We start from the raw sequence: 72,089 nt of genomic DNA, 5'->3' as shown, positions 1-72,089 counted from the left end.
GATCCGTGATTCATAGTTCCCGCTTATGGGTTATGCTTAGGATCATCTGCCATCTTTTGTACCCTCTTTTGTATATGTCTGATGGTCATGCTCCTTATGCATTTTTGTATGATTACGGCATTGCAACCGATTGAATTGTAAGGATTTCCAATCCTTTAATACATTTAGACTTCTCTCTACTTAATTTTCATGTCGTGCTGTGCTTAGTATGTAACCCTCGTGATTCCGCCTTGACGGGGTGTTACAAGATATGTTTACACTTGCGACTTAATTTGATGGCTGTATTAAAGTTTGATAAAGTGAATGACCAAAAGCAATGCTCACAAAGAACAATTTGTAGCAGCAGCCGAAGTAACAGTAATATAATTTTATAAGCAAGTTCTACATTTTGAACTTTCACCAGATTCAAGAGTATTGTACAACATTCATGCATCATTACAAGTTACTGTAAGAAATTTATTTCTATGGTTTTGAACATTCTAGGTGTGTAATTAATTACTCGTATAAAACGTATAAAAACTAGAAGGATATTCGCGCGTTGCAGCGGCAACGGTTGATAACACGCAAGATGTCGAAGCGTTAATGCAAGTTGTTTAGGTTACTTTCATGACGATGCGACATCTAACCGTGTCTAAACATGTTCATTTAACTATGAGTATTACCTAAATTGAAACAATAAAAGATGGACAAAAGATTAATCAAGATAAGATAAACGCACAGTTGATACCGTTCATGCATGTCAACATTCAACACAAACATGATTACTTCCGATGTACAAAACAACTATCAAAATGTGAACCTAAGACTATGAGAGAAGGCAAGATCCAACTAATGAGTAATGACACAATAATTACTTCTGAAGAAATGCCAATCAACTGCCTTTGTGTATAGTTGCCACTGCAGAAGAAGTTGAAATATTGGAAGATGGATTCTATATATTGTGTGGGTGGTGTACGTGGCACAATGATCCTAACCTTGGAAAGGTCATGGTTTCAGCCGCGATGGAAGATCTTTTAACAAAGACCACCTCTTGATGTGAAGGTTCACAAAGATGAATCGTTGGTCACCAGGACTCTGTTAAACAAGAAAAACTTGTCAATCGAAGGCACCCAACAGGGGTATTTAATAAAACTTGTTGCTATTGCTGTAAGTTTGTGCATCCCTCATGAAATCCCTCCAACCATCATAGCATATGTTGAACTACTCCAAACTCTTAAATAGCTGGATCTGAAACAATAAAAAAAAATACTCAATATATAATAATCTCAAGGTATACCCGACAAATGAAACTATGAAGGGACTTGTTACAATTAGATGATGATAATACTGTATTAATGTCAATAAAGAAAAATGCAACTAAAAGCTTTCCTGGTGATGGAACACCCTGGCAGCAGAGCACACTATTCTTCTTTGTTTGATTCTTCACTAATTCAACGAATAGTTTACTCGTTAAAAAAAGGATGTTTTTTGTGGTCAACAAAGAACACGACCAAATTAGCTATTATAACCATTATCCACGAAAACTGGTAAAATACAACTAACAAAGAATAGATTTTCGAGAACCATAAATCAAGTAAGAGTCGTAAATTACCATCGCCATTAACCCAGGAAGATACCCTTACTCAAACACTCATTGACATGACTCCTACGCAAATAATTTCTACATGGAAATATAATGAATGATTTAAGTATATACAATCATACAAATGTCATGTTGTACTTACCAGCTTTTAGCCAAGAAATATTGCATCCCCTTCATTTGAGATACAGTTAAAACCTACAATTAATCTATAATACAATACATAACAACAATTAACATCATCATCACAAAAAATAAAGAACATTATATTATCAAGAACATATTATCTATATCTATACTATATTATAAAGCAAATCTACTTTTCAACTTTCAACATTCAATTTCAATAATGTACACATGATAATACATGATGTACCATATATCAATGCCTACAACTTTCTCTCTCCTCCATAAATCATAACAACCATACATCGATAAATTATAAAAAATATATGATTGTTCTTAAATATTCATGCTCTTTCATTAGAGATGTCATTCGATATACTTTCGACGAATTTTTAAATACGGCTAAGTCATTTGACTATGACAGTCTATGACATATGACACTCTATGACCTATCACCCTCATCATTTTACCGCCGCAACGTACGGGTGCTTGCTCTCGTATTATCAAAAAGATAAAGACAAACCTAACAAAGTCTTTTTTTTTGAATTTTTCCCTAAAAAAACTAACAGAAAACAAACGAAATATCAGTACAACTTTTGGGAGATTCGAACAAACAACAGGATATATAGATATCTACGCACCTTTTTTCCCTGGTTTGATAGGCCCAGCAACAACAGAATACCCCTGCATTTAAACAAAAAACATATATTAACATCGAAACATACATACAGATCTGTTTCCTTGAAACAAAGATGATACAAACAAACAGATTTAAAATGCTATAAACGAATCTGATGTGTATAAAGAGGAAACAATAAAAACAAATACCATCATCAATTTGGTGATGATAAATTGGATGGATTGGTGACGATTTGGTGGTGGTGATGATTATTGCGGCGGTTCACGGCGGTTAAGGGGGAAAAAGAGAGATAGACATAACTCAGAGTGTGTGTGTGTGTTTTTTTTTTTTCAGGGGAAGCCTTTGGGGTATTTTAATGGGCGGTAGAACGATTATATAGATGTCAAAATGTCCAAAGCTAAATTTGATATTTCAAATACATAATTCTTATTTTAGAAAAAGACAATTTGTGTTATTAGGTAATATAGATATAGATGTTCAGATATGCTAAAGAAAATTGAACCCTAATGCCATTATTTGACTTTTTAGGTCAAAAAGATTAATAGTAACTTTTATACCTTAGTTCGGATACACACGTCGACAGGGCTTCTTTTACATGGAGATTGTTTGAGTCCATGAGAAGTGCATGGCCATAAAGCCTTTTTGCCTGACTCAAGAACTTAACTTTCTCTCTAAAGTTTCTTGTCCGTAAGCGAGATCTTTGTTGTAATGCCACACCCCATCTGAAAAGAGCTGTAAGACTGTAAGCCGATACTTTCAATACAAGACAAAGATACTGGACATGTTTTGCCGTTTTGTTTTGTTGAATCAAACAGATAGATGCTGAATTTAGACAGATAAATAACTTCAAATGCCTTTTTATATGAGTACGTGTGAGAGTACATTGATAACTGTTACGTCCAATCAAGCTAAAGATCAAATAATGATTCAAAAAATCCATCCAACAAAGATACATATAAAAAGCTAATGCCTGGCGGGTTTTTCCTAACAGTGTCAAAATAAGCTGGTCTGGCGTGTAGCATAACATTTCAAAACTCGTATGAAGTGGACCAACACCAAAACACTTCCGTATTTGTGTATTTATTTTATTTTTAATCAAAACGAGTAAGATGTACTCCGTATTCGTACATGCGAATACGCCACTATTCCACTAACTCTGAATACTACACCTTTCAAAATACAAGGGTCAAGTGAAACATTAAGTGTACTCATCCATTGCCTACAGTACCAAAGAAAAATGTTTCGAAGAGGTATTTCTATGATTTGTTATGATGATTGTTCCAGACCTTATACCATAGAGCTAGCAGCAACAAAAAATATTGATATTTTGATGATCCTAAGGTACCTTCTTGAAACATGATTGCCATAACATGGTATCTGAAAGACCAAGGAAAATTATACCATTTAGACGTCATGACTAGGGATGACAAAAATACCCGTACCCGATGGGGAACCCGATACCCGCACCCGATTTGACCGGGGAATCCCTGAGTTGACCGGGGATGGGGACGAGTATTGGGATGTAAATCTAATCTCCGATGAAAATGGGGACGAGGATGGGAAACCGTAAATCCCCGATCTTCATACCCGAACCCGAAAATACTATATATATTTATTAGAATCACTTTAAGTTCTTATCTATATTCTATAATCAATTTTAAGTTTAAATCTTTTGTTTAATACTTTTTATGTGTTATACTTTACGAGAGATAGTACCCGCGCGTTGCGGCGATGAAATGGTGGGGGTGATAGGTCATAAGAGGTGATAGGAATGAGATTCCCTCAAGTTTCCCCAACTTGACTAGTCAAGTTGGGAGGATCTTGACCCTTGATTGAAAATCAAGGGCTAAGATTAAATAAGTATCATTAAATCTTGGCCCTTGATTTTCATCTAAGGGTCAAGATCCTCCCAACTTGACATCAAGTTGGAGAAACTTGAAGGAATCCTCCTCCGAGGTGATAAGTCATAGAGTGTGATAGCCAAATGCCTTAGCCGTACGGGCATAGCAATCGGATTTAAAAATTCGTCAAAAGTATATCGAATGACATTTCTAATGAAAGAGTATGAAATTTTAAGAACACCTATACAATTCTTATAATTTATCGATATACAGTTTTTGAGATAAAAGATTTTGAATGAATTAGAGGAATAAAATGATTTATGGATGAGAGAGAAAAAAATAAATGGTTGTGATTCAAGGTTATTATAGGTATATTTGCTAAAGATGTTTAAATTAGTGAATAAGGAATATGAGTATTTTGGGTAGTTCAAATCATCTTTTTCTTAAAAAAAATGGCAAAATGCTTTATAAGATAATATTAGATTAGTCATTTATTTAACATATATATTAGTTTATACATAGAAAGAAAATGTCAAAATACACATTCTCCTACATATCTTCTATTAAGATAAATTCATAGTCATTCAAAAAAGATATCCCCGATACCTGATGGGGACGGGTATGAGGATGTAATTTAATTCTCCGACGGAGATGAGGACGGGGATGGAGATTACAAGTGAAAATCGGGTACGGGGATGGGGATTGATATCCCCGACAATCCCCGCCCCATTTCATGACATCGAACTTGTCTATGGCAGCCAAGTAAACCATGTCAGCATCAAAAGAGGCTTCCTGATTTCACAATGCAAGTGACTTAGAACCATTATATCGTTTGAAATTACAAGGTGAAAATGAGATAACTTCTAACTACAAGAAGTAGCTTAGAATTACTTCTGGTGAACTAGGCAACAAGAACCAGTCACGCCGACTGAGATTTCATAATGCCGCCACCATCGCATTAGTAGAAAACGCATAATCAAAATATCAAGATTTAAATGTAGTGTTTTCTATTCTAATTTTTCGGGTATTTCTCTTTTATATCTAATAAGCATAAGCATTTCTAATGCGACTCTTGTGCAAAGAGAGAAGAACACGGATTTATTAGGGCAACTTTTTGCTGAATTGTACATAACTTTGAACGTATGAAACCGTAAGTAACAGGATTCAGAGCTATTCTAATTTGGAAAAAAGAAATATAAACATTCTCAAGGTAGCTCAATTGAAACTATTAAGATGTGACGTACAAATAGAAACAGCCAAACGTAGAAACTTAGAAACATTTGCCACTATTAAGATGTGATCATGTACATTAACGCATGCTCTTACATTGGCTGAATCTTGAGGCCGCTTACAATAAGACCGGACATGGTTCCTTCATAAGTTATGAATTTCAAATTCATAGGAATGTGATTGCTTCTGAGCTCAGAATTTGAATTGAATTTCCAGACAAGAACCTCCATCCATCCGTCATCCCTTTCTTTTGGAATCGCATTGGTACGAGGTAAATTCAATGGGCTTGGAGGCCTAAAACAAATAAGTCCAATCTCTTTGTTTTTCCACTGTAAAACACTCCTTACTTTAACAGGAGAATGCAGCCCGTGACATTTTTCCGAAAGCTTAAATACAAGGTAACACATGTAATCTGTATTTGGTGACAACATTTGACTGTCAATTTTGCCCTTAATGCCAAATACTTGACGTTTTGAAATCTCAATCTCCCCTTGAAATCTGCAGGACAAATATATCCTATTGTTAGTAAGATCTTGAAAATCATGTCAGAGGGGAGGTAAAACTTCTGTGATTCTTAAATTAAGACCAAGTATTTGGAATGTATCATTAATAAAAGGTTTGGTGTGTCAGAATACAATAAACTATGCTCAAAATGTTATAGTGTGCACGAAGTAACGTTTTTTTTTATTGTATGGATGAACTTAATAAAAAAGTTTATATCATGCAACTTTTTGTGACCGACCAATAAAAACCTTACACGTGGTCTGCTAAAAAAAAATAAAAAATACACTTGGCAGCTCGTATGAGCTGACACGTATACACATTGCATGATTTGAAAATTTTTACTAAGTTTATGTATACAATAGAAAAAAACGTTAGTTCGTGCACACTATAACCTTTTACGCATAGTTTGTTGTAGTCCGGCGCACTAATCTCTTAATAAAATGTACATACTTTGTTGATCATGTTCCTTCAATTTGTGTATATTAATGGCGAAATTCATTAGTCTAATAGCAAAGACGTAATAATTAAAATGTGTTCAACAAACAAAAACCTCGAGTCGGTTGAATATTTCAAAAGAAAAGGCATTGCTGCTGAAGACTTGTATGGAGCTTCCATTTCCAAAAGCATAAAACATATTTTTTCATTCTGTACTTCTTTTAGCAAAGGCCCCTGTTCACCAAAATTTGAGATACTTAATCAGCAAATCACAAAGAGTAACTTCAATATTATCTCCATGATAAACATCGTAAGATATAGAAACGGATATATTATTTTAACCTCGTTAGCGTTTCCTGTGTTCTTCAATGTTCCCTTAGAATCAACAGGAGAGTGTTGTACTCCTACTTCTTTCGGTTTCTTGATTTCTTCATTTTCCCCAATTCCTTTAGACCCATCTGGTTCGTATTCCTGTATAAATTACCTAATCATAAAACTTGTATATAATGTATAACATAAAACAAAAAAAAAAAAAAAAATCAAGAATGGAAACAGAAACTCTTGCATTATCTATGGTCCGAAACTCTATGCCTTGAATATAGACGCTACTTCTTCCACAGTAGCTTCGTGAAAAGCTCTCTAATAAAACTTCAAATTCATCATTATCTTCACGGTAATTCAAGATTTGGCACAACTCAATCGCCATCCACCCGTCTTCTCTCCATGTGGCGAAATCTGAATGTAAATTTTCGTTCCCCATCTTGTACTTTAGCTTCACATACATCTGTTTAGCTAGACATTTTCTTGGTTCACGAAACTTAAAGACTAGATAAACCCCATAGTTATCGCCCGGAAGTAAAAGTTGAGGTTTTATCTTGATTTGGACCTTGAGATTCGATATATCCAACATTTTCGCTACTACCTGAAACCTGCGGATGGTACACCAATATTTATTCTAAATTGTAAAACTTCTCAACAATGCAAATACATCTAAAGAAAAGGAGAAACAGAAAGGAACCTTGATGTTCGCCACTTGCGTAGACGGCGGTTGGTGTATGAAAGAGTTTTCGGTGATATCATCACATTTCTTTTTCCATTGCTCCCCAAAGAAAACCACTGTTATATATATATAACAAAAGAAATCGATCAAACCCAATCTTAATTAATATTACATGAGTGCATGATTGATTTATGCGATATCCCTTCTAGCAAACAGTTTAGATAATTAATATGCATCTAGTTCGCTTAGTAAAGAAAAAAGTTAATGGGTGGGAACCCCGTCCCATGTACCAATTTGTACCCAGAATGCATATAGCATAGATGTCATGCCTGGTGGAACACTATCCTCACACATGGATCACAAGATATATTTGTCCACTTTCTTTTGGCAATATTTGAACCGGTGCAGTCTTCATCTTATGAGCCCATATAGTCACACGGTAAATGATCAATTGTTTTAGTTTGCTTAATTTAGTCTTACAAAACTGAAAAGTGGGTTAGGAGATTTAAATGGCAAATCCGCTATAGATGATCATGGATTCATCCCTATACTCTCTACGTTTAAATGTTATATTTTGAAGTTGTGAGTTTCTTTTTTTTCTAACATGGATTTTAAATACTTTTGTATGTGATTTAGAATACATAATGAAAGTTATATCAAAGAGATAAATTTAAGACCCAATGTACTCATATAATTTACATAAGAATTGTATAACACAATAAAAACATTTACAATCAAAGTTAAAAAATAAATACTGAAAAAATCAAGCTAAGACAATTTAATTAGGACGAAGATAGTAATCATTTGGATAATTAGATCAAGTATTGATTGAATAAGTAAAAAAAAAATAAAAAACAATGGGAGAACCCTAGCCCGGCATCACATTAATTATCTATTGACCTACCCCGTATGAGCTTAGTGATCACCTAATTCTCATATGATTTAGGCACGTTTAGAGATCAAACTCGCATATCTCAAATTTATATGTAGATTGAAGCTTCATTGGTAATGGATATCATTTAATTATGATGGATTGGTTCATTAATTAAGTTAATGGTTTGATGGATATAGTATTTTAATCCAAGTCATAAATATGGTTTGGATCTGGATTAAAATCTAATCCATTGACAAGGAGCCCAACAATGCAAGGGGCACGGCAACCCCATGTATTTAAACATGCATATTGCAAAAATTTTGATAAGTAAATGGATAGGTGAGATTGTGTGAAGATGAAATTAGTCTAACGAAATAGATATGTGCATATATATTTTTAACTAGATTAAGCCCATGCGATGCATGATAATATACACATTACATTAAATTGATTATAAATACAAGATTTTATGTAATATTACTTGAAGACAATGATTAACATATATATATATATATACGTTAATAGTATTAATAAATGTTATATAATAATAAAAATTAAATGAATTTTTAATAATATGATACTTTTATTATGCATGTAAAATCTAAAAAGAAACATATATAAAGTAGAATAAAGAAAAAAATAAGAGAAAAAAAATTAGATATAAAGGTAAAGATATGAAATTAAATCAAATATAATAACAAATATAAAAAATATATGTGTGAAATAGATAAAGGAATTGATAAAATTATCAATATAATTTAGTTTTATCTTATATTATATTAAATTATATTCCACGTACAAAGATAACTAAATATAAAAGCAAAATAGAAAGTGATAAGTTACAAAGATTGATAATTATATTATCAATGTCTTTTAATCACTTTTAATATTAACTAAATATCTATCCTAGTTTGCAAAAAATAAACAAATATTAAGTTTCAAGTGATATGTGCATAATATTAAAAGTTAGAGGTCATGAGTTCTAATCTTGTATATTGCTTTTTTATATGTTATTTTAAATTGATTAAAAAAACAAATGTCCATGTAGACAAATGATGATGTGGCAAATTAAGTGACACATAAGCACTAAAAAATATAGATTTAAATGTTAATATATCTACAAAAAATATGAAAATTACCAGAAAATGACACATAAACAAAAAGCTTAGTTGACACGAAAAAGAGGAGTGACACTTAAAAAAAAAACTATTCTCTCTTAGTTATATAGAGAGATTTGCCTCCACTAATTATCTCTATACTATATGATAATAAAATAATGAAATGTGTTGTCCGCTTAACTTTTTCTTATTTAATAATCTATGTTTAAATATAATAATGTTATTATTAAAATGATAATTCGTAGAATATGGAGTATTATATATAGTACCGCTTTGCCTTCTTGAAAAAAGAATCCATCACATAGCTTGTCATAAAAATCCTTAAACCTTCCAGGTATAATTTCTTCACCTGACATATCAGAAAGTTTCTCATAGTCTTTAGGGAATTTGGGCTCCCATACCTCATAATCCTCCTGTATTTTAAACAATTAAAACATTAGTTGAATTCATTTTTATATCTATTTACTCTTTTGGAAAAGAACAACACAACAAATATCTCATTTTTACACATCTTTTCTTACTTGTTTATAAAGAGTGTCTTTTTTTTCTGTTTACTTATTTGCATTAATAAATGAAGGCAAAATAATTACATTTATAAGTTTTAACTCTAAAAAACAATATTGTAATTGTCAAACTAGAAAGTGTTGTAAAAAATGTTCACACATTGTTGTATAAATTATATATGTACGTGGGTAAAGATTAATTATGCACTTGGAGACAAATATTCTAATTCCAAACATGATTTAATTTCTTCACCCAAAGGAATTGAAGGGGAAAGATATATATTGATAATTGATCTACATAATTAGAAAACATACAAACATAACATTTACTAACTACATACACTTTGAGTCAAAAATGTCACTTTTTATAATTTTTGTTTTTACTTGTAAATGATGTCTTTCTCATATTTTTAAGTAGGGAAAATTACAGTTTATTTGTTAGTCGATAAAACCTTGAATTTACTGTATATTTAATTTGTTGATCCAATTTGGGTAGGAAGGCAATTAATAATAATTTTGTAAAAGCATGAAAACAATGCACTTACTTGGTATGACAATGCCAACGTAAGTTGTTCAACCAGCTCACTAACCCTTGGCCGACAACGACGTTCATAATGAAGGCATTCAAAGGTGATGGCAGAATATGCATCCAAAGATCGTGGCACAATTTGGCTTTTTATACCCCCAAATATGTTCTCATCGATTTTTGCCAAAGAAAATGAAAAAACTTCCTTAAATACCCTGTCACTGACTCTAACTTCACGGACTAAAGGAATGCTTGGCAATCTCCCCAACAACATCTCCAATAAAACCGCACCTAATGAATAAATGTCGGACTCTATAGTCAAATAACCCCAATATTCGTAAGAAGGGTCTATGTAGCTTAGTGAGCCATATGCATCATCATCATTGATATGGTCAACGTCCTTACATTCTCTAGCTTCTACGAACTCCTCTAAATTAGAAAGTTTAGCTCTCCAATCACCATCAAGTAAAATACTATTGCTTTTGATATCTGTATGTATCATGGAAGTCTCTTTTGTAATGCCACCTGTGTGAAGATATTCTAATCCTTTTGCAACATCAAGGCCTATCTTGAGGCGTTTCATCCATGTAAGATCAGCATTTTCCAAATGCTTGCTAAGACTTCCCTTAGACGCATGTTCGTAAACAATTATTCTTTCACCCATTTCGTTACAATATCCTACAAGACCAACGATATTCTTGTGCTTACGCTCCAAAAGGATTTTCGACTCTCGCATAAATTGATAGTTTCCTTCATCCGAACGGCCATCAAATCTCTTTACAAGAACGGGGGTACGTCCATTCGCATTCGGAAGTGAAACTTCTCCTTCATATAGCCTCCACAATCTTCCTTTTCCAATGCATTTGGAGTCACTGAAGTTTTCTGTTCCCATTTTTATGGCTTCAAGTGAAATTTGGAGGTTGTCATTCCTGGTATTCTGTAAATGAAAACACTCTGAGCTTTAATGTACAACTCAAATGATTTTGTTAATGATATCATGAAAATTAGGAAACATGTAAGATTATGAAATTAACTAGTACTAATAAACTCTAAGTAATACGGGCTTATTACCTGTAAACAACTTTACATGAATGTATGTAATTAGCTAGCTTTAATCATGTGCATTATTGTATATATGTAATTAACTTTCAAAATATGGTCATTGTATGTACCAATATATAGCTGCCACATCCAACGTCAGTTTCAAATTTGCAAGTTTTTATTGCCGTGTGCATACAGTAACCGGATTTTTGAAATTTCATTATATATAATGTACATGTTTCAAATTCAATTTATGTAAAGCTAATAACATTCTATTTTTGCCTTAGGTTTTACTAACTTAAAAAGTTTATGAGTTATCAATTGACGAATTTTATATACAATTAATATATAAATTTTTAATTTGTGCTTTCACTAATTTGTGTTATATTTCACTAATTTTCAATTTTCTTATAAAAATAGTATGTTCATGAGGTGAACAAACTATTCCCCTCAAAGGATCAAATCATCATGAAAAGAAAAAAAATAGTTTGAGACAAAAATATTTACTTACTTGAAGGTTTAAAGATTTCTCAAGCTCTTTGAGGATGACTTCTATTGTTGGACGGTCAGCTTGAGCTTCTGCCACACATTGACTTGCTATTTTTGAAAATGTATACAATGAATCGTAATTGAGCCCGCCACCATTTAGCACAAAAGTATTTTGACCGGATTCCTTCATCCGTGGATCTATCATTTCCTCTATAGTTTTGTCATTAAAGCAATGGCGTACTAGTAATGGAAGGCTCGTTGTATTGTACATTTCATTATATGCCAAGTTCCCGGACATTATTTCACACAAAACTACCCCAAAAGAATAAATATCTGAGCTAGTTTTTAAATAACCAGTTTTCTCATATTCAGGATCCAAGTACACTTGGGTACCACCAATATTTTGACTAATGAGGGTACTACGTTCATTATAAGTGGGGTGTAGCTTGGAAAGGCCAAAGTCTGCAATCTTTGCCTCCCATTTATTATCCAATAGAATGTTTGCACTCTTTATATCCCGGTGTATTATGCATTGTTTATCTTCTGTAACTTTGTGAAGGTATTCTAATCCATATGCAATATCAATGCATATTTTTATACGTCTAGCCCAAGTAAGATTAGTAATCTTATCACTGTTTCCCAAGTAATCTTCGAGGCTTCCATTAAAAGCATATTCGTAAATCAAAATCATCTCACCTTCTTCATCGCAAAAGCCAACAAGAGAAACTATTTTTGGATGATTACAACTGCTAAGCAGTTCAATTTCACCTAGAAACCCTTTTTCGGCTTGCTCGTCTGCCCTATTGAAAATACGTTTAATAGCTACAGTGCTACGTCTCTTAGGCAATTCCTCATTTTTCTCTTCTTTATTCACAATCAATGAACTTTTGACATCAAAATGGTCGAGTTCTGCTTTGTAAACCGAACCAAATCCACCTTTTCCAATCAAATATTTGTCGGAAAAATTATCAGTTGCCAACTTTATGTCACTTAATTGAACTTTTAAGTGATCCAAAGTATTCACCTATAAAAAGAAAAAGTCATGCAACATGTCCCTTATAAATCATCGAAGTTACCTTTTTATTTAATTTGTTCCTTAATTAGCAATTTTTTGTTTAATGTGTCTAACTATACTTGCTGGTTTGTTTATTTATTTATTAAGTAACTGAATGGATATATAATATCTGTATAGATTAAGTCAATATTATTATTTTTTAAATTTATTAATTTAAGAAATATTGACTTAATAAATTAAGTGTATTAAAATTAAGTCATGACTTCTTAGTTAATTAAGAATATACCAAATAGGCAAACACTACCTTAGTTATCTTATAACAATTATCCAATAACTTGCAAAGCAAATGAACCAGTAACTTATTTTAATTGTTAATTTCTACACGTGGTAACATTTAAGCTGTTCATTTGTGTATTTTAGTTTTCATTTTTTTTTCTTTCTAGAATACCCTTCTATTTTTTTTTGAAAGACAGTAACGGATAAATGACCAACACCACACGTGGATGCATTTACGTCGGTTTGACTCCTGACAATGCACTAAAGGATTTGTTCCCATGTGTTAAATGGGTATAACATTGCTAAGGGCCCCTCACCACATTTGCATATGACAGAATTCGAACCTGAGACCCCAGGAACAAACCACATTATGGAAAATCGCTTCTATTAATTTGGATAAAACCATCAACGGAGAAGATGATCGAAAATGCTATTCTAATAAATCATATGAGCAACAAGGCTAGATTTCCAGAGGCCGTCACGTTTTTAGCATCATCCGTTGCTTGCCATCGCTCCCATTTAACACTCAGAAAACAAAATTTGAACTAAACCATGAGCTCCACTAGTACCTTAGTAAAAAAAATGTTGGCTTAAAACCAGTGGCGGTATCACCGCTATCATCACCTGACGACAACCATAGGTGGTTGATGAAATCGGTTGAACCCAAAGTGGAACAAGGACATTAATAACAAAACATACTTCTTCAAATATATTCATGATTGAAATGAAATGTTACTTTGAAGGTTGTGAGTTTGAGGGGTTGGAAAGAACGATTAAATGGAAAAAGTTAAGTATATCAGCTGAATTTGATAAGGGAAGGAGTACATATACGACACTGACCATGACAAATTCATTATGTGTGAACATTATCTATATTTATTATAGAAAAATAGCCCTTTTTATTTTTAGAAAATCTTACGAGTAAAAGTTAATCTATATAATGTGACATAAATACCCATTTATTTTTCTAAATGATTAGAAAAGTAAGTAAGTAACTGCTCAGTGTCGCCTTTCGTGGGTTTTGAGTCCCAATACCTCGACGGTGTATGGGGGAGGTTAAGATGTAGGCAGACCTTACCTCTACCTAAGTAGAGAGGCTGCTTCCAGTTTCTACCTAAATGATAGAAAATGCCCTCCAACCTTTGCATGGGATGAGGATCGAACCCATGACCTCTGTCTCCAGAGACAAGGGTGTTTACCACTGATCCAACCATACTGCTTATAAATGATTATCTTTATCTATTCACTATTTCAGTTATCACCACTATTATATATACCTAAAACATCCTTAAAGAAATAAATTACACCACCCATCCCAAAACTCTTAAAATAACTTCACTAACTATTATATTAATTATATTTACATCAATAGCGTGTACTACTCATCATCACCACCATCAGCCGCCGCCACCCGCTTGTCTGTCACCACCATATTGTCGCTACTATCATCGCATTGCGCGGACACCCTGCTAGTGAAGTGATAAAAAGTTTTGTGGCTGTATACGTTATCAATTTCGGTGAAATTTCGGTGAAATTTCGGTTTTCGGTGGTGGGACATAATTTCGGTATTGAATTTCGGTTTACATATCGTTTCCGAAATTTTCGGTGGTTTTGACCGAAATTTGACAGAAATACCACCGAAATTACCGAAATTTCTAAAATTTCGGTGAATTCTGTTCAACACTTTCAGGTTTTATCTTTTACTCTTATTTATGTATATATATATAAATACATATATAATATTAGAATTACCGAAATACCACCGAAAAAACGATATTTCATATACGAGTCCGTGACCGAAACACCGAAATTTATGTCCTTGACTACTTAGAATAGCAACCACAATTGTGCCGCATTCAAAACTCAATACACGGTCCACACCATTGAATGTGTGTCGTATTCACGTCGCATTCAAAATTCAATACGGTCCACACTATTAGCAAACGATGTCGGGCGAGCATTCGAAGTTTTTCAATTTTGGTTAGAGATACTTCAATCAACGTTAAAAGCCATGAATGTCAGCAAGATTCCTCGAACCATGTATGTATGTGTAATATTGCATAGCATGAATGCATGATTTTCGAGGACTCAAAGAAATATCATAGCCCTCGAAGATTATTATCTTTCGGAACCACATAACTTAGCTCAACAAACTTTTGCGGAGAGGTTAACGATTCATAAATGGACGACCAAAGAACTTCAAGACCGACTCGTCCATCATGCTCTACGTCATGATCTTGTCGAGCATATTTGGCGTTTTTCATGAGCATGACGTCTTTTTTCAATTTATCAAGTATTTTGAGGATTGTTATTTTTAAAAATTAATTGTAATGTTTTTTTATTAATAAAATGTATTTTTAATATATGATATTATTACTTTTTTATTTTGTAAAACATCATTGTACTTTAACTTTAATTAAAAGTATGAAAATAATGTTTTCTAATGTAGTGAATATATTTGACATTCGGCTATTAGGTGTGAATGACGAAAAAAAATATTGAAAATTAGTTTTGTTGATTTGGTGTTGATGTGCCGCTATAATGGAATTTATTCAAAATCCCACTGGGAGTGCACTAATATACAAATGGTGGATCATGGATCGATCTTTCGTCTTATTTTTTAATACTAGTTTTAATATGCTAGAAGGATACTCGCGCAATGCAATGACAGTAACAGAGACAGGTAGCGGTGGTGATGGTAGTGACGGTGACAATTAGCAGCAGTGGCGGAGGCGGAGGCGGAGACGGTGGCGGTATGATTATTAATGTAAAATAAATATATAGAGGGATACCTGCACAATGCAGTAGCGGTGACGACAACGGGTAGTAGTGGTGATAGTGACAGATACAATCAGGCAACGGTGGCGGTAGCGGTAGCCATTGGGGTGTTAGCTTAGTAGCCAGGGGTTTTTCCACAATATGATTTTTTCCCAGGGTACTTAGGTTTGAATCCTGCCACATACAAATGTGGTAAGGGGACCTTAGCAGCGTTACACTCATCCAAGACAAAGAGATCAAACCCTTACGCTGTTGCCAGGAGACGAACCAGTGTGAGCACACCCGCGTGGGGTGTTAGTCATCTATCCGTGGTTGTCTTTCAAAAAAAGTAATTGATCTAAAAATCGATAGTGCATTTATTTTAAAAGGCTAGGGATGTAAGTTGTAAATAACATCATTAAAGGTATTATAAGTATATTAGGTTAGTTTGAGTAGATACGGGCTGAAAATATTTTGGAGGTACTTTGAGTAGATATAATGTCTGGATTGAGAGTGTATTGAAAGTTAAGGATATTTTGAATTTTTTTAAAGGAAGAGATGTAGAATGTTTTATAAATAAATAAAGATTAATTAATTATGTTACATTTATATTTACTTAAATTAGTAGCAGAAGGTATTGATATTATAAGTTGTTTTTTTAATATTTTTTCTGGGTAAGCAACTGTGCATATTTATTCTATTATATATATATATATATATATATGAAAGAGAGATCAAATAAGAAGGCGTCTTAAGGAGAGAAGGTAGAGAAGGTCTAATGAACCAATCAGAACGGTGACATGTGGATTTAAAAATAAAACGCAGTGGCATTTTTGTAAATAAATCAAACTTTTGTCAGCCTGGTTCTGGATCAGCCTGGGTCAGCTTGGGTTATGATCAGCTTGGTTTGTCAGCTTGGTTGGTCAGTTTGGGTTCTGGGTCACCTTGGGTTCTGATCAGCTTGGGTTCTGATCAGCTTAGTTAGTCAGCTTGGTCAGCTTGGTTGGGTCAGATTGGTCAGCCAGGGTTATGGGTCAGCTTGGTCAGCCTGGAATCTGGGTCAGCTTGGGATCTACATTTGTGTAGATTATGTGTAGTTTTGTGTCAAGCTGACCCAACCCAAGCTAACCAAACTGACCCAACCTGACCTAACCCAACCCTAAGCTGATCCAAAACCTATTATCTACATTTGTGTAGATTAATCTACATTTGTGTAGATTGTGTCAAGCTGACCCAACCCAAGCTAACCCAATCTAACCCAACCTGAACCAGACCCCAAGCTGACCCAACCCAACCCCAAGCTGACCCAACCTGACCCCAAGCTGACCCAAAACCCATAATCTACATCTGTGTAGATTAATCTTGTTAGAAAGAAGATTTCAGGATCAGAACGTTGTCATCATTTCCATCAATAGCAACCAGCTTGGACTACACTCCAAGATACAAATCAGCAGAAGATTGAAATTGATTTGTTTTCCATAATTAGTTTGTTTTTTCCCTTATAAATTGTAATCGTTTTTTATCACGAGAATCAATACAATAAAAATATTTTCAATTCATTCTGTTATCATGGTATCAGAGCCGGCATACTGCCTGGACTCATCATCTACATAGTAACATCAAAATTCGAATCCATCACATAACCTAAGCCACCATGGCAACAGAAGCCGGCGGGTCAGGCGTGGGTTCCGAATTAGCAATTCAACTAGCTGAACTCTTGCAAAATAACCAACCAAAAAAACCCAAATTATCCGACAACCTACAGATTAACCTCAAATTAAACAACCAAAATTATGCCCTATGGGCTCGAATGATCCGAGTCGCCATAGGCGGAAAATCCAAATCATTACTAAATCATTTAACCGAAGAACCACCAACAAAAGCAACTGAAAAATATGAAAGATGAGAACAAGAAGACCTGATCGTGTTTTCTTGGCTCATTCAGAACATTGAACTGACTTTGGCCGGAAACCTTACCGAATTTTCCACATCAAAGGAGCTGTGGGATGCCCTGACAACCACATATAGCAGCGAAAAGGACAAATTGCAAACTTTCAATTTGCACGTCAAGGCGAATGAACTCAAACAGAATGATAAATCGCTTGAAGATTTTTGGATCTCACTCCAAGGCGTATGGGGTGAGATCGACCGTTTGGATCCAAATCCAATGAAATGCCCTGAGGATATCAAAATATATTCCAAACTAAGATCTGAACAGAAAGTGTTCTAGTTTTTAAATGGATTAGATCGGAAATATGAACCAGTGAAACGTGAAATCCTTCGGGTCGACCCGCTCCCTACCGTTGAATCTGCTTATGCCACAGTTCGTAAGGAAGCCGCTCACCAACTTATTATGGGAGCAACAACAAACGACACACAAGGAATAGCATCTGGCTTAATCGCCGGAGAACTTTCCGGCAATAGCAGCGGTGGCGGCGGTTTTGTATCCAAGGGATTCCGCCGGAATGACGGCAAGAAAAAGGTGACCCAGAATGATAAATCACATCTACAGTGCGATGAGTGTGGCATGTCAAGACACACAAAAGATCAGTGTTTTGAGATCGTAGGGTATCCCGATTGGTGGATCGATTCGAAGAAAAGCAGCAGATCGAAAAAACCCGAGAAAGATATCACCCCTACCACCGCTACAAAACCCTATAAAGATGGTGGTGGTGATCGACGATCAACCGGTTTCGGTGGTGTAGTAGCGACGGCCGGAGAAGGAAACAAGGAGGAGGACTTTTCAATGGTAACAGGTAAAAGGAAAGGAAAGGATATGTCTAATTTCCAAAACTTATGCATCTTTCCTTATAAAAAGATATTTTCCAAGTTATCATATGATTTTCCATATAAAAAGGATCCATATCATACCCGATACAGATATAAGACTAGGTTAAATCATGGGCTTATGGCCCCAACAATGGATAGATCGGCTGGTATAGCCCAACATCGAAATGGAGCAGCCCTCATGGCCCAAAATGAGTCTAGCAAGTCTAATGGAGAATGGATTTTTGATTGTGGAGCAACGGATACAATGACGTATGAGTTATCCGATATTTCAGAATTTTCCAAACCCAGGAAAACTCATATTGAAGCAGCTAATAAAGGGAAAATGGATGTAAAAACTGGAGGAATAATTAAAATCTCACCAGATATCAAACTGTCTAATTGTCTTTATGTTTCCTCTTTGTCACATAAACTATTATCCATAAGTCATGTGACAAAAGAACTCAATTGCTCCGTTCTCATGCATCCAACCTTTTGTCTTTTACAGGATATCAGGACGGAACGGATTATTGGGCGTGGCACTGAAAGAGGGGGATTGTACTATGTTGATGAAGTAAATTCAAGCGGGAGTGTTATGCTAGCTCATGGAACCAATGAAAGAGAAGCTTGGTTATGGCATAGAAGATTGGGGCACCCATCAGTTAGTTATTTGCATACTTTGTTTCCTAAACTTTTTCCGTTGAATAAACCAATTTCTTGTGAAACCTGCATTTTAGCTAAGAGTCATATATAAACCTAGAAATACCAGGGTTTAAGTCCCTTTCTCCTTAATTCATTCAGATGTATGGGGCCCTGCCCCAGTTTTTGGAGGTCAAAATTTTTGATATTATGTGATATTTGTTGATGATTGTACCCGGATGACTTGGATCTATTTCTTAAAAAATAAAGGTGAGGTTTATGATAGGTTTACTGTTTTTTATGCCATGATCCAAACCCAGTTTCAACAGTCTATCAAAATTGTAAGGTCAGACAATGGGGGAGAATATGTGAACTCACAAATGAATCTGTTTTTTCAGTCCAAAGGGATCGTCCATCAAACCACATGCCCTCATACGCCAGATTAAAATGGTGTAGCCGAAAGAAAAAATAGACTTCTGTTAGAAATGGCTAGAACCCTAATAATTGAGTCATGTGTTCCAAAATCCTTTTGGCCAGAAGCTATATCCACCGCCACCTACCTAATTAACCGACTACCAACAAAAATTCTTAAAATGAAAACTCCCCTTAAAACTCTCACTGAGTATCATACCTTACCACCAGTGCTCACACTCCCACCTAAAGTGTTTGGATGTACTGTTTTCGTTCATGTTCCAAAATCATATCGTGATAAACTTGATCCATGTGCTGAAAAATGTGTTTTCGTTGGATATGGGGTAACTCAAAAAGGGTATAGGTGTTATAATCCTAAAACTCGTCATATGTTCACCACTATGAACTGTGATTTTCTTGAAACCAAGTACTTTTACTCCTCGCCACACAGTCGTCAGGGGGAGGAAGAGAATGACACACTGAGTTGGCTGGAATATTCTTTGGGAGAAGGCTCTTATACACCTGTTGCTTCAGCACAAAGAACAGAAGAACATTCTCCAGTACAGTCTCCTCAGCCTGAAAGTGTCACCGAAAATACAAGTCCGAACCTGATATCTGAGGTAAGTAATTTTCCAGATCCTTCACTTACCATACCAGATTCCTAGAATGAAAGTGTGCAGGAAAGTGAAGAACAAGTGAGTACTGAAGTTAGTGAAGAACAAGTAAGTACTGAGGCTCCAGAACAATATGTACTTCCTGCAAGATCCACTAGAGGAATTCCTGCAAAGCGTTTTTCTCCAGAGAAGTTTTCAAGAGGTTCTAAATATCCAATGGCTAACTTTGTAAGAGGAAATCTGTCTAAAGAAACAAAGGCATTCACAGCAAAGTTATATTCAGAAGAGACTCCATCAAATGTAGAGCAAGCCTTGAAGATGACAAAATGGAAGGATGCTATGGAAGTTGAAATGGAGGCACTAAAAAAAATGAAACATGGGACAAGTGTACTTTACCACAAGGGAAGGAACCAGTAGGATGCAGGTGGATCTATACAATCAAATTCAAGCCAGATGGTGCAGTTGAACGATATAAAGCTCGGTTAGTTGCAAAAGGATACACCCAGACGTATTGTATTGACTATTCTAAGACATTCTCTCCAGTTCAAAGCTAGATACAATAAGGGTTTTGTTCTCTGTAGCAACAAATCAAGGTTGGCCTCTTTATCAGTTCGATGTTAAGAATGCCTTCTTACATGGAGAATTAGAAGAGGAGGTATATATGGATCCTCCGCCCGGTTTCTCGGATGATTTCAAGCCTGGAGAAGTTTGTAAGCTAAAAAAAATCATTGTATGGACTAAAGCAGTCACCAAGAGCATGGTTTGGAAGGTTCACACTAGCAATGAAGAAATATGGATACAAACAAAGTAATTCTGATCACACTTTGTTCCTAAGTCAAAAAGGAGATAGAATAACATGTCTCATAATTTATATTGATGACATGATTATCACCGGGAATGATGAAATTGAGATAAAGAAATTAAGACAGAATTTGCGTGCAGAATTTGAAATGAAAGAGTTAGGAAATCTAAAGTATTTCCTTGGAATTGAAGTATTAAGATCACAACAAGGTATCTTTATTCATCAAAATAAATATATCTTGGATTTTTTAGCAGAAAAAGGAATGATTGATTGTAAGCCAGCAGACACACCAATGGTTATGAATCAGAAGTTGTTCATGAAATCAGATGCCAAATCTGCAGATAAAAATAGATACCAACGAATGGTAGGAAAGTTGATTTATCTAGCTCACACTCGTCCAGATATAACATATGCAGTTGGAGTAGTAAGTCAGTTTATGCACCAGCCTCAAGAAGAACACATGGATGCATTTTTATGAATTATCAGATATCTCAAGGGAACTACTGGTCACAGAGTTTTGTTTAAAGCAAATGGTCATCTTAATATTCAGATATACACAGACGCTGACTGGGCTGGAGATAAAGGGAACAGAAGATCAACCTCAGGATATTTCTCTCTAGTAGGAGGTAATCTTGTCACATGGAGAAGTAAAAAGCAAAAAGTTGTTTCTCTGTCAAGTGTAGAAGCTGAATTCCGAGGTATAGCCAAAGGCTTAGCAGAAGCTTTGTGGCTGAAAAAACTTGTGACTGAATTAGGATTTGCTCCAACAGGAAGCATCCAGATTTTAAGCGACAATGAAGCAGCAATTCAGATCTCAGAAAATCCTGTGCAACATGACAGAACTAAACATGTGGAGGTTGACCGACATTTCATTAAAGAAAAACTTGAAGGTGGAATCATTAAGTTACCGTTCGTGAAGTCTGAAGATCAAATTGCAGATATCTTAACTAAAGCGGTAGGAACAAATATGTTCAACAAATGTCTTAGCAAGTTGAATTTTGGTAATCCCACTATTCAACTTGAGGGGGAATGTTAGAAAGAAGATTTCAGGATCCAAACGTTGTCATCATTTCCATCAATAGCAACCAGCTTGGACTACACTCCAAGATACAAATCAGTAGAAGATTGAAATTGATTTGTTTTCCATAATTAGTTTGTTTTTTCCCTTATAAATTGTAATCATTTTTTATCACGAGAATCAATACATTAAAAATATTTTCAATTCATTGTGTTATCAAATCTATATTTGTGTAGATTGTGTCAACCTGACCTAACCTAAGCTAACTAAGCTGACCCAACCTGACCCAGACCCGAAGCTGACCCAACCCAACCCCAAGCTAACCAAACCTGACCCAAGCTGACCCCAACCTGAACCAATCAGACCCTGACCCCAATCTGACCAAACTGATCATGCTGACCAACGAAGCTAATCAGAACCTAAGCTGACCCAACCCAAAACCCAAGCTGACCCAAAACCCATAATCTACATTTGTGTAGATTATGTGTAATTTTTGTCAAGCTGACCCAACCTGAACATACCTCAACCTAACCCAAACCCAAGCTGACCAAACTGATTATGCTGACTAACCAAGTTGACCCAGACCTAAGCTGATCAGAACCCAGGCTAACCAAGTTGACCAACCAAGCTGATCAGAACCCAAGCTGACTCAGACCCAAGCTAATCGGAACCCAGGCTGATCACTTCAGAAAAGTTTGATTTATTTACCAAAATGCCACCGCACATTTTTTTCATTTTGACACATGTCGCGTTCTGATTGATTCATAGGACCTTCTCTCCTTAAGACACCTTCTTCCAGGATCTCTACCATATATATATATATATATATCTATATCTATATTTGTGTTGTTTTTTATATTTTTTTTAGTGGGCTACCTACCATCTGATGAGATGTCGTTACATGGTGGAAGTTGTCCTCAGTTTTTGATAGTTCCACTCCTCGCCTAACTTATTTCTAGAAAGAATTGGAATTGAAAAAATGAGAAAAATAAATAGGAGCCACTTCTATTTGTTTTATCAAAATAAAATCATCGGCACAAAAACTAGTCGGATTGTTTACTTTCCCTTTCCAACTTCATTGTCTATTTCTTATTCTCAAAAGGACACTCTCTATTCCCCTTAAATCCGACCCTTTTCAACATACTCAATACATCACTTATTAACCAATAGTTTAAAATTCACACACTATATGATTTTTATACCATTTGTGTGTGAGACAGGATTAAAAGAATAAATCAAAGAAAGAACTCGTGGTCATTACCTCAAATACCTCGTGAGGGGATAAATTCCACCACTGGTCTAATACGAATGCACTAAGATGAGGGTTGTAAACATCGGTTCGGTTGGTCAGAAAATTCGGATAGGGTTTGTAGGGTTCAAATACACAGGATTAGACTAAAAATCGGTCAATAGTTCAGACTTGGGTCAATTTTAGTAAAACTCGACTGACACGATCAAGATTCAATCGACTCTGTCAAACTCGGGGACTCAGGCCAAGACCGAGTCAACTCTGGTAAAAATTTTATATATATATATATATATATATATATATTTAATAAACTTTAAGTTAAGTTCTAAATTGGTTTATGTATATAGTTCCAAACATTTAAGTTTGAACTTTGAAGTACTATAATAATATTTCTAACTAGTTATGTTTAAGTTTGAAACTTTTTACATATAATTTTATAAATTAATATTAATATTCATATATATATATATATGAAAAACCTATTCTATGTTTTTATCTTTATCAACAAAATTGTAAAGACACCTCTCCTCCACTCTTTTCTTGAAAATAGAGTTCTTCAACCTTTACTAGAAATGTTCAATGTTCTAATAGTCAAAATAAATTTTCTATCTTTATTTGTTATTTTGAACAACTAACATACTCAAAACGAATCTAACTGTTTGACAAATTAATTGACATATATGAAATTAAGTTCAGTATGCCGTTTACCTTTAAGTGGTGAGATGATGTATCTTCTCCAGCCGTTGAATGTTCCTATAGTATTAATACAATCACAAAATTAAGAATTAGCCTTTCTAATTGAAAAAAAAATCAACCTTATCATTAATAAACTTATACTTTCTATGACATATATATATATAGTCTTAATAACTATATTATATAGTTTGATTATACATGCATTGTAAACATTGAATTTGTGGTCAAATGACATTATAAACTAAGTAAAAAAAGTTTTAAAAATTAAATACAATAAACGGATGTTAAGAAAATAAATAAAGTTATAAACATGTGAACAACAAAAGTTACATTTAAAAATCGTTCGGCAAACTTTAATCTTAACACAATTTGTAAGAAGATTTAAATTTGTAGGAAGATTTAAAATTGAAGTTAATAGAAGATGTAAATTAGGAAAAGAAGAGTTTTCGACTTTTATTAGTATTATCTTTTATTATATATTATCTAAATGTGAAAAAGTTTTAATTATATATATATGAAATGATTTGTTTATTATTATATATCTATAAATTATATATCTATAATATATGATTTGCTAATTAATAAATAAATTACTAGATTAAACTCATACGTTGTGCGAGGCTGATTGAGAACATAAATAAAAAAAACAATAATTAATAGTTAGAATATTATTCATAATTTATAGTAATATAAAAATTTTTAGATTACGATTAATACAAACAATAAAATTATAGTTTATGTCTATATAATATACGTCAAATATGTTAAAGCATGAATAATGAAACATAAATATTTTTAAATCATAAAAATCTTTTTATGATATGTATTTATTGAAAATAATATAATAAATACTTTTCAAATAATAAACATAATATAATAAACATCTCATTTTTAAAAAAAATAGTTATCATTAACTTAATAAAAAAAAATATAGTATAATGTATATAAACATATTTGTACTCATAGAAAATAGAAAAATAAATATTAATTTTAGGATTATGATTGATAATTCAAACTAGAATCGATGATTAAGATCATTAGAGCAATAAAATTGAAAAAATTAACAACTAATTAAAAATCTAAGCTGTTGCAAAAAATTAAAAATGTCACCGAAGGAAAAAACATATACAGACAAATCATGTGTCATATGTCGATTATAGAATACCATGTAGTAATTAATATATAGGTCCATTATAATAGATTGATAGATATGTAGACAATAAAACGAAAAAGGTGAAAACAAGAGTTTGACAGATTGATGGTCTTACAGGACTTTGATCATCTGCTGGCTGAAGCTTTAAGGCTTTCTCTAGTCTTTGAAAAACTTTTTTCATATCTGGACGTTCTAAGCGTCGCTCCTTCAGGCAAAAATATGCTGTTTCGGAGAAGATTTTTAATGACTCCATGTTCATTTGTTTTAGTAGATCGGGATCAATCTTCTCATCCAATGTTTTCTCTTCATAATTGGCTCGGGCCATCCGAACAAAATACCAATTATCTTTGTGATCTAGAGTTACAACAGATGCTTCAATTCCAAACAGGACTTCAAACAGAACAACACCGAAAGAAAAGACATCTGATTTAGTAGTCAAATCTCTAGCGGTTTCATATGCTGGATCCATATATAATATTGAGCCGTTGTATTTATCTGTAAGGTGAAGCTCATTCCTTTTAACTTTAACAGCAAATCCAAAACCATGTAACTTGGGTTCCCAAACCTGATCAAGTAAAATTTTGGAGCTCTTGATATTACCATGTATCACTTTATGATTCTCATACGCATCGTAATGAAGGTAGCTCAACGCACGTGCTATCCCAATACATATATGCAGCCTTTGTATCCAACCGAGCGTTGAGCTACTTAGATGTTTGTCCAGGCTTCCATTCGCCTCGTGCTTGTTTATGATCACCGGGTGTAATATTCCACCATCATTCGCCCCATAGATTTTAAAAATAGGAACAATATTTTTATGCCTAAGAGCTTCTAACATGTCAAGCTCGTTGTGTGTAATGCTTTTTTGCGTTTGATACTCGTAGTATGAAGTGATTGTATGCTTCCATGTCCGTACAACAATATCGACCAATTCTCCTGATGATTGCACGAGTCGTCCTTTGTACAATTTCAAGTATGAAGTTTGTGTTAGGAGATTTTCGTCAGCGAAGTTGTTGGTGGCTAATTCTATGTCTTCAAATGGAATTGTGTCAATGATGTCAATGTTTGAAGATGAAGAAGACATGACGTCTGTATTGATAAGTAAGACAATGCAAAATTTAGAAGAGCACAAATAAAGGGATCGGGAGACAAGAATAGATAGAATATCAATGATTGAAGGTGGGAAATAAGAGGATAGATACAATCATACAATTGAACCACACGACCAAAAAAAATGCTTTTCTCCTCAATTACAAATAAAAAAAGCTTTCTCTTTCACAAACTCTTAAGCTATCTCCAATACTAAGAACGTTTTTAGACGTTTTTAAGCTGTCACATCATATCCTTACAACTTCTTATATGTTTTTATAAATCTTTTAAATCCTATAATTTTATCTCCAACCATACAAACATCCTTACATATCCTTACATACCATTTACCCCCAACTAAAAACAAAAATATATTAGGTAAGGACAAATAAGGACGTAAGGGCATCCTTAAAAAAAACCTTAGTTTTGGACAAGCTTCAACGACAAAGGATATCCAAGGGCATCTGAAGACACCCCATTGGAGATAAACAAAAAATTGAAGTTTTTGGTGACTTTTTATACCAACCATAAGGGATACAACGGGTCAAGTATGGGTCAGATTTAGGTAATTTCGGACTTGGATCCAATTAAAAATCTTCATCCCGGACCAGAACTCGGACCCAACAGGTCCCCTTTTACTTACTTACTTTCAGGTAATGGGTTTGCTCATGGATAATCAGGGACTCATTAATATATATGTTTTTAGTACCCCTTTAATTACTTACTATATAAATATTATACGGAATATTACTATGATAAAAAATCATCCAGTAAAATATTGTCGCGTCACGGTGACACTGTTCATAACGTTCACATTTAATTATATTATACGATACAATAACAGTGCCAAATGGGCAAATAAAAAACCAACATCAATAAAAAACCAACATCAATTACATGTGGCATATGAATAAATCAATCAGGCGAAGATATGGAAAAAGAATAACTTTCAACATGACGACATCCAGATCAAGAACTAGTGCGGATCAAGAATTAGTACGGATATGTAACTTTCAACATGAGGACATCCAGATCAAGAACTAGTGCGGATATGTTATTGTATTGGAAATAAACATATTATTGGATATAAACATAAGTTAGCATTTCATATTATTGGATACCGAAAACTAACCTATTTTTTACAACCTCATATGCATAATATTCTATATGCACTGGATTTTTCAGATAAGTTCATAAAAGTCTAAAACACAACACAATATCATTGTAGATCCTTCAATCAAAAACATTTTCTTCTCCAAATATAAAACGTTACATCTTTGTCAATCTATAATGATACACATTTGAAGTTATATCAAATTTAAAGGTACATCAATTTTCTCTTCTATATCCATTCTGATCATGGCTATTGATTATCATTACTAAATTTAATTTACTTTTTTTTGCGAGTAAATTCTATGATGGGAATTTAACCTACGGTTTTGTAACAATAACCAAGATTGTGTTTTGTATGAATGATTAATCTTTTACCATGTACTTCTATACGTTTTAGCTAAATTTAAATTGTTTGCTTACATTGTGATATACCATGATTAATTCGAATTGCACACAAGGTGCTCGATGAAATGCATCGTCTACTTTTTTTAAATTTTTTCTTTGTAAGTGTTGACTTAGAGGATAATGAAGTGTACATCTGATAAACTCATATGTTCTTATATCGATCAAGTAAGGTGAGTTAGTAGCGTCTTTTGGCTGACGATCTACTTCATGAAGCGCAAGGTTTGATAGCTTTTGTAGATTTTCTCCGTTGTATACATTGTACTAGGTAAGTTGGTTACAACGTAATCTTATTCTTTGATCAATAGAGAAAAGTCTTATATACGAAGTAGCATTGATCGCCATCCTATTACAAGTCAAAAAAATACTAACATGTCTTAAATCTGTCATAGGGAGATGCGATTGAAGCTTCTACATATTCAACAAATAAAAGCACAACAACGGCCCTAAATTATCAAGAGCGCCACGTATTTTATGTTTACCATAACTTATTCTACCTTAACTATGCATCAGGAGAAGTGTGTCCCTACAGCTAAAATGTGTTGATTGAACACATAGCATGATTGTCAAAATTTGTTTGTTAAAAGATTTCAAATCATTTGAATGCCGCTTTGGCTTTCCCTCCTTGATCACTAGGAAATGATGTTTCTTGCTAAGAACCATTCTTATGGCTAGCTATGTTGATTGTCTGATAATTGTAATTAGATGGATTGGTTGTATATGGCCTTTTAAATGCTGATTAAATTTGAGCCATTAGCATATGATACAATGATATACAATGATATGCTGATTAACTATTGAATCATGATACAATGATATACAAAGATTCATAGTACGCAAATATTTATACATCAATGCACAAAAATTTCATGATGCATAGTTAAAAATATATAATTTAAACCAAAATCTATATATACATAATTAGATTAAGAAAACTATACGTTAATAAGACCAAAAATAGCATTATACTTAAACAATACGTTATTTACAAACTAATACTAAAAAGCTAACTACCAAAATTTTACATGGATATAAACACTTTTATACGAATTGTCATAATGGATTCCAACTTCAGTATTATGCATTGTTTGCAACGAACTTTTAAATACGGTTATTGTATGTATCAATAAAAAACTTGCAAACCGAAAACGTGACATTGGATGTGATAATTTATATAGTTGATACATATATCCAGATACATGAAATTATTGACACGATAAACAAAGTTATTACATTTTAAACTACGAACCTACGTATAACATCTCAGTTTTATTCATTCCTTTAATATTTACATTTAATAATGATGGGTTGGTTAATGTAAGAACCAAACTATGTAGGAGGACTAGGAGAACCACTAGTTTCGTCTCTTTTTATCTTTTTTTTGTGTGATTTTTTAATAGTTTGATTTTTAATTTTGAATTTTCCAATTTTCGTCTCAGCATATTGGTTTTTCCCTAATAATAATGGGAGGAAAAAACTAACTAAAACACCCTCCCTTTTACTTGCATATCTTCCATCTCAAATCCCAAATTAACCCTTCATCTCCCCTTTGGGGGGACCCTTCATCTCACCTTAAAGACCAATTACAAACCTAAATCTACACAAGAAAGAATAATACATAAATCAAAACATTATTAGATTAATTTAAACGAGTTTGTGACTCACTTTAATTATTTGCAAATTCTTTAACTTCTTTATCTTGTTGGGTGTCGGTGCAGGATCTGAGTGGCGCCAGTGGTCGAGCAGAGATGATGTAGGAGACCATCAAAAGAAGTACTTTTTTGTTTGTGATCGGTACTGGAGACCATCAAAAGAAGTACTTTAATTTTTTGAAAGTTCAAAAATATAAATCTTATATTTTTGTTTGTTTTTCTAGGACTGCGTTCATCAACACTTCTCTAGCCAGCTGTATAAACAAAATGGCAGGAAGTTATATTGGAAGAGGGGTTGACCTTGTGGAGAAATCTAATTTAGAAAGGATATTTATACTCGTATAAAAATATCGTTAAACTAGGATTAAAATTATTATAACGAGAGTAAGTACCGGCACGTTACGGGGTGAGATGATGGGGGGTGATAGGTCGTAGAGTGTGATAGTCAAATGCATTAGCCGTACGGGCTCCGCCCTCGAATTTAAAAATTCGTCGAAAGTATATCGAATGACATCTCTAATGAAAGAGCATGAAACTTTAAGAACACCCATATAATTTTTATAATTTATCGGTGTACGGTTTTTGAGATAAAAGATTGTCAATAAATTGGAGGAATAAATAATTTATGGAGGAAAGAAAAAACAAATGATTGTTTGAGATTTGAGGAGAGAGAAAGAGTGTTAGGTAAATATAGAATTGAAATATGGGTATTTTGGGAAAGTAAATGTTGAAACTTAAAATGTAAACAGGGAAGATCTGCTTTATAATATACGAGAGCAAATACCCGGGCGTTGCGGCGGTGAGATGGTGGGGGTGATAGGTCATAGAGTGTGATAGCCAAATGCCTTAACAGTACGGGCTCCGCTCTCGGATTTAAAAATTCGTCGAAAGTATATCGAATGACATCTTTAATGAAAAAGCATTAAATTTTAAGAACACCCATATAATTTTTATAATTTATCAATGTACGGTTTTTGAGATAAATTTTTTTGAATAAATTGGAGAAAGAAATGATTTATGGAGGAGAGAAAAAAAATGATTGGTTGAGATTTGAGGAGAGAGAAAAGGTGTTAGGTAAATATAGAATTAATATATAGGGAGAAAGTAAATGTTGAAACTTAAAATGTAAACATGAAAGATCTGCTTTATAATATAGTATAGATATAGATAGATAGAGAATGTGAAACGTAAATATTAATCTTGATCCATAAATACCGTTTAACATGTGTTTTTATTCGACTATGTACATAAAACTTAATTCTTGATCCATAAATCTCGCCGAACTTAACCACATGGGATTTTTTTTTTTTGGGTATGCAAATACATTATTTCAGCGTGTTCTACTTCCACATAGTAAAGGGTTTTATGACCAACCGATCGAACAAATGAAATTAGCTTAATATCCGGTAATTTATATAGTTACAAGGCGAAGGCCCATAAAACTCTAAATCTTTTTAATAAATAAATAATTAAAAAATATATAGAGAAAAATTGGAGAGGCGCCCTAAAATCTATAATTTAAGGATTAATTAGGATGAAGGTCTAGAGGGAGAAGAGAGTCAAGTGTACCTTTAAACTACTCTTTTAATTATAATATAAATAAATAGATTAAGCAATTGAAGAAATATACGTCTAATTTATTGGAAGATATATTCATATATATCTTTACTTCTTTATCTTCACTTATATTATAAAGCATTTTGGATTTTTATTTATGGGGTGTCTTAAAAAGTTAAACATATTTTTTCCCCAAAAAGCCCTTTCAGCATATTTATGGTTTCCAAAATGCCTCTTTCACACACTACAACACTAAATTACCATATCTACCCTTATAACAAATTGTCATTCCAAAAACAAAATTCCGCCGCAACGCGCGGGTATGATGCTCGTGTATGTATGTATATATATACATATATATATATATATATATGGAAAATGATAAATCTTCCTAACTAAATAGCATAATAATCCTCTTAAAACATTATGAAGGTGACAAGTTGTATCCACTAATTTTCTTTCCTAATCTTGTCTCCTAATTTTTTCGCATGTCATCATCTCATAGTTAGAAAGATTATTAGGTTATTGATGGTGGTTTTTATTATGTCTTCAAATTTATAAAATGTTGTACAAGTAACTATCTTAAAACACACACACACTTACGGGCAGAGAACTCGGTCAGCGTAGTATAGTCTAGTGATAAGCTACAGGATCGTTCGCAGGGACGCTTTGCACTACCTAATCTAATAAAACGTGTAATTATAGCGGTTGTGGGGTTGTCACGATTTCTTATTATACTAATGCAATAAAAAGTAAATTAAAAGACGCAACCGCTTATTCAGTGAGGGGCTCGTTATGAAAATAGCTTTAGAAAGCAAATAACAGTAATAAAATTAAAACACTTGTTTGACATCTCCGATCTCATGGTACGACCAAATACTATTCTACCCGTTTGTTAGACTGTTGGAAACTTAATCATGGCTCAGATTCTCGTTAGATTCACTTTGCCTAAATACTAGTGCTGTCGTTAGACTCACACTACCCTATAAACAAATTCCCGATAGATTCATTGTTTAAGCATTAATGATCTAAAGTTTGTGTTACTAATTCATCTTTAAGTTACCCGGCTCTTAAGCCATGACCAGATAATAATTCTCTCCGGTGACCACATTGCTTGTTTCCAAGTCACTTGATCACGTCTGACATTGTTAAGCTTCATGTTCTATTCATCCTAATTACTATGGTTCTGGATCCCTCGGTTACAAGTGAATCACTTTGTACATCTAGTTATAGACCGACTAGTGTTTTCCAACCTAGCATATTAGTCCTAGTGTATGATCATGGACTATCAGAATTAAACTAATATATTCAGATATAGAACCGATAATAATATGAAAGACTAGTAATAGTAAAACATGGATCTACGATAAACAGTAAAACACACTCCAACAGATTCTAACAAACACGGTAAAACAATAAATGTCTACATGATCACATTGATCCAAACAAGTATTCAGCCTACTTGCCTAACATTATTAAAAGAATAACAAAGTCTGAAAAGATGAAAGTCATTGTTTATCAAACTGGAAGTAAAATAGAAAAGTAAATCTAGACCGCGGATGAAGATCAGAAAGTGTTAGAAGCTCCAAAACCTTCTGGGAATCTGCAATTATGAACTAGGATTGATAGTGGGTGGCTAGGGCTGCTGAATCGGCTTTCTCTTAGGGTTTTGAGGGTTAGTTCGACTTATATAGAGCTGAAAGTCGGTTGCTGAACTGGGCCACCCAGTGGCGCTGGTGGGCCTACCAGCGACGCTGGTTTTTGGCTTGTAGGGGCTAGCGGCGCTGGGTCTTGACTAGCGGCGTTGGTATGGTTGCCAGCGAAGCTGGTAGCTGCTGTTTCATCTCGTACTTCTTCGTTCGGCTCCCGAATCACCTCCTTGTGTCTTGTAACTTCATAGGACTTCATCTTGTGTTACTTGATGCCATTTACCCTCTCTCGCATCTTCCGTGAACCTGCATTGTAACACCCTAAAACTTTTAGGCCAATGAAAATTAATCTTTTTATAGTTTTGACATTAAAATAATTTCCTAGTATTTAAAATTGAGTTATAGTGTTAAATTAGTTGGAACTTTAGTGGATAACGGGTAAAATGCCCCTTTTAATTTAACAAAATGTGGCAAGCAGGAAGATTGTCCAGCCACCCACTTCTTGTGTGATTCACCCTCCCATCACTACCAACCCTTTCACCATTTTATTCTTCTTCTTCTTCCATTTTCTTAAACTTCTCTCAAGTGTTAAATCCATTCAATCTTGTTTAAGAATCATATAATAATGTTTCTACCTATCTTCTTATCAATTAAATTTGGGGTTTAATATTGTAACATCCCAAACTTTTTATGTTTGACTATTTGACCTTCCGTTAGTCAACGTTAAGTTTCGTTAAGTTTATGTGCCCTATATGGGATTACGTGATTAAATGCTTATGTGTTTAATAAAATATGATCGATATGTTGATTAATGAAAGTATTGAACTAAAGTTAAGTAATTAAGTACTTGTTAGAATGTTAAGACTCCCGATAGAGGTTTAAGTTAAGAAAGTCAAGTGCAAGATTAGGAGTTGATGGCCAGGGCTTAAGGTGCAATTAGGTATCCCTAATTGTCACAAAATTCAGTCCCATACGTGAGAAAACCTCCAGCCTTTCCTCCCTCCCTCCCCAAAGCAAAGTTCCTTCCAAGATTTCATTGTTTCGTGCCGTATTGATCAAGTTTTGTTAAGATCGTGAATCCCCTAAGTCATCTACAGGTAATATAGGTAAATTCCCTTTGAAATCTGATCATATATGTTATGCAAGTGATTTCGATCCAGGCCATAGGGTTTAGGTTGGGTTAAATAGTTGATTGATCGTCGATTTCATGTTTTCGGGTGATCAAACGATTGCTATATGTAAGCCAATGATTAAAGGATCAATTGATTGATTTGAGTCATCAAAAGTATCATTAAAAAGGTCAATTTTATGTCCCCAGGTCGGGCTAAGGGTTTGAGATCGAATGAGAATCGTTTAGAGCAAGTTTAAAAATTGAGTTGCTGGTCGGCACCCCAGGTGCGACGCACCAAATGGGTGATGCGACGCACCACTGCCCAGAATATGAGTTTTTAGTTGATTGGTGTGACACATCACTAGGGAGGTGCGACGCACCTGATGCCCGGTTTGCACAAAACACTTCGTGTAGCTTATATGTCGATCTTGTACTCATTCTAGGTAGTCGGGAGCACTTAGCAAGCACTGTAAGATACTCATAACAGGTTCATAAGCTATACCAAGGTAAAATAACATTTTTTGTCACCTGGTGGTACAACAAAATACGTTTTTCATAAGTAAAACCTTCCAAACGTTTATGTATGATTAAAAGTAAAGTAAAGGGGGTTATGAGAGGTTGATATGAGATATGATGCTTACCTTTCTATGATGAATAACATGTATATGCAGGTTGCAAAGGCATAAGGTAAGTTCTCATATTATGGAATGATGATATGCTTATGAAATGTGAATATGATATGATGCCATGTTATATCGCCGATTTTATATACATTTATTTTATGCGATATCATTATTTTTATACTTGAGTTATGATTATTTTTATGAACTTTTGTTACTTAATAGATTATATTTGAATTGTAGGTTCATGTAGGTGGAGTATCATAAAATGCTTAAGATAAAGTCTTTTGATTCATGTTTCACCCCAGTTTGCAAGTCAATGGGTATTAAGTCCCAATTATATTAATTACTTCAAATGAATCTGATGGTGGGCTCATTTAGAGAAAAAAATGCGTCGACATCAAGTCCATAATTTGACATCAACATACTTTTATAGGCCGAAGACTTTAAAAGAAACAGCTCAATTATTATTAATTGATATTGTTTTGTATTGTTGGCCCAAAGAGAGGTCGGTTGGTTTGGATTTTAGAAAGAAGGCTAAATGGAAAGTTGAAGACTTGTGAAGTCGGTTGTCAACTTGTCATCAAAAACCGACAACATATTTATATATATATATATATATATATAGAATGACAATTAAAATTGAGAGCTCGTGAGTTTTCAGGGAGAGGTTTTAATTATGCGTACGTAACAGATAGCTATCGAACAAATATTATTAGAAGGGTTTTAGTTTGGAGGTCGGCTAGAGGGTTTTTTGGTAATTAATTATTCGCAAGGAGGTGCTTAGTTCGTGGGGCATAAGAGCCGCAATTTTTGTTTCGAATTCGAGCAGCTTTAAGCATTCATCCGCTAGTCCAATTCTTGTTTGAATTCTTTTCTCAAACTCTTTTATTATTATTTATTTTGAGACTATATTACTAAATAATTATTATGGATTCTATTTATATAATGATTGTTAGTTTTATTAATCTTATCATGAGTAGCTAAATTCTTTATCATCCGTTTTGATGGAGTGATACAATATGTAGGATTACACAAATTTATAATTCAAAGTTGATTTCAATTATCGTTGTTGTGTCGAGATCTTGATGATTTAATTCCTTACTATTTATTATGTGATATTGGTGGCATATATGTTCTTCGTTAGTGGTACTAGTCAAATATATATGTGCTTTTCTGTTAATTGTTTGTCTATAAACAGTTATCACTAGTTCATGGTATGATAGTGAATGTCATTTAATAAAAGGAGTTATTTTGTCAATGTGTTGTGTAACGGTTGGTGGTACCACATTATCTTCACATAGGTACAATTGTTAATTTATAATCAAATAAACTAGTTGGTTAAGGAAATTGTTTTAAGCATTGGTGGTACCGGCTTTTACAAAGGAACTAATTAATTAGGTGATTTAAATGATTTTATAAACGTTGGTGGTACCAGTTTGTGTCTTTGTTTTGTCACGATTATCTTTATCAACTTAAACTGAATTTGAACTTCATTTATGTGCAATCCAAATATGTTGTTGAGCGAGGTCAAGACGGATGACTTTTAAATCTCTTTTGTCATAAAATACAACAAATTCTCTTTTCGATTAATCCTGAAGGATTACTGAGTTTTTCTACTAACTTTTGCAACGTGGCAACTCGGCCATAAAAACCCCCCTTTTTCTTGAATCGCTTTATTATAACAACTGCTTACAAAGTCCTTGTGTTCGACCTCGGATTTACCGGTTTACTATACTGCATACGAACGGGTTTACTGCCCGTAAGTGTGTTGTAGTCAGTTTTCTAGTAGTTCGTGTTTTATAAATTTTATTACTCGATTTAACACATCAAGTTTTTGGCACCGTTGTCGGGGACTTAAGTTTAAGTAGTTGTTTAATTTAGTGGTTCGATCCTTTCTTGCTTTCATTTGTGAGGAAGTTAACTGCTTTATTAGATAGATTTTATTTTTGTTTTTAATTTATTTCTTTTTGTCCTAGGTGCGGTTAACGTTTTGTCTTGTGGTGATTGTGCAGGTTCTTAGTAGTTGATGAACACAAGAGCTTCTAGAAAACCTTTGGTCAGTCCTCAGTCTAATCCAGGAAGAGCCAGACGTCGCTTATTGTCACTCAGCAACACGAAGACCTCTACATCTAACAGGATAGATCCAGAAACTGCAGAGCAAGTCCAAGAGGACATTGATTTGGATCAACATTATTCGAAGAAAGATTCATCGACGGGGATCCAGTTCAACACCGATTTCTTAGAATCAGGTGGTGTTTTAAAATCAGGTGATAGTTCAGAAGAGGAAGATAATAAGGACAAGACTTCTATACCTGGTTCAGCGGTAATTCTTCGGGTAAATCAACCAGTTCAGGCAAAAAGAATGGGTGATCAGGAACAACCAGTCAACCCCAACAATCGTCTTTACGGGGATCGAAGGAGAAACATACCGGCCAACCGTGGCAATGCTATTCGTTCTCCAGCCACCGGGTTGAATTTTAATCTTAAAGGAAATCACTTAAAGAGTGTCGAGGAAGAGAAGTTCGATGGAGTTGACAAACAGTGATCCTTACGGCCATTTGGAAAGGTTTGAAAAGATTTGCAGGTTTTACAATTATGGAGAAGGACAAAATGATATCGTGAAACTTGAGCTCTTTCCACTTACTCTTTGTGGAGAGGCAAAAGCTTCGCTCAAGGAACAACCGAATGACTTGTACTCCACATGGGCTGAATTTCGAGAAGGTTTTATTGATGAGTTCTATTCTGTAAGAACTCAAAGACAATTGGAAAATAAGATCAGGGCATTTACTCAAGATGCGGGTGAAGTTGTAGTTGATTCTTGGAAACGGTATAAGGAAATGCTCCGAAATTGTCCAGGTTATAATATGACTACTGAAGTAGTGGTTGAGATTTTCTATGACGGTTTGCTTAGGAAGACTAGAAGGGAACTTGCAGCTACGTTTGGGGGTAGTTTGAATAATGTGAGTCCAAGTGAAGGTTATAAAATCTTGGATGACATGGCTAAGGAGTTCTCTGTCCGAGAAGAAACTCAAAGTAGGAGACCCGCAAGTAAGACTGTTGCTAAGATGGAAAGTAGTGAAGAATCGAGTTTGGTTGCTGAAGTCAAAGCACTCTCGAAGCAAATGAATGAGAGGTTTGACAACCAAGATGCAAGGTTTAAGAGTATAGAAAGAGATGTTAAGGTCATAGTGGATGGATGTGACTACTGTGGAGATATGCACTACTCGGAAGATTGCCCGGACAAACTGGCTCAGGAAGTTAGCTATGTTCAAAATCAACAGCAGGGCAACTACAACCAGAACATCGGTTATCAAAACCGACAATCAGGTACTTCTTATCCCTCATCTTCAATTAATAATGCTAACAACTTTGGGTTTGGTGGCAATAGGTTCAGCAGGTTTAGCAATCAGCAAAACTCGAACGCTGAATTGAGAGACATCATGAAGGACTTGGTCAGTGCTCAGAAAGCAACCAATGAGAAGGTGGAAGAACAAAATAAGAAGATGAGTTCGCAATGGGATTCCATGACTACTCGTTTGGACGGTTTGGCTCAAAAGCTTGAGCAAAGTACAAAGAGCACGCAGGCCACATTTCAAGATATAGAAGCTAAACTTGAATGGCTAGGAAACTCAAATAGGCAGCCCGGTACACTACCGAGCAATACCCAGCAAAATCCTAGGCCTCGGCAGAATAACCAAGGATCCGGACAGAAGTATAGCTATCTGAATGCTCGAAATTAGCAAGTGAATGTGATCACAACAAGAGCAGGTAATACTTATAATTCTGCAAATCCTTTTCCTAATGATATTACTCCTCTTGTGCAGGTTGAAGCCGATGAAGCTGTTGATGATGAGATTGAGATGGAGCCGAACCCAGCCGTGAAGACACCGGTCGTTCCATCAAAGACTGTTGAGAAACCACCCGTTAAGCCGTATCAGCCGAGATACCTTTTCCTCAACGATTGAGGAAAGCGAAGATCAAGGAGAATTTCAAAAAGTTTGTTGATTTGATTCAAAATGTTAACATTACCATTCCTTTAGTTGATCTTCTTGCAGGTATGCCAAATTATGCGAAGTTTCTCAAGGAACTCATTTCGGATAAAAAGAAGCTAGAAGAGGCGAAGACGGCAGTCATGAGTGCCGAGTGTTCTGCCATCATAAAGAACGAGATTCTTCCTAAATTGGAAGATCCAGGGAGTTTTCTTATCTCTTGTTCTTTTGGTGTTCGTTTGTATAAGGCATTAGCCGATCTTGGGGCTAGCATTAATTTGATGCCTTATTCTGTTTATAAAAGATTGTCGTTAGGTGAATTGACCCCTACCCATATGAGCATTAGGCTTGCGGATCGTTCATTCCAATATCCCATGGGGATAGCGGAAAATTTACAAATAAAGGTGGGTCATATGATTTTCCCGGTAGATTTTGTTATTCTTGAGATGGAGGCGGATGTTAATGTGCCTCTAATTCTTGACCGACCCTTCCTTATGACCGTGGATGCTATCATCCGGGTTAAGGCTAAAGAGATTTCCTTAGGTGTCGGAGAAAACCGGGTAGTTTTTAATGTTGATAGGGCTCTTAAGCATCCTTACTCGTGTGATGAATCTTGTTTCAGGATTGATGTTATTGAAGAAGAAGAAGATGCTTTAGAGAAAGAGCTCATAGATATCTTGGACGTGGAAGATGGATAGGCATTGCTTGCTTGTAGTGAAGAAGAGAAAGTGCTAGTCGAAGATATGGTGCAAGAAATCATGGCATTGAGTGTTGATGAAACTCCACCGGAGGATGAGACTTTTGAAGAGATCACGGCTAGTGAAAGCACACGGGTGCTTACATCGATCGAGTGTCCTCCTACCGATTTGGAACTCAAACCCTTGTCGGATCATCTCGAATATGCCTATCTTGAAGGTACATTTTTCTTACCCGTTGTCATTTCATCTTCATTTTTGGAGGATGAAAAATCTAGACTTTTGACCGTCCTTAAGGCTCATAAAAGAGCCTTTGCATGGAAAATTTCTGATATTCCGGGTATAAGTCCAAAAGTTTTTAAACACACCATAAACTTTGTTGATAATGTTAAACCAATTGTGCAAAGACAATGGAGATTAAATCCAAATATGAAAGATGTTGTAAAAAAAGAGGTTATTAAGTGACATGATGCGGGAATCATATTCCCCATTTCGGATAGTTCTTGGGTCAGTCCGGTACATTGTGTACCGAAAAAGGGTGGAATGACCGTTGTTTTAAATGATAAAAATGAATTAATTCCTACTAGAACTGTTACGGGGTGGAGGGTATGTATTGATTATCGGAAATTGAATGATGCAACCCGCAAGGACCATTTCCCATTGCCCTTCATTGATCAAATGCTCGAACGGCTCGCCGGTAACGAGTATTTTTGCTTTTTAGACGGGTTTTCCAGGTACTTCCAAATACCCATTGACCCTAAAGACCAAGAAAAGACCACTTTTACTTGTCCCTATGGCACTTATGCCTATGCCTTTTGGTCTTTGTAATGCTCCCGGTACTTTTTAACATTTTATGATTGCTATTTTTCAAGACATGATCGAAACTTCCATGGAAGTTTCATGGATGATTTTTCTGTTTTTGGTAGTTCTTTTGAGAGTTGTTTAGAAAGTCTTGATAAAATGCTTGAAAGATGTGAAAGGGCCCACTTGGTCTTAAATTGGGAAAAATGTCAATTCATGGTGAAGGAGGGGATTGTATTGGGACATAAAGTTTCTAAGTCGGGTCTAGAGGTTGATAAAGCAAAAATTGATGTCATCGCTAAATTACCTCCACCTACCAATGTTAAGTCAATTAGAAGCTTTTGGGATCATGCCGGTTTTTATCGTACGTTCATAAAGGATTTTTCAAAGATAACCTGGCCAATGACCAAATTGTTAGAAAAAGATGCCCCGTTTGTGTTTAATGATGAGTGTCTTAACGCATTTAACTTGTTAAAGAAAGAATTGACTAATGCACCAATTATGACTTCACCCGATTGGTCATTACCATTTGAGTTAATGTGTGATGCTAGTGACTATGCCTTAGGGGTCGTTTTAGGCCAAAGGGAGGATAAACATTTACGTCCCATTTCTTATGTTAGCAAGACCTTGAATCCGGCCCAACAAAATTACACTCAAGATCTTTATGCTCGTATCTTTATGCAGGTTCACGGAAGATGCAAGTGAGTTGAAATGGCAACAAGTGACTCAAGATGAAGACCTATGAAGTTACAAGACACAATGAGGTGATTCGGGAGCCGAACAAAGAAGTACGAGAAGCAGCAGCAGCAGCCAGCGCCGCTGGAGCCCCATCCAGCGCCGTTGGGCGGCCCAGACCAGCAACCGACCTATTCACTTATTTAAGCCGAAACAACCCTCAAAGCCCTAAGAGAGAGCCGATTCAGCAGCCCTAGCTGCCCATATTCAATCCTAGGTTGACTTTGCAAATTTCTAGGAGGTTTCGGAGCTTCTAATACCTTCCGATCTTCATCCTCAACCTAGATCTACTCTTTCATTTTACTTTCAGTTGGTAAACAATGTCTTTCATCTTTTCAGACTTTGTTATTCCTTTAATAATGTCAGGCTAGTAAGCTGAGTACTTATTTGGATCGATGTGATCATGTAGACATTTATCTATTTTACTTTATTTGTTAGATCTGTTGGAGTGTGTTTTACTTTTTATCGTAGATACATGTTTTACTAGTTTTTCATACTATTACCAATTCTATATCTGCATCTATTGATTTAATTATGATGATCGGTCTATAATCATACACTAGGATTAATACATTAGGATGAAAAACACTAGTCGATCTATAACTAGTTGTAAAAGGTGATTTACTTGTAACCGAGGGATCCAGAACCATAGTAATTATGATGAATATAACATGAAGCTTAACAATGCCAGACGCGATCAGTGACTTGGAAACGAGTACTGTGGTCACTAGAGATAATTATTATCTGGTCATCGCTTAAGAGCCGGGTAACTTAAAGATGAGCTAGTAACACAAACTTTAGGTCATTAATGCTTAAACAATGAATCTAACGAGAAATTGTTTATAGAATAATGTGAGTCTAGGGACAACACTAGTAATTTAGGCAAAGTGAATCGAACGAGAATTCAAGCCGTGATTAAGTTTCCAACAGACTAGCAAGTAGGTAGAATTATATTTGGTCGTACCATGAGATCCGAGATGCCAAACAAGTATTTTAATTTAATTATTGTTATTCACTTTTTCAATCTATTTTCAGACTTAGCGTCTCGCTGAATAAGCGGTTGCGACTTTTATTTACTTTACAGTTTTAATTAGTTTTATAGGAAACCGTGACAACCCCACAACCGCTAAAATTACACATATTATTAGATTAGGTAGTGCAAGCGTCCCTGCTCACTTAACTATACTACACTCATCAGGTTCTTTGCTCGTAAGTGTGTGTGTGTGTGTGTATGTGTGTGTGTTTGAGATAATTACTTGTACAACTTATAAATTTAAAAGCATAAAAAAACCTATATTTTTTTAGAAAAAACTCGCTTGATTAAAAAATGATAACTTACTGTCTATATTGTAATTTCAAGTTTTATACAAATTTCAAAATACAATTACATAAACCATAAGAAAACGGCTCCGTTTTATGTAAAACATTGCGTTTATGCTTAGAGAACGGCACTGGCATATATACATTTGAAGTGAAATGGCCAGTTTAGACACTTCACCTAATACTTAATTAGCTTTTTATGTAAAATGGCACCAAAAACGCGGGAATGACAGAATGACACCTGTCATTCCCCTGACATGAGTGTCAGACCACATGTAATTCTCAAACAGTGTTTTGCTATCTTCACACCGGCCAAATGCGGCGTTTTATGTTAAACGGGGTATAAAACGGGGATTTTACATAAGAGGGGGCGTTCAACTAATACTTAGCGTTTTATGTAAAATGGCACCAAAAACGGGGGACTGACACTTGTCATTCACCTGACATGAGTGTTAGACCATGTATAATTTTCAAACAGTGTTTTGCTATCTACACACCGGCCAAATGCGGCATTTTATGTAAAACGGGGTATAAAACGGGGAGTTTTACATCAAACGGGGCATTTTGGTAATGTTTGCTTCAAACAGTTGATGTGTGTAGATAGTCCGTCATACCTTAGCAGAAATAGAACAACGCTAAGTTCTAAAATTAAATTCCTTTTTCATGTTTTGTTTTCTTTCTTTTGGTATGTATATGTGTGATGATGATGTTGAGTTTCATGATTTGTGTATATTTGAGAAATTTATTTGGGATTTATATATTTATGATTTGTATAGATTTAAGAAACTGATTTGGAATTTATGATTTTGTTTATATTTTTGCATATGAAGCTGTAGTTTAATTTATTTGTTATTTATTTTATTTTTAACAGTCGTGGTGATTGGACTCAGCGGCATGACTCTTCATCGTTTAGTAGAGATCGACACGTCACCATCACAGTTAATCCGATGGCATGCCTGGCGGTAGAAGTCCCACTACCGTTCTGTAGGAAACCAGCTAAATGCTAGAGAAAACCCGCATACCCCACCGCATTGGCAAAGACTTCCTAATATGTCTTTCAAATATTTCGAACCCGTGACCAGGCTGAAAGACATAATTTGTTCTTTATTTAGATTAGATATTGATGTATGTTAAAGAAAAACAAATAGAAATAGATGTAGATATGAAATGAAGAAGACGACTCCATTGATGGTGATGAAGAAAAAACCCTTTTTTCTTTAAAATAAGATATTTTGCAAATTTCGTCCCAAAACATGTCATGTTTTTCACTTTTAGTCCCTTAGGTAGTCCGGTGTAACAAGGAAATGACATTAATACCCTCACGTGTTTAGCACGTGCATACGTTAACGGCAAAAAACAAACGCCGTTTAGGAAAGGACCTTGATTGCAAAATGTTGCCAACTTTAAGGTTAAAATTGTAATTTTTAAACATTAGGGATGAAAACTAAAAAAACTGTCAACTTTAAAAAATTCACCTTTACCCTAAAATATAAAACTCACCTTTATCCCAAATATCCAACTAGTTAAATAATAATAAATATTTTAAAAAAAAAAACTTTGCTTATAATTAGTATTCATCCAACTATAATAATAACTTATTCAAGTTATTTTTAATCAGAACTTATCAAACTATCGTTGAATATATACAAAAAATAATATATATCTAATAGAAAACAATTATATAATTCAAAACTTTCATGAAAAACAAATACCACAACAAAAACTACAAGAAGTTTTTTTAATTGTATGATTATGAAAACAGTCAAAACAGCAAACATTGACATGATATTCATTGACGAACAAATTAAACACTTTTGTCAATTTTTCAGCATTAAAGTTAAATTGACTTTCATTACAATATTTATATTTGAATTACTGATTTGTTCTTTCATAATTATAATTATATTATTTATATTTGAATTCACTGATTTGTATTTTCACATATTTTCTTGAATTATGTATATTTAATTCTATCTTCAATATGTTATAAACAATCCGTGTATTAGACACGGGCCTAAATCTAATCACTTTGGTATCACTACAAGTTTTCTATGTTTCATGTCTATTACAAATGTTCTGACACTAAGCTGGATGATCTTCTCACTCAAATGGAAATGGCAAAAATGTAAAGATCTTTAATATATCATCAAGCAAGGAGATTGTTGGACTGATAACAAATGATCTAAACTTTAAGACAATGGGAAATATTATTGTGGAGACCTCCTCATCTCAGGAGATAAAGATTATTCGATGACAATGAGACAACTTAAGAAAGAAGGGAAACTAAGATTGTTTTTGACAGTCCCATCTCAGGGAGTTATGAACACTCTATGTAATTCCGCATATAATATATACCCTTAGTCTTAGCACATAGGGTATAATTGCCAAAAACAACCCAAGTCTCCCTACTTTTTAAAGTTTACCCGCTTAGACCAGGAGGACTACACAATAAATATTCCCTTTTGTCCTAAAGAGCAAATTATTTGTCATCAGTCCATCAGCATTCTTTTTGCTTGATGATATATTAAAGATCTCCGTATTTTCTCTATCCATTTGAGTAAGAAATTTATCATTGAACATAGTCTTAGAACTGTTGTAACACAAATGAAACTCAAAAAACTTGTAATGAGTTCCAAAAAAGTAGATAGATAATAAATAATAAATATAATAAAAAAATATTATTTACCAGATCCAGTGACTTTTTCTACAACGTGTATGAAGATATCTTTCGATTCTCTAATCGTCTTGTTGGTTTTTTAGCAAATACTTTTTTCGCTTCAACTCGAATGATCTCCTTCAATTCCTCTCTCCTAATCTCTTTGATCCAAAATTAAAGTAGTTATCATAAGAGCGGGTTTGATGTGTGTGTGTTTCATGATTATGTCTTTGGCTGAAATTTCAGAGGTTAGTGGGCGGTTTCTTCCAAGTTTCTTTGATGTTAGAAACCGTGTGTATATGTGTTCTCAAGATCACTGTTGTAAGAGTCGAGTACTCTTCGGATACTCGCTAGAAGATAGAGTGTCGAGTCGATCCGAGTCGGCCGATTACTCCGAGTACCCCCAACTCATTTGTCGACCTACATGTGAGCGAGCAACTTCCGCAACCTTGCTCAAGATGATAATATGTTTTGTTGGTATCAATGGAAGAAAAGAGAGTTCTAGACGTTAGATCAATCTCTTGGAAGATTTGATGGTTCTTTTAATAAATATTGTATCAAGTATGTTATTAATGTTGATGGTTGGACATTTATGTAGTTGGTTGAATTTTGATTGTAGAGTAGTGTTGGTTGGATATTAATGTGTTGGTTGAATATTGAATGTGGCCATGTGGTGGCTAAATTAGACTATTATTACAGTTGGTTGTTTTTGTACGATAACTTGTATGTTAAATTAGTCTAGTATTCGGGCGATACAACGGTAATAGTTTACAAGGCACAAGATGTCAAGACGGTGATAATTTACATGGTCTTCGTTTTCAACTTTTTTTTTATGAAATGTAACTTTTATTCACAAACTGCCATCATCAACAAATCGTTATGTGGCCCCATACAAGCAAAATTTACAGCAACTTGAATGTACACCAATCGTCCCACGTAATTGAGTGGAACTTGGTTCTATTCCTATACCATAAAAAGCCTAAGATCTTGATGTCTTGAAAAATCTTATCGACATTTACCTTCCCGTTAGCGAACTTCTTTTCGTTTCGAGCCAACCATAAGCACCAACAAGAGATGAAAATAATACCTTGTACCCCCGAAGCCATTATTTTCTCCAACCTAGCACTCGAATGAATGTCAAACAGGTCCTTGACCGAGAACAAGAAAAAAGGTTGAAGGTTACACCAAGAAGAAACCTTCTACCAAATCTCCATACTGACTTCACAAGAACAAAAAAGATGATTGACATCCTCCTCCTCCTTCTCGCATAAAGCACAGAGTAAAGAGTTGAATCTGCACTTTCTGTCCCTTAGAGCAAGCATAGTAGGAATACGATCCAAGCCAACCCGCCACATGAATATATTACACTTTTTAGGAACCCATTTTGACCAAGAAAAAGCAGAACTATTGTTGCAAACAATTCCACCTCTTAACCACTCTTTCACACCTTTCACACTGAAGCTCGTATTTTTTCCCCCATTCCACAACCAATTATCCTTTCTTAGAGTCCCTGATATACCTTCTAGCAACTGATCCAAAGCAAATCCGCCAATATGAGGGACATGATCCAGTAGCTCCCTGTTCCTATCACCCCCGAAACGAGTGAACCCATTTAGATTGGAGTCAAATTTCTCGAATACAAAACATTTTTTATCCTTTTCTCTTCTAAACAAAACCGGAAAAACTTCTTTCAGAGGTTCATTACAAACCCAGGGATCAAGCCAAAATCTTATGCTTCTACCATCTTCACACTTACCTTTAACCATTGAGTTAAGTTTGACGCCCTCCACCTTGACCTTGCTTATCGTCTTGACAATGGAACACCAAACTCCCTGAATCATTTTATTAACTGGAAGGGGCTCCCAACATCTTTTTGTGTCATGAATAGCTCTAACCACGTTCCTCCAGAGTCCTTTATGATCAGTTTTGAACCTCCACATCCACTTGGCAAGAAGCGCCAAGTTGCAATCCGCCATCCTGCTTAAACCCAACCCACCCATCGAAACAGGGGTAGCCACCTTGTCCCACGCCACCCAATGAATCTTGTGTTTTCCATCAGAGCCACCCCAAAGAAACCGTCTAATTATTCTCTCCAATTCATCTATTACCTTGACCGGAGCTTTAAAAAGGGAAAGATAATAAGTCGGGAGACTTTCAAGGACCGCCTTTATCAACGTGACTCTCCCTCCAATGGATAAACAAGAAGCTTTCCACTGTGATAATCTTTTTTTGAAAATTTCAAACAAAAAATCCCAATTCGATATCCTATTCATGTTTGCTCCAATTTTAATACCCAGGTGCATAAATGGAAAAGAACCCATTTTGCAAAACACCACCTCAGCCATCCTTTAATTTAATCTCAGCTTCACCCACCCCGACCCCAAAAAGTTGTGACTTCGCCATATTGATCTTCAAACCAGAGCATATATGAAAACTCCGAATTATCCTTGCCAAGTTCTTAACATTTTCATGAGACCAATCTCCCATGAAGATACAGTCGTCTTCGTTTTCAACTAGTTAAAGCTTTTATCGATTTTTAATAGTCAAAGTGAGACAATTATTAACTTACCATCTATTTAAATCTTCTATTTTGGTTTAGTTCATATATGTTTTCAGAATTCAATTGATGAATATTAAATAAAAGATCAATAATAAGTGAGCAAACAATTATTTAACATAATACCTATAAGTTGAACCAGATACCTTCATTTATTGCGGATTGCACGTTGGTTTTCATTTATAACTTGAGAGGTTGTTTCTAATTTATAACAATAACATTTTCTTTAACTTAACTAGAGTGAATACCCGTGCATCGCATAACGGGTTTGATTTGTACGTCTGTATGGTTGTTTGACTTTGAAGTTTTTATCGTTGAATGTACATGTATGATGGTCGTGCAGCAGTTACCATGAGTGTTAAGAAGCAGTTGTTAAATGTTCGCAAGAAAGCACAGTACTGGGCCAAGTAGGGCTTCTTCATTTGTGGACCATATTTGCAGATAGATTATCAAGTGAGTGAGTGTTTTTTCCAGTTATGGACCATAATTGATTATAAAGGTGGGCTAATTTTGTTTGGTTTCATGAGCTATACTCTTCTTAATTTGGATGGACCACGTCTACTTTAAAGGACCAAAGTTTGGTTTTGGTTATTGTCTTTAATATCAATGTTTCAATTCATTTAGGCCGTTAAAAACTGAATGGAGATGAAGGTATGTATAAGGATTCGAAAAGGTAGTATTTAACTTATGACAGGAATGAATTAATGTTTGAGTTTGTTCATAAGCTAATCTCCTTAAATAACAGTTATTTGTTCCTGTATTTATCAGAATATAAAATGAACTCGCTTACACTGTTTGCCTTCCTTATTGCCCTTGTCCCAATTCATGTAGCATAAACTATACTATATGATAATCATATTTATACCAGATAAAGATATTGCAGGCGGCTATAAATATTCTATGCAAGTCTCGTACAATGAGATACGTCTACTAATCATGACCTTTTGTTTACAGCAGTTGGCTCATATCTTTGTCTCTTTGTCCAAGAACAAATCAACTTCTTGAGTACCATAAGGGCAGAAACAAAGGTAGTAGCACCATATATTTAGATGGGCATGCAGAAACTGAACCAGGAATAACGAATATTTGTAACAAAGCCATATATATTAGAATGGAAGCCCGGGAAAAGTATAGCAACAAAACCCAAATGAAGATTGGTATGCTATAAAGGGCAACCACAAATTTCGGTAATAATAGAAAATAGAATCCAGCAAAAACATAACAAAAAGTGGTTTGATGCCATACATGGCAAAACATAACTTGCTAATTATTTGAAGAAAACTGAAATATAAATGTCTGGTTCAAGGAAAATGTAAACATATAAGGACAGCTCATAACATGTTATACAACTCCATACTTCAGCCCTCACTCCTTGACTCTGTGTAGTTCATTCAAGCTGCTGGCTCAAGCACTTCTTCTGTCTCGGACCCGGAATCAACAGTGGACCTGTTGACATCATTGAATATGCAAGACATGCATTACGTATTAAGCAGTTAGCATACGGGTGGTTTGTAGGACAGGGTGCCTTGTATACCTTCATTTTTTGGAAGAACGGGGCGCCTCCCTGGCTTCATCTTGCACATCATCAATTAAGTCAACACAATCGTCCTGGCGGCTGCTGGTTACAAAGGTGTTGGTTGCTCAAACTAAACTACCCAACACATACAAAGGTCTGTCATCAAATTTAATAGATTAATTACTTATGTATAATTTATTAGTGAGTTAAAGGAGGATATCAAGGCCTTTTGCTTAGGAGAGGCACGACAACATACGACAGAAGCACAATCAACGCCTAAATTTAAGAGGTATATGTGTCTAGCCATGTTTTTATTTCTTCTGGAGCTTATAACTGCTGGTCATATATGAACTTTCACTTAGACTTGGGGTAAAATATTTGATGGGGAATAAAGTTTACGCAAAATGAAGGAATACTCTGTTAGCCTAAATGTCGTTGATGATATATTAATGTACACACTTTATTCATTTAATGACAGCTCAACAAACCTCGGGGGGTTTCACATGCGCCACACCAAAAGTTTCCGTTTAGGCGAGAGACGCCCTTTCGGCATTTGTCACTCATGTAGGTAAAGTTGAACCAATTCGGACATTGATGATTTTAATCTGTTTCTCAACGCAACCACCTGTTTAGTTAAGTGGTAGTAATATAGTGAAGGTCACTTGAAACATCAATAAGAAATATGTTACATAGCGTTAAACGGGAGGACCTCATTTTTTTTCTCACAACCCCGTTCCAAGAGTTGTCGAATAGCCTCAAGCTTTAGTTGAACCTGTATTATTGGCAGCCTGGTATCCACCACTTGCACGCCACTACATTCACAAATAATATGTAGAAATTTACCAATGAACACAAAAGTAATTCAGTAAAAAAACAAAAGTTATTGCCATAACGGAGTAGAAATAATTGCATAAATACAATATCACAAAATGGATAGGAAAAATAACTACGGATGACCATAAACCAAATAAGCATTTTACCAAAACTATCTCGTCTTTCTATTGATGGATCTTTGTTTGCGCTGCCCAAAGGCAATATGGGGTCACGAGTAGTATTAAAAAAATTAAAGGATTAATTAACTTAAAGACAAAAAAGAGTGTTATAGAGCAAATGCAGCCTCTTGTACCAAAAGTACAGAGTTTTCCGAACCGGATGGCTGCTAGACCAGTTTTACCACATCTTACAACTAAGGTACTATCTAAATAATTAAGTTAACCTAACATACCTCATATTTGGCATATGAGACCGTGAGAACCTATCCTGAGAAAAAAGTTAGCACATTCATCAGATTTCTTTGTAAAACTTGGTAGTTTTATGTATAAATGAGCCTGATAGCCATATCTGTCCAGCTCAAATGCAAAAAATCTCATCAAAAATGGATATGATCACCTTGAACCTGAATAGAAATAAGGAGTAGTCAAGTTTAGCATATGCTCATCATCAAAATTTCAAGGAAATTTTTTCCAAAAGTACCACATAAGAAAGATACTGGTGACAAAATATCATGCCACATATTAAAACAAATCTCAGGGGTATCCGCAAATAATATATAAAAGGCAACTTTACACCTCAACAATTCCCTCTTTCAAAACTTCTGTCACATTGCTGAAAAATCCATGAGTATACTCATATAGTTCACTGCACCTCAGCCAATACCCCCAAATCGCATTTTATAGGTCACGGCATCTCACGCAGGCTTAGAAGTGACAATATGGGTGTGTTGAGGGGATTCAATAACACATTTCTTCCAATGGTGTTGTTTATGGAAATCTCCAGAATGGAATCCGGCTATTCTAATGAGTATATTTGTTTTTTCAGAACTCGAACATTTCCCGTGACAGTGTAAAGGAACTGCAAATCAAAGCATCCCAATGATTATTCAACAGTACGTTATCAATCTTAAACTACTTGGGATTCCCCTAACATAAATCTAAAAATAGTTAAGTACAATAGTACATCAAAAGTAGCATTCAGGATCAAATAAAGCCTGTAAAGAGGAATTGCGTGTGATTTCAGTAATCAGCACCCATGTGTGTATTGTAAATTAAGGCGTAAAGTGTAAGTCTACGCATTACAACTATATCATTTAGGATATCCTAAGTTGCATATATAAACTTATGTTGGTTTTGAGTTTTTGCAACTGGACATTACTAACTAATTTTCGAACCTATATTAAAGCTACAAAGATGATACAATGCTTCTAATAGAACTATTCACGTACATCGAATATTGAAGGGTGGACTCTTTATCCGACGATCATGGTATTCTCTTTCTAGTCCCATGAAAATGTATACATTCAGTTACAAAGGAAAAGCCTGTTACAGTTTCCAGTCATCTTGCAATGGAAAAATAAAAAATAAAAACTACTGACTAGAGAGAAAGTTAAAAAGGCGAGAAAATGTCACAAATGGTGCCTGTGGTTGTTGGTATTCGCATTTTGCTCTCTGTGCTTTTTTTTCGTTGCAAACAGTCCTTTGATTTTTCATTCTCGTTGTCAGCGGTCCCTCAGACTAACTTCTGTTAATTTTAGCTGTTACATTTAACACGTGCATATCACGTGAGGGCATTTTAGTCCATTTCCTAATCACAGGGACTATTTGTGATAAAGCAATTTTTTAATTAATGATTAAATATATATCTTATGCATCTATGACCTATATATATGTATTACATTACATCTACACAATCAACGAGCCATCACACCTGTTAAAAATGAAGATTCCTATCCATCCAAAAGCATAGAAGAGGACCCAATTAAAATTGTATTGTATCTCATACCAATCACCAAAATTTAACCAACACTTTCAAGTTAGTATCCATCATTCTTACCTTTATGGAAAAGCCAAGATTTGTTCCAAATAACATCCATGGTAACCGGAACCACTTGATTCACGTCAACGAACTTTATATAGCCGCGACGAAGACTATGAGCTTTTTCGGTTAGATCCACAGTACTAACCAACTTCCAATCAAATATCCAAGGTGAAGGTGACATGTTTTAGAGTTTTTGGGTTTCGATTTCTTTCCAGATTTTTTCCTTGTTTTTCCTCGATCAACAACAATCTCTTAGTTCCTTAGATGTGTAACGAATGAATCACCGAATAGATATGTATATATAGACAGAGATTTAGATATGTATATAGGTTTAGTTGTTTGGGATGTATTTTGTGTGTAATGTAACTAGTCTTCTGATGAAATTCTTTATTTAGATAACATATATCAATCAAGCGAAATTTGCTTGTGTAGATTCATTGAATAAGCTTTGTTGGGTTTTTGATTGATATAATCAAAATGGTACAAGGGATTTTTACAAGGAAAACAAATGGGTTTTGATTAATGGGTTTTTACATTTTTGTGTCTGGATTGGAGATAGTTCATTCATATATATATATACACACACACACACACATATATAGATAAAAATAAAATTGAGTAAATTTAGTTTCATGGAACACTATATATGATAACTGTTAGTTAAAATAGGGTGTGTTAGATTAGATGTTGAGAAATAAAGAAGATGAAGATATTGGATTTATGTATATTAGATTTGGATTTTTATATCTGATCTTTGAGTTTTAAGAATAAAGTTTTTATTCATTATCATTTCATATGAAGATCTGGAAATATATCTATAAGTTTGTTAGAGATGATGATGAAAGATATTGATTTTAGATCTGAAAAAGGAGAGGGTAAAGAGATAATGGGTGTTTTAAAAATAAAAGGACCAAAATGCCCTCACATGATATGCACGCGACAAATTTAACGGCTAAAATTAACAGAAGTTAGTGTGAGGGACCGCTGACAACAAGAATGAAAAACCAAGGGACTGTTTGCAATGGAAAAAAAAGCACATGGTGCAAAATGCAAATACTAACAACCACAGGGATCATTTGTGACATTTTCTCTAAAATTATATTATTGTTACTTCGGCTGCTGCAAATTGTTCTTTGTGAGCATTGCTTTTGGTCATTCATTGTATCAAACTTTAATACAGCCTATCAAATTAAGTCGCAAGTGTAAACATATCTGTATCTAAATAGGTTCCCTTATTAGGAATTTTGGGTAAATATGCACCTTTTTATGGATTTTTTCATTTAGGAAAACAAGTTCCTTTTTCTCTGCAAGTTATATTTCATAATATACGAGTGATTTAGAGTAAATTAAAGGGGCCTGAAATACTACAGATACAGTTGTTTTTTGTTTACTAAGTAAAAAAAACAAACACTTTTAATGATTTAATAAATTAAATATTTATGTTTAAGTCATGATTATTTATTAAGACATTTAACAAACACGAGTCTCTAACGGGTCATGTGGGTACACGTTAAAAACTTGGCTAATTCAACAACTGAACAAGACAAAATGCACTGAAAATTGTCCAAATTGTATTTATAACGAATGAAACTTTTAAATCGTTTTATTTTTTATAGTTTAGATTACCTTCTGTGGTTTGATTTAATTCAACCCATTATCTTACTTGTCCATGTTGCCATCTAGACTGTCTAGGAAACCTGGCATTCATTGACATGTTTTTTGAAAGCACAAGACGAAAATAAGTTTTTGTCAAATTATGTAAATTAATACCCACTTGGTCAAATGAGGCTGCTAGAGAGAAATTGATAAGTAAAACTAATAGCATAAACATCACATAAGATCAAGATCAAAAGGAAATGCATAAAATGTAAAGGAAAATGGGAAGAAATACGGCTGCAATGTATGAGTAATTAGGGTAGAAAATGATGTAAAAGGTAAAAAGGCTTCATAAAAACACTAATCCTTGAGGGCTTGAGGCTTGAATACCTAAGGATCAACTTACACAAATAGTCCCTCTAGTCTATAACATAATACAATTCATCACAAATATTAGTCCTAATAGAAATTTTGACTGCTACAATGGATTTAATTAACTATTGATATTGTTGAAAGTTGAAACCCTCCGGTTTCAAGTTGTATCCCGGAAAGAGGAGTTTGGGTCTGCAAATATTATGGTTCACCATCCCCAAAATGGTTGTTATTGAAGCTGCAAATTCGATTAATGTAGCCTACAAATAGGTAAATTTGGGTTATCTTTTATCTGTAATGGGTGGAAGTGGTAAATGGGTCAAAAGCTATCTCTAACTGTATTCTAATGTATAAAACATTTTACTTTGTTTGATTGAATAGTTAAAGTTACTGCAATAATATTGACTATTTCAGTCAGGTTTAATACATTATGTATTTATTTATATTTATGAAATTGGTAAAAGAGTAACAAAATTAGGTTGGTCCAAATCAACCGACAATCAACTGTCATATCAGCCGGGTAAAAAGGCAGCAGAATCTTACTCTTAAGAAATTGTTGTTGCTAACAGACTGATTAGTTGTTCTTGTGCTGAATGTATTTGGCATAAAGTTGTGCTATGGTGGTTAGGACTGTTAACGCTTAAAAAATGAACCTAGACCAGGCTAAACATCCTCGCGAGTGGAATTTTTCCATGCATTGTTCTACATTTGGTCCGATCTCGTTCAAAACCACAATCAACATGCCTCTTTTTACTCACCCACGTTCTAAACAACGTTTTAGTTTAATATTCTCAAATTAATACCAACTCAAGCACTCTGAGTCAAAAAAGACTTGCCTTCCCCGGTTAACGTATCCGTTTTTCAAGCAATCAATTATGCAACAAGTCAGATCATATCATTTTAGATTACTTCTCATATTTCAGTTTTTATTTCAGAATTGTCAGGTTTGTCTGATTCCATTACCATTTCTCAACTAATGTAAATCAAAAACAAGATGTATATCGAATAATCGAAATGAGATGAATACTTGTTCTTACACCTCACTTAAATCTCGTGTTTTGTAAACCATATCCTGGTTTTTATTCCATGTATCAAATTGGGCGGAAAGTCTCGTGCCAATCCTTTAAAAATACAACAAAAAGAAGGGAAAAAATTGCACAAGAGTATAGTACGAGTTTACACGATCGAGATCACCAAACTCGTTTGTTACTGCATATTGGTATTCTCTTCTGTGTGTTTACTCAAAAAGTCAACGCTACTCCTTAATCGCCTCAAAATATCTGTAAACGTCACAATCCCTATCAAACCGTAATCCTCTTTAACAACCCAGGCATAACTAACGCGATGCGCAATCATTTGAACCATAACAGCCATCAAAGTGTTCCACGGGTTGCAAACAATTGCCTCTGACCGCCTCCAAGGATTACTCCGACCCATAATGCCACCATTCTTTCCAGATCCAAATTCCTCATCTGAACTTGAAGACGAAGAAAAAGAAGATGCAGCGCTGTTATAGTCCTCCATTAGATCCAACATAGCTGACAACTTTCTTTCTTGTAACCTCATTTTAACCAAGTGGACCAAATCCTCAGGTGGCCCACTGTAGTCAAGGTAAGCCATGAGATCACCGGCAGACAGGGTGGCAACAGCGGCAATGATGGTTTCATCGCAACAGGAGAGGGAAAAAGGGGAAATTTCACCTATTAACGTGTTGTCTTGGTTAACAACTGCTATAGACGTTTGATTTAAATGTGAGTTAGTAATCAAGGGTAATGCAGAATAGGCAGGGTCGTCATAATAGATCGTTAGTGTATCCGTATTGATTACGTCGAGTGAGTCAATTGTGAATGTAGGTACCGGGGAGAATACGTTGATTGAATCTAGCATGAAGCGAATGACATCTTCTCGAGTTATCCAGCAAAATTCTTGGCCATTGTGAAGTGTAGTAGTACCCAAAGGAGAAGTTTTGGTTATCACTTGTCTTTTTCTTTGATTGTATCTTGTGGTTTCAATTGGTATTACCAAGTTTTGAGCCCCTTCAAGTATGCAATCTATTGCCTCCAACAAGCTGGTAAAAGAAAACAACCACAACTTTTATACATATATTGGAAAGGTACTTCACAATAGAAAGACTCAAATAAATACTTTAGTTCATTATATATGGATGAATTGAATAAGCGTGTTGAGATATATTTAGTTTAGTTTAACAACTATTCCATATATCTAACTTAAAAAAGGTTTTTATTATATGATTATTTTTTTTGAATGACAAATTTGAACATGCTTTTTCATATACTCAACTCTAATTCAGATGTTTTCATTCCTAGGAGCATTTATTTGAACCAAAGAACTCTTCGTTGCGAGTACAAACAATAACAATATTTAAAAGTTGGTTACATATAATAATACTTGATGCGAATACATTGTAAGTGATATCTGAACGATCATAAAACTTTGCTTATATAGTGATGCTATATTGTCAAACATATTGCATGTCAAGAATAAGCTCAACCATGACAGGATTGAATAGCAGATCTACTTGCAACTGAGTTGACGATTACTTACATTGTTTAATTCCAAATGGAGCATTTATATGGTATTTTAAGTTATTAACTACCAGATATCTCCAAATTACCAAGAAATAAAAAAAAAATAATAATAACAATAATAATAAAAGACATTTAGATGTAGCAAAAAGACAATAGAATCTTCAAGGAATAATATTCGTTTTTTCAATAAAAATCTTCGCTGTTGGCAGACCACATAAATTCAAAGTTACTTATTCTTCTAATGGGGACAATTGCAATTTGCAAGACTTTTTGTAATTTTATCAAGAAACAAAACTTTTCTACATTTTGAATGGTTGAAATATCTTTGATTATTCTATGAATATTAAAAAATTCACGTCATTTAGATCTAGTCCTAATTATTTCATTGGAAAAATACTTTATGTATTGCTAATTAAAACAATATTTTTAAAAGACTAAGGTCAAAGAATTGAACACAACGATTGCTACCAAACGTTTTCTGTGCGGTTAGTATCTAACATCACACGACGAACACTTATTACAAGTTTACAACTATGTACGGGCTAGTTCTCGATAACTTACAAAACAGGATTATTTGTAATGCCGGAAAAGCGCAAAAAAGTGTTCCTAACAAATGTATCATCGTATGAAGATATACAAATTTTGTTATTGTATGTATCATTCTTAATATAGCTTCTATTGTTTGTATCACTCGTTCATTTCATTATGATAAGTATTCGATCGATTACCTATTCATCAAATAAAATATCATATCATATAAAATTGAAAGAGAAAAGGAAAGGAAAATAAATGCACCTCGAATTCGATTCCAAATGCTTGATCTTTCCTTCACCCGAAATAAGATCCAAAACACTAGTTTGTTCAAGGACATCCAAAGGACGTGCCACATTCTCATCTTTACATATAAATGCAATCACATCAACCATACATATCTTACCAACGCACCAACACGATACCACATTGTCATTAATACCAGAATCTTTAAAATCCGTTAAATGATTACAGTTCCATATACTTATATCAATATTTCCCGACCTTTTGAGTGCAATGACCGTGTCAGCAATGGATGCTGTGGCGGGTAATGAGCTCAGCGGTTGCTTTCCGACACACAAATCTGAGACTTGTCTTGCAAGAAAGGCGTGTGCCATATACAATTGGATTGAAATGTGTTAAAAAGAGATATATAAAGTATGTGGTTCTATTTATATTTTTGCTTGGCCCGTTCCAAATGAAATGAAATGTATGATATTTATAGGTGAAGGGTGTTTCTAAATATCTATATATGGTACGTGTTGTTTTAAGTATGTCCACTTATGTTCCCTACTAATAAAATAAAAATAACCGATTAATTTGTGTCAAAAAGATATAAAATAACTCTATATATTTTTTGGATATGGGGTGAATGTCATAAAAGCGAAATGTCTACAATAGGTTAATTGTATACATAAAACCGCGAACGATGTATGGTGCGACATTCAAGTTTATACACAAGTCGGATGGTCGATCATCGGCTTAGCCTCAAAGGTTTTTTTTCTTTTTTTTTTTTCTTTTTGAATTGATGCAACTAGAAATGGAATTTATGCGGTTGAGTCCTCCTTCCTTTTCCTCACTGCCACATCAGCTTTTCTTTCTCCTAAATCAACTCTTTCTCAATCACTACCAACCCTACCTCTTCCTCACCTCTTTCTTAACTACCAACCAAAGAAAAAAACAAAACAAAACAAAAATGCATTTGGCCCCACACTCACCACCTCTCCCTCCGTCCTCCCCCTTCCACTCATCGACAGGGCTTCATTGACGAAGCCCACGAACCAGCGCTGCCAATGGATTCCTCATCGACGACATTGAGGAAGAGCCCACGAAGAAGCCATTGGCACCGGGCCTTAGAGCGTTTAATAAAATATACTTAAAAATGATATCAAGTGTAGCCATTACACCAAATATCATATTTGGTGTTATACAATATTTCATTATTGGTGCTAGTAGTTTGATATAAATGAATGAAAGTAAACTAATCTTGTTATTTGTTTGAACCTAAATTACTTGGCTCAGTGACGATTGAGATTAAGGGTCACAACCACCACAACTCCTGATAATTCAGTGCGAACCTAACAAGTTCTTGACGAACTTAAAGTAGCAGTGTTTGTGGAATGATATGATCATGAATTGATTGAGTATGATTGATTGACTGAATTAAATGGGAATTGAATGTGTTCGTTGACAAGCATTGAATTGAGCTTTTATAGAAGTATAGTTGGAAAGGTGACAAATACTTTCAAAGATTCTAATGCTTGCCAGTTTCCTTTTCTTTGTAAAGACTGTAGCTTGACTATGTATTAATTATCCAATATGAATATTTATATTTATGTCATGTGTATCTTCTTTTATCTCATGCCTCGAGCAAAAGTAATTTGACATAAGCCCGCCAGGCCCAAAAGGCTTGGGCCATTTAGTATTACGTGCATCGCCAAATATTACTCGAGCAACAAGTACTCGAGCAGCAAGTATTATCCGAAAAACATATAGCTCGAGCAATATAGGATTAAAACAAGTCAAATGGCCCATGAAGGAGTCTGGCCCATTAGGTTATATGACTAGGAGACTGAATTGTTATATCTCGAGGTATTATTGTTGTATCTCGAGCTTTTGTCATATCTCGAGCATCACTTATCTCGGCCACATTTCCACCTTAAATCAAGCTTTGTAGATCGAGCCTTTTGAGACTAAATATGTATATAAGCCAGACATCTCAACTCGAACATTATATTGTTTTGTGATTTGTGTATCTCGTAACTCGAGCAAGACTTTCATAACTCGAGCCTCTCTTTAATAGAGCATATCATTCTGTAAGTCGATCTCTCAATTTTGAGACTATATATATATATATATATATCGAGCAAGGAAAATAAATGTGTATATATGTATCTGCTTCTTGTATCTCGAGCGGAGCATTTGAGAAATCTAGCCCGGCCATGAATCTGGCCCATTCGGTTAAATACCGTTCCATCCCTGCATATTAGATCTCAATATATAATAACTGGAGCAAGCATCTCGAGACATTCTTTCCTTGTCATATCTCGAGCCCTTCCTTCCTTGTCACATCTCGAGCCTTTCCCATCTTTGTAAGTCAAGCCCTTAATTTATAACTATATATATATATATATATATAGGAAAGTTATTTTTAGTACGAGGGTTTGAAAAAGTACAAAAAGTACAAGGTATTTCCTCTTCTTCTTCCTTCTTCCTTCTTCCTTCCATATCCGAATACCACCACCACCACCATGATCATCTCCGACCACCACCATGATCCTCCGACGACGGCGACCATCTCCGGCGAGAGTTTCACATGTGTACGTACAACTTTTTTTTAGCATTTTAGGGTTTAAAATTTCTAGGTTTTTTCCTTCGCGAGACAACCACCACCAGCCACCATCATCTCCGACTACCCAGCGACGGCGCCGGCGCCGGCACCAAGGGCGGAGCCCGTACCGTAGCACACCGCCACCATCTCTTGGATCGCCGCCCATCAAATCCATACGATTCCCATATGCGTCCCTTGACGGTTAAGTTTAGAACGGATGAGGGCCTCTGGCCCGTACCGTATCCACCCGAAAACGAACCTGATTCTCGCCGGAAAGTTAACTAACACATGTGTAAGTTGTAGTTACACATGTGTAACTCTCGCCGGAGATGGTCGCCGTCGCCGGAGGATCATGGTGGTGGTCGGAGATGATCGTGGTGGTGGTCGGAAATGGAAGGAAGAAGGAAGAAGAAGTGTGTAAGTTAAGTTACACATGTGTAACATGTACTATAAAAAGTACATGTACTATAAATAACCCACCCCTATATATATACATAATATATATATATATATTTCGGTATCTCAAGCATGATCTTGTTATATCTCATGCCTTTGTAACTCGAGCATCGTGTATGTCACATCTCATACCTGCCTTTGTATATTTGTCTCGAGCCCAGTGCTCTGATCAATTTCTTGTTAATTTCTATTATCCGATGGTCTTGTTGTTTTAGCATACATGTTTAGCCCAGTGGATATCTATACACGATCATTATTAAACTTTTATATACATCGAATCCATAAAAAATAATGCAATTATATATAAAAATAAAAAATCTTGTCTACATATATAGAAAAATAAAAGTAAGCTATTCGTTTCATAAAACCGTCCATATTGTAATGGGTTTCCGGAATATGTTGAACATCTGCTGACTTCGTGTGTTGTTGCCACTAATATTTAGCAAGGCCGGGATTGGTGCTTCGTGTAGGATACCTCCTATTTATGCATTACCGGTTCATCATCTGTATATGTTAAAACTTCACTTTTTTTCTGGTTTGTCTTCGATTGCTAAGGATATATTTTGTTCAATTGTTTTGGTGACGTGCTGGAGACTTTGGAGGAGAGCAAGAAACGAAAGGATTTGCCAAGGTGTTCCTTTATCTTCTCATTAGATACTTGAAAATATTCAAATTTATTAGTTTCTTATGGATTAAAAGTCGGGCCAAAAATATTTTATTGAATTCGAGAATGTGGAACACTTTCAATTTTGTGTAATTAGTCTGGTTTTATACGTATGCAATTTCGGTATATATTTTCACAATTAATATCTGCCCTTCAAAAAAAACAAAAAAACCTGCCAACTACAACAACAAATTGGCCCACTATGTAGCTAGAGGTGAGAGAAAGCCCAATTAAAACTTCAGCCCGTAAAACTCACTTTTATCGGCCCACTATATAGCTAGATAGTCCAAGTACATGACCAACCACGCATTTGTTATAATTTCGTTCTACCAAAAGCGAGCATCTTGACTACATCTGGACGTCATTTTGAATCATTTTTAGTCTGTTTTAGCACTTTTTTTAGCTCTACAAGCATGAAAGAAAGATGATTAACTCGGAATGAACTTTCAAAAATAATAAAGAACTATATATATATATATATATATATAAAGCTATCGTAAAGTGCTTACTTGGCGCTCTCTTAACCCGCCACGTCAGCAATTTCTAATGTGGCGTTACCAAAATGATCCGAATGGCACGTCAGCATTTTACGTGCTGATATGGAGGGTCACATAAGGATAAAAGCCATAAGTGTACCCTTTATATTAAAAAATAGGTTTTTTGGTTCGAACCCGAAACCTTCACTAACAAAGGAAGCGTCTTTACCAATTGATCCACCGAAGATTTTGCTTTTAATTGACAAACTCGCTGTTAATAATGAATCCTTCGATGGAATTTTAATATAGGAACAGTTTTTTTCCAGTTCCAATCGATGACAACCATTTTACTCGATCCTTTCCTATTTTTAATTTCTCCTATCTCATTTCATATTTTCAATCCCCCAAATCCCTCACTATTTTCCATCCCTAATCAAATCCACTTATACATCATCATTCTTTTGCTACACAAATTTGAAAAACAATTATCCCCAAATCGATCAACGGAGATTTAGTCATCCCCAAATTCTTTCCTATTTACTTCCTAAATCTCTAAAATACTTAAACAACCTCTAATATTTGTATGTATCTATCGATCATTTTATAAAAAAAAAAAAAACCAAATCAAGCCATATTTTATATGTTATCAGTTACGTTGGTTGAATTTTGAAATACACACAGAAATAACCTTAAGTCCCTACAATTTGAGATTTGGGGGTTTTCATTTAGATGGATTTCTTCGAAGTATATTTTATTTTAAAAACATATAAGGTTAATTATTTTTAGGAATCACTCTTGCTGTCTTCCAGGTATCTCTTCAGTCTCAACAAAGTTTAACCCCAAACCATCTTGCCATACTTCATCCAGAGTTTTTTTTTTATAGTAAATATATCATTGCTTATTGTGTTTTGATAAATTCATATTTATGTTTTGATTTTTTGTGTCTTTATGCCCTTAACTTATTTGGTTATATAAATTGCTATAAAAGATAGTAATAACCGATATATGTAGTCTAGCTTTCGACATGATTTTTGTTTCAATAACTAGAGTGAAGGCCCATGCGTTGCACGGCCGGGCTTCACGGGTTATTTTGTACGTTTCTTTTATTTAGCGGTTTTTTTTTATGATAGTTTGGAATTTTCTAAACAATACAAAATGATATCAAAAGAACTAAAAGACAAAAAGGCGTTAATCTTATTCAAAATCAAACTAAAGTCAACTTGATAAACTAAAATAAATACTTCTAAAGCTTGAAATACAACTCTAAAGCCAGGGGTGCTAAGTCCACTTCTATCTACACACTATCTCGATCTCAAAGCCCTTCTGATAACCTGTCGTATAAGAAAGAAAAATGAATACGGCTGAGCAAAAAGCCCAGTAAACGAATATGACAAAAGCTGAAATATAATATCAAATGCGGAGACGTATATTAAAAGAACGAACTTATTACCTTAACAAACTTATTTAAAATCAAAGTACACATACGCGTAGTTCACAAATACCTTATACATTAACAAATCAAATTAGACTATAAAACCAAGTTCCATAAAATAATGCACATAAGAGTCAAACAAAATTACTTGTCAAAGGGTCGAACACTTCGTATGACACTACGAAAACGCGAACCATCAAACTTACAAAATGCCTAGGACCGATCCATACATTAAAGTCGGATTGTTCGTGTTTTGTGTCGGCCGAACATAGTGGTGTTGGTCGTGACCTATTAATAACTTTTTCTTGTTGTGTTGTACCAAAATGTGGTTTTATTAAGTGACCTATGAAGGCTATCTCTTCGGCTTTGTCCAATCATTCCGCTTCTAACCGTTAAGCTCTCTTTCATTAAGAACATGAAAAGCAGTTAAGTAGCCGGGTTATTAATGTTGTAAAATCCAATTTTTTTTTCTTTCAAAAGTTATTGTTCTCTCTCTTTGCATTACTACAGTGCCGTTGCTTGCCAATGTTTTTGGTGTATTCTAATTATGTGGGTGTATATTAGACACGACAAAGAGAATGTTATATTGGTTGAAAAGTCTAACTCTCAACTAATAACTCTAAATAGACACCTGGTAAGGAGCCGAACAGACCAAAAGTACTTATTAGCATAGGAAGTTAATCAGTTTTTGCTCATTCTAGTACTAAAGGCAATTTAACTTATTTAAGTACCAGTTTCATTTATAAAAAAAATTTGTAGTTCTATTATTATAACTCTCTTCTAAGTTTGAAGTAATTTTCTTTGAAGGGCCAATCCGTTAGTTTTCTTTTTGTTTTTTTTTTCCATTCTTTCATACATGACATGTATGTCACATTCTACCCAAGTTATACCTATACAAAATGTGGTAGTCCAAGTATAACTGAATTGTTTGTGTTTGGATATTTCTGATACAAAAGGTAATATTCTCCGATAGAACCCGTTGTTTTTACTATTGCATTCGTTACATGAAGAAACAACCTTGTCATGCTGTATCAAATTCACCGAATGTCAAAAGTTTTGATTGTTCATGTAACAGACTTATAATGTATCTTGTGTTCTTTGCTGGTGTAGCAATCTTTGCAGACGTCTGCACAACTATTGATGATGTTGCCAACATTATTTCACTGGCTTTGGAGTGACTGGACCATTCAGTTGTTTTGCTCACCAGAACAGGCATGACAACTTGGGAACAATTGAAAGCCTCACACTCTTCAACATTGGAGTAGTTCTGTCCCTTGATCTCAAACACATGTTTGCTACAAATCAGATTCAGCAAAAGAGGTGGCATAACAACATCACCTCACCTGAGTCATCCTCTACAAAAACCATTAAAGATCGGCATGTTGAAGGTACACTTTCATCTTAAAGATTATTGTAAGTGAGGTAACCGCGTAAAAAGTGATGGTCATGCCTGCAACTCTTCATCCATTAACGACTTTGATGTTCGGCTAAGCAACCTTTCGCCGGGCTCATCAAATAAAACAACAATTGTAGATGTACTTTCATCCCTGATATCCAGTTCAATCTTAAACCTAGTATTTATTCCACCCAACATGAAGCAAGGTCAAGATCATTTTAATGGACTAAAAGACACATCATAACAAATAAGCCTATACCATGATTTCAATAATAATGAAAAATATACCCAAACACAAATATGCCTTGATACGCAGATATATCAGAGCTGTGTTACATCCTGCACACCAGAACCCACTATCATCCCTGGTTAGGCCCTTCCTACACAGGCCACTGTGCACGTGATAAGGTACCACTCATTCCTTATTCGAACAACAACCATCTCAATTGTAGTTTTGAACAGAATCGTCTACGCCAGGAAATACATAGAAAAGGTCACAAATCATAAGTTTAATTACTCAACAGTTATTGTAAAGGCCATAACGGAAACCAAACCTCTTCATCAGGGAACAAATTACGTTTCCTATCGTATCCCCACTCTAAAAGTTCAGCAAGTGTGTTCACTGTTGGGACTTTATGAATTGTATTTAGATTGACCTGATTTAGGTCCCTGCCACTCAAAGGAACACCCCCACAACATAAGATTCGCAATCCATAGATGACGGGGAATGTTATGTCTAAATTAATATGCATATAACCTGAGAGCCGATTTGAAGGTTTGTAGTGCACGCACATCATCACCATCAATTATCTGCGTTGATGATGAACTTGGCACCTCCAATTCACCTACAAAACATGTAGAAATACAACCTTTATGAGTGGTATAGTAGGCAACGTAAACAGAAACACGTGTATGAAACCAACTTACCCATATCTTCTTTGCAGTCATACAAGTTAGAATCACCGAATATGAACCCAGATTCTGTAACTTTTCTTATCATTTGATCCCCCAGTTTAACCCACCATGTTACACGAATCTGCCGTCCACCGCACTGATATATAACATATAATTACATTGCGTACCAGATGGTAAAATATATATGAGTAATGTAAACAACAAAATTCACACCTATCTTTTCCAAAGTTGAAAGTAACACTAATTTTTCACCCTACGAACCTATTTGTTTTTAACGAAAAATACACTTTAGTTATTGGGACACACAGGATTGAAGAGATAAACCTTCCATTCTTTGGAATGTCGGCTCTAATTGGATCTCCTTCCGACCCATGACCAACCAAAATCTCTTAGTCTGAATCATCAAGGCACCTGAAATTATTGACCAGCAAGAGTAGATGAATAGTTTTCAAAGATTACGGGTAAACATAGATCCAAGAGAGATATCGAATATAACATAGGTAAGCTCTCGCATTCACCAAACCGATAGTAGGTATGCCCTTTGATCTCAACAGCTTTTCACAAAACAGGCGGAAGCAGATTATTAGATAAAGATATGCCAACATTCATTTCAAGAACTATATGCATACCCGTTGCTCTTGTTATATTAGTGACTTGGTTCCTGATCAATTTCTCAGTCGGTTCGTCAAATATAACCATAACGGTGCTTGTGCTTTCATCCACCACGTCAAGATGAACCTTGAATATGTTGCTCATTGTATGCAGAAAACTTTTACTTCAAGATGGCGTGAACAAGTAAAATGATACTGAATAAAGCTAAATAAATTTATAAGGCATCAAGAGTTATTACAATCAACTCGCATAAAAATATAATACATTTATGTAATAATGGGACAACTTACCAAGAAACTTTTTTGCGCTGATCGAAGTGAGGATGAGGGCATAGACACACGGGTTGTCTTCCTTTTTCTTCAGCATATCATTCCCCAATGATCCCCATAATGTCACCTGAAGCTGCCAACCACTGCACAGAGGAACACAAATGACTTACGGATCCATCTCTATTGTCACATCTTATCGAAATATAATAATGCAACAACATAATTCAACATAGATGTTTAATGTAGGTTCAGAAACATCATTTGAATCTACAGGTTGTGGTTTGGGTTCATCTACAACATACTTGATTAGTAATAGATCCTGGTCGTTTGTACCTCAACTTCCTCGTGAAGTAATGTCTACTTTTAAACAACTTTATAAAAAGGAACGAAACTAATAGAGAACATGAATTAAGAATCCTATCTGGTTTTGGAACTTGTTCAGTTGCCAAGATTGTTTACACTTGATCAACATGTTTGAAGTTTTCTTCATCATATCATCGTTTATCCCATTTATGACCAACTCCCTTGTATAAGATCGAAAAACTTCACTAACCTGTGTGCTTGGAAAGGCTTTCCCATCGGTTCATTTTGGAGTCAATTACTTAGCAGCCTCGTATGCATGGTTAGAACCTAAAAAAAGGAAAACAGTTTTAGATATTATACACTATGAATGTTTTTTTTTTTTTTAAAAGAAGATTAATTTAAGCCTAAGAGATGATGGGAGTCAATGGTACATGCCTTTGAGTTGTGGCATGTCAGCATCTCTTTGTGTCTTGAAATGATCATCCATATAACAAACATTGAAAGATATTAAATTATCAAGCAAAAAAGAAGATTAATTTAAGTTTTATTCACTTATACTTTTCTCATTTATGTGACTGAAACATACCTTTAAATGCATCATCTGTGGCTCTAGATTGGAACAATTGGTTTCAAACTCCCATCTCCCTTGGTAGTGACGTTTTTGCAGCTACTGCACATGGGTGTTAATGGGATGGTTATGTTGGTCAATACTTTTTTGCATGTCCTATTTGTTTGTTGTGGTGTCCACTTGGTTAAGCGTGAGTTCACTTTTGGTTCGGCCTTGCATGTTTATTACCACCGTCTCTAATCATATAAATTTAAGCATTTGATCATTCGCAAAAACATAGAAACCGGAATATTGTAAATAAGTTCAATCATAAACAACTAAATTGGGGAAAAACCACATCATCAAAAGTTAATTGGACAACAAACCACAGAAATATGCATGACATATAAATGGAAGCGACCTTGTATTTTTTATCATGACCCCATTCCAAGAGATGACGATGGGTTGCAAGCTTCATATTCCAGTTACAAAAAACACGATGGGTTGGAAGCCTTATTTAAAAAACAAAAGATTACCTCGATCATATTCCAAATTTGTAACTGCAAATCCCACCATAAATTTAATCCATGTCTAAACCTACAAAACAAAATAATATAAACAATATTAGTTAGTATAAATTATAAATGATCCATAACAAATAAACTCCAAAACTCGATTTAATCAACGAATATTCAGAAATAGTCAAACAAACCCTAAATCTATATGACTCTAATTATCCATCTTCACTATTCAAACTATCATCTACCAACATCTACACTTGAAACTACAATCTTGGATTCAAGAAACTGTATATAAAAACCAAAAAAATCAACAAACATACCCCATATCTTAAACGAATATCACAGACCTGAGATTCCCAACCAATAAACCAGTCTGGTTAATAGAAAAAATAGAAGAATAAAAACAATGTTATCTTTAGAAATAGAAAAAGAAAAGACAACCCCAAACTTCTTGTTATTCATGCCAAAATCCTCAATTTCTTCATTCTTCATTCTTTAATCTTCCTGTAAAAAAATATATATATATATAATAGAAAATATTATCATCATAATCAACAATATAATCAGAACTATTTGTAGCATATAACTGTTTGAATTATTGTAAAGTTCTCCTTACACACACCCACAAACACACCAAGATATGCCTTTGATCGGGAGTTCCTTTCCCTTCTAGCAAAACCATGTAACATTAAATTAAAATAAATTAGGAACAACAGTGAATATTTGCAAAATTTAAAAACAAATAAAAAAAATCCGACTTACCTGTTTATTAGGAGAATAAAGAAGCAACTCCGGGTGAAGATGAAAGCATAATTAAAAATCCGATTTCGAAACATCATGTAATTAGTGTCCCTCTGGTGTGCTAGTGATCAATCAAAGGAGGCTCCGAGTTGCATCAAGGACTGGTGTTTAATGAATTCTTCGGTCAGATATAGAATGTGTTATGCGTATGTGTGTTAATGTGCGTGGATGTATAGTCTGTATACTACTGTTAGGGGATGAGAAGATGGAATGGAAGTTGATTCAATCAGTAACCTAAAGTAAACATTTATTTACTATTTTACTTAAGACGTTATGATTTAATATTTAATTTACTGGTATTTGGTTATTATTAACTCATCTTATATCCTATATTATTAACTCATATATTAATCATTTATATTTGCACATTAAATATTCTAAAGGAACCTAATTACATCTATTAAGTATCAATCGATAAATCGTCAATAATACGTCAATTTTTTCACTTGCTTGATAGAACTTTTAGATATATATAGATATATAGATATTCTTATAAACGTAATATTCGTTTCTGATTGCGATTGTCTATAGTTTCGTTGAACTTTTTTGCATCGTATGTAAAAAAACTGAATTTGTGATTATCGTGTTTAAGTGTTAAATCTGTAACATTAAGTAGCTTTTAATTACAAAATGGTAATTCTGGTGTCATTGATATTTTAGAGTGAAAATTCGGATAGGGCTAAATAGGTGATTGTTTTGAATGTGAATATATATTTTATATGCTATTTATGATAACAAAAGTACTATTAGTAAATTAGCAATCTACAAGTTCGAGTAACTAAGCTAAGATGTTGTATTTATTGATGTGAACTTTGGGCCACTTCGTTTGAGATGAAATCCATCCCAAATTGATATTTTATATGCAATGAGTCTAAATGATCTGTTCATATGGTTTTGGTATTACTTTTTAGTGCCATTTTAAAATCTAACACTTTTAATCACATTATGGAGTATGTTCTTCCACTTAATGCGCATGAATATAGAGATTTTTGAAGTTTAATTATAATAATCACTACATAATGCATCCGTGTTGATTCAATTAGAATGTATTAGCTACTAATTTACGATGAATTAGTTATAAAATAGAATAGACTTGTGCAACGCACGGGTTTCACCTACTTTATGTGGTTTATATCTTTTTCGCAGCATGTGAAGTCATTTGCTCATTGGTATGCTTCATATAGGTAGAAAATGAGTGGCTAGCTCGGTTAGATAACATGTCAAAAGAGGTATTTTTTGGGGTTTTCTTTGAAACAGTTTTTTGTCAAAAGATTTCGTACATGTTTATGAATACTGAATAATCTATTTTTTAACTAAAGTTTTTAATTTGGCCCTTTCGACCTATTAGATGTACATATCAGTTCAAACCAAATTAATCACTTAGTTTGTAGAACCTTTGGTGATGTTACTCTTAACTCTTATAATGTTATAGATGACCAGACTGCTAGATATTCTTGAAGATCACTTGACGTATCGCAAGTATTTGTTGCTTTGTTTGACACTTCACCCATCTCATGATGGTTTTGTAGTGAGAATGTTGGATTTTTGACATTGACCTGTGTGAAGTCGAAGAATGGTACAGAACTCAACCGGCTTCATGATTTTCTTTTTGATTCTTCGTATGTTGTTCATTGAGATGACAAAATGGGTGGGCTGACAGGTTAGGTAACTGGCCATAACGGGTCATCTTTTGCTACAGCTTGAAACGGGTTGGGTTGATACAGTTCTTCTTTTTCTCTATATATTAAAAAAAAATTTAGTCGTTTTTTTAGATATGATCACGAAAATGATATTGTATCAGGAAAGTGATATTTCTTGAAGTAAATGATTTATGATATTTAAGAGGTGGCAGTCTTGATCCGTTAAATTAGGCGGCTGGTATCCCGACCAGATTTTTAGTAATTCAACCAGACTATTAGCAGCGACTATCGCTGCAAATAGTGGTGTTTTGTCCATATCCAACTATTTGCAGCGAATACTGATAGGGGACACGCTATTATTTTGTCAGATTTGTCATTACAGACAGGGGGCCCGCATTATTTGCAGCGACTATCGCTGCAAATAGTAGTGGTGGTCGAGATACCAAAAATGTTTGGTTGGGATACGGTGGGCGTTAAATTATTATTGGGTTGGTAGTGTTGTATCACAACAAAGTTAACTAAAATAAGTAGCGCATGATCATTTCGTAGCTTTAGTGAGCAAACACAATGAAAGATTGTAGCAAGTCAAAGTGTGGTATCAACCCGACTCAAGCTGTTTTGAGTTTTGACACGTACTAAAGTTTAGCCGTACAACCCGAACCTGTCACACAACCTACCTGACTCTCTATTTAATTGAGCCTCTTTGTATGTATTCTAAACTTCATATTCTTTACCTGAAATCATGTCTTACTTTTTTTTTTTTTAAAGTGCAGTTCAACGACATGGCATCAAACTTTATATACATATGTATCTTATCATTTTGAAACTTTTTCTTTGTAGTAAGGTCTAATACCTTTTGCTTTGTTAATATTATAGTTTAAGCTATATGAACATGTATTTTATTATTATATAAATTTTATTTATATATAGTTCTATGATTGTTGTTAAGAAGAATCAGTGAGATAAGATAAAATTGTGCAACACACCTGTAATACTGTATAATGTTGTTTTTTGTGCATGAGCAAGGAACCATGATTGGTAAGTATGATCTACTTCGCCTTTCTTACTCTATATTAACTTTTTCATATAGGTTCATTTGATGGCTTATCACTTTGTTTCCAGATGATATTGGATCCAATGTCGAGAACTCCCATGCTGCAACTACACAAGAATAGATGTATCTCTTCCATGGTAAATTTTTTTCCTTTTGCCTTGCTACATTTTTATATTTCATTAGCATGATGTAAATTTTGTTTCGATCAATTGTGAGTGTATGACTGCATAAACCACCCCCCACCCCCCTATATATTCCATCCATCCTACTAGGTATTGTTTGTCTTTCATTCTGTTATCAAGTGATTAATTGTCTCTTTCACTGTATTGAGAATAAAACTTTCTAAGTAATTAGTTACAGACAAACTAGAAAATCCAGTCAAAAGTACTACACTAAGTGATTAGTTATATAACAGATTACGAATATCGAAGACAATTAAAATGAGACAGGAAAAAATAGACTATATTTTATATAGAATTTAGTACATCTGTGGTTCAAATAACCAAAGTTTAAATATAGTTTAAGTATAATGATTCTATTTTAATTAACTGTGTATGGCTATTTTTTTGGAGCACACTTAAACCATTTATTGGAGTTCTATATGCACCAAGATTCCAACTTTACACCAATGATCATTAGCAAGTAATTCATGGTTGTGAATAAATTGGCTCATGTGTTTATAATGTGTTGCATGACTTGATTAACCAAGTATGATAGGTTGTCATTTTGGTGTAGTTTAATGAGAATAGCATTTTCCTATTGTAGGTCATAGTAACCGCTATATGGGAATTGCGAAGTTGATGTTTGGGCTGGGGCAACAGGATAAGGACTCACGATTGCTATGAGAAACAGTTTCCGCAGTTAACATGGTTTATCATGTATCTGTTATTCTGTTTTTCACGAGGATACTTAAAAGTTCTTCACACTTTTGTTTTAATGGTTTACTATATTTTTGCCTTTCATTGAATCATCTTAATGTTTTATGAATTCCACGTCATTTAAAGGTCCACAACTATTAATATTTATATTTGTGTGTAATAGTACTTAGTATTCATAAGCATCCAACTCAACTTCAATTATTACAAATCCTCACTTTGGTATAAAGTAAAAACACTTCATATATATCATCAAAGATGGATTATGTTTAGACCGGTAGAACGCACGGGTTTCACGTAGTATATATATATAAAACCTAGTATATATATATAAAGCCATTGAAAATGCATATAAATAAAGGATAATAGCTAAACTTATATACTTAAAAATGTCCTTAATTAAATAACTTACTAAATTTATTTTTCAACTCTTGAAAAAAATACATTACCGTTTTTATATCAATTACCTATATATCAATAACCACACGCCACCATCGCTCGTTGCCGGCAATACCACACCGCTACAACCATCATCGCAACTACTGTTCCTGCCACATCACGCATGCTTTCGTCTCGGTTTACTAATTAAGTCTGATCATTGGATCAATTTACCTTTCAATCACATTTGTATAAACTACTATTTAAAATTGGAGGGATATATAATTGACT

The 72,089-nt window shown here is 34.5% G+C and overlaps 3 protein-coding genes and 5 long non-coding RNA genes across 8 annotated transcripts; 2 read left to right on the top strand and 6 right to left on the bottom strand.

The window, feature by feature from the left end:
• Positions 1–1,708: 1,708 nt before the first annotated feature.
• LOC122594989 lies at positions 1,709–2,551 on the bottom strand. Its single transcript, XR_006323172.1, has 3 exons — positions 2,534–2,551; positions 2,347–2,389; positions 1,709–1,788 (listed from the first exon to the last, which is right to left on the bottom strand). It is a non-coding gene; the product is annotated as an uncharacterized LOC122594989 (long non-coding RNA).
• Positions 2,552–25,324: 22,773 nt separating this feature from the next.
• On the bottom strand, positions 25,325–26,386 carry LOC122597109 (receptor-like protein kinase FERONIA). The gene has a single exon (XM_043769742.1). It carries the CDS (start codon positions 26,384–26,386, stop codon positions 25,325–25,327), a length of 1,062 nt encoding a protein of 353 aa, XP_043625677.1.
• Positions 26,387–27,577: 1,191 nt separating this feature from the next.
• LOC122598192 lies at positions 27,578–28,667 on the top strand. Its single transcript, XR_006323554.1, has 3 exons — positions 27,578–27,715; positions 28,080–28,174; positions 28,299–28,667. It is a non-coding gene; the product is annotated as an uncharacterized LOC122598192 (long non-coding RNA).
• A 19,698-nt stretch (positions 28,668–48,365) lies between these two features.
• LOC122594860 lies at positions 48,366–49,570 on the bottom strand. The gene is made up of 4 exons (XR_006323127.1): positions 49,477–49,570; positions 49,256–49,392; positions 48,786–48,923; positions 48,366–48,697 (listed from the first exon to the last, which is right to left on the bottom strand). It is a non-coding gene; the product is annotated as an uncharacterized LOC122594860 (long non-coding RNA).
• Positions 49,571–50,302: 732 nt separating this feature from the next.
• LOC122594879 lies at positions 50,303–51,781 on the bottom strand. The gene is made up of 2 exons (XM_043767181.1): positions 51,597–51,781; positions 50,303–50,618 (listed from the first exon to the last, which is right to left on the bottom strand). The coding sequence occupies exons 1-2, from the start codon at positions 51,760–51,762 to the stop codon at positions 50,455–50,457; spliced, it is 330 nt and encodes a 109-aa protein (XP_043623116.1). The 5' UTR covers positions 51,763–51,781; the 3' UTR covers positions 50,303–50,454.
• Positions 51,782–54,523: 2,742 nt separating this feature from the next.
• Positions 54,524–57,307, bottom strand: LOC122596648 (CBS domain-containing protein CBSX5-like). Its single transcript, XM_043769261.1, has 2 exons — positions 56,894–57,307; positions 54,524–55,617 (listed from the first exon to the last, which is right to left on the bottom strand). Exons 1-2 carry the CDS (start codon positions 57,244–57,246, stop codon positions 54,756–54,758), a joined length of 1,215 nt encoding a protein of 404 aa, XP_043625196.1. The 5' UTR covers positions 57,247–57,307; the 3' UTR covers positions 54,524–54,755.
• Positions 57,308–64,535: 7,228 nt separating this feature from the next.
• LOC122595152 lies at positions 64,536–64,836 on the bottom strand. The gene is made up of 3 exons (XR_006323202.1): positions 64,811–64,836; positions 64,641–64,728; positions 64,536–64,552 (listed from the first exon to the last, which is right to left on the bottom strand). It is a non-coding gene; the product is annotated as an uncharacterized LOC122595152 (long non-coding RNA).
• Positions 64,837–70,375: 5,539 nt separating this feature from the next.
• LOC122595035 lies at positions 70,376–71,463 on the top strand. Its single transcript, XR_006323181.1, has 3 exons — positions 70,376–70,529; positions 70,614–70,682; positions 71,311–71,463. It is a non-coding gene; the product is annotated as an uncharacterized LOC122595035 (long non-coding RNA).
• Positions 71,464–72,089: the final 626 nt, after the last annotated feature.

The sequence above is a fragment of the Erigeron canadensis genome, chromosome 4 (assembly GCF_010389155.1).
Source record: "Erigeron canadensis isolate Cc75 chromosome 4, C_canadensis_v1, whole genome shotgun sequence".
Classification (NCBI taxonomy): Eukaryota; Viridiplantae; Streptophyta; class Magnoliopsida; order Asterales; family Asteraceae; genus Erigeron; species Erigeron canadensis.
Note: the sequence above shows the minus strand (reverse complement) of the source record. Positions and strands in the feature narration are given on the sequence as shown.

Excerpts from the sequence above, each read along its gene's own strand:
- LOC122597109 (XM_043769742.1), bottom strand. The coding sequence starts at position 26,386 with ATGTCTTCTTCATCTTCAAACATTGACATCATTGACACAATTCCATTT.
- LOC122594879 (XM_043767181.1), bottom strand. The coding sequence starts at position 51,762 with ATGTCACCTTCACCTTGGATATTTGATTGGAAGTTGGTTAGTACTGTG. Across the intron at positions 50,619-51,596 it reads ATCTTGGCTTTTCCATAAAG|TTCCTTTACACTGTCACGGG; the intron begins GTAAGAATGATG and ends TTTGATTTGCAG.
- LOC122596648 (XM_043769261.1), bottom strand. The coding sequence starts at position 57,246 with ATGGCACACGCCTTTCTTGCAAGACAAGTCTCAGATTTGTGTGTCGGA. Across the intron at positions 55,618-56,893 it reads CATTTGGAATCGAATTCGAG|CTTGTTGGAGGCAATAGATT; the intron begins GTGCATTTATTT and ends TTCTTTTACCAG.